The 72,089-nt window shown below is 40.3% G+C and overlaps 1 protein-coding gene, 1 non-coding gene and 1 pseudogene across 2 annotated transcripts; 1 reads left to right on the forward strand and 2 right to left on the reverse strand.

The window, feature by feature from the left end:
- The first annotated feature begins 14,829 nt into the window (after positions 1 to 14,829).
- On the forward strand, positions 14,830 to 15,856 carry LOC122119973 (annotated as a pseudogene).
- A 115-nt stretch (positions 15,857 to 15,971) lies between these two features.
- LOC122119974 (vomeronasal type-2 receptor 116-like) lies at positions 15,972 to 36,529 on the reverse strand. Its single transcript, XM_042694014.1, has 8 exons — positions 36,201 to 36,529; positions 27,189 to 27,477; positions 26,005 to 26,814; positions 24,843 to 25,070; positions 23,693 to 23,816; positions 20,361 to 21,245; positions 18,814 to 18,891; positions 15,972 to 16,057 (listed from the first exon to the last, which is right to left on the reverse strand). The coding sequence occupies exons 1-8, from the start codon at positions 36,527 to 36,529 to the stop codon at positions 15,972 to 15,974; spliced, it is 2,829 nt and encodes a 942-aa protein (XP_042549948.1).
- A 7,260-nt stretch (positions 36,530 to 43,789) lies between these two features.
- On the reverse strand, positions 43,790 to 43,875 carry LOC122120033. The gene has a single exon (XR_006149655.1). It is a non-coding gene; the product is annotated as a small nucleolar RNA SNORD35 (small nucleolar RNA).
- Between the last annotated feature and the right edge of the window lie 28,214 nt (positions 43,876 to 72,089).

Raw genomic sequence — 72,089 nt, forward strand, 5'->3', positions numbered from 1 at the left:
ACCTGATTATTGCCATATACAAGGTACCCAGGTAGCAAAGAGTGAGGGCTAATGTGAGTTACAAACACTTTGGCATTACATTGTTGCAGTAATGCTTGTAATTGTTTAAATAATTGATTTAGCTGGGGTTTAGATGCAGTGACTATATTAATCACAACTCCTACATCATAGGCAGAATCAGTAACAATATTAATATCTTCCACAAAATCTTGTAACACCTTAATAATAGCAAAAGTTCATTTTGTTGAACTGATGTTAAAGTAGTTGTCTGTACCCAATATTTATTTGTTGTCCAATAAGCACTTTTTGTTTTGGAGCCATCTGTGAAAAAACGGTAAGAACAGTGGGAATAGGGACCTTGGTAATTATGTCATTAATGACAAATTGTTGTTTATGCAAACAATCCCATAATCTACTTTTGGGAAAATGGTAGGAAAATTGCCCAGTAAAATTTACTAATGCTATTTGCAGCATTTCAAACATGTTTAACAAATATTCTACTTGGTCTTTTGGCAAAGGAAAAATAATTTCAAATAAATCATACTCCGATAGGGTAAATACCCGTTGCCTGGCCTGTTGAATAATAATTGACAACTGTTGTTCATAAGGCATACCATTTTTTGTAAATCTATGCCGTGTATAAATCCATTCTAATGGTAGCTCATTTTGTCCTATAATTCCTGGTGGGTATTTCCATGTATCCAAAATATATAAATTTATGGGTTGATTTAACATTACTCGATGTAAAAACATTTCTTTTATCCTCTGTTCTACAAATTGTAATTCTCTTTCAGCTTCCTTAGTTAAAGTTCTTTTGCTATGTAAATCAGGCTCCCCTTGTAACAATGAAAACGAATTATGTCATCGATAACTAGGAATTTCTAAGGCCAGTCGCATCCAATTAATATCTCCTAGTAACTTTTGAAAATCATTTAACATATGTAATTGATCACGTTGTAAAGATATTTTTTGAGGTGTCACTGTTTGTCTAGAAACAACATATCCTAAATATTTTTTAAATATTTTTAGGTGCTATTTTAATTGTGATAAAAATTTAACACAGGGTTTATTAGGTTTTTGAATTACTTTAGTCCAAGAGCCATAATGCTCTCTACCGCCCGAATCCTTTCCCATGCCTCTGTCTTGTAACTGCTTATGGATCTCTTGCGGAGAGTTCACTTGCATACGAGCATCTGCATATTGTTCTGTTTCACTTAACATGGGAAAGGTTATGACCTGCATGCATGGATTATTACTCTGTGCATTTTGTCTAGCCCTTTCTGTACATAACTCAGTAAACCACATTTGCCATTGTAGGTATTTAGGTTCCTTAAGCAAAGCTCTACAAAGCATCTTCCAATCCTTGGGAGCAAAATTATTGTAATGTCGAGCAAGCCCATTAAGCAATTCCTTAACATAATGAGACTGAGGACCATACAACGTCACTGCTTTTTTAAGTTTGCCAATATCATCAACAGCAATACCTTCATATCTGGCTGGTTGAGCTATACCATTCATAGGGGGTGGTCGAATTACAGGATAAGAAAAAATAGGCATTTCATCATCAAACTCACTGTCTGAGCCCTCTGTTTTGTGAGGGAGTGACGCTGTAAAAATTGTATCAGCCAGCATAGGAGCCGAAGGCTGCTTTATGCTCACTTTCTCAGGTTCTCCTTTCACTCTGCTAATTTCAAACTCCATATGTTGTAATTTTGATAAAATCAATTCCATTTGCACAGACATTTTATTTACACTTTCAGTTTGTTCCTTTTCAGCCTTCTTTACCTCTTGTTTTTTCTCTGCTAATTGCAATGCATCTTTATCTATTGCGTCCTTAACTTCAGAGTCCAATTGTAAATCTGCAATAGAACGGGTGGCCTCTTTCTTTAAGTCTGCTATTAATCTTTCCTCATTCAAAGCTTTAAAAAGGGTATGTAAAATAGCCCAAATGGACCAAAATCTAATCTTTTCCCCTTCTCGAACAGCTCTTTCTACATTATTCTTTACTCATTTCCAATTATCAACATCTAATGTTCCTTCATCAGGGAACCAAGGATTCCATTCCCTAACTACATTAATACACATTTCTATGTTAGAAGAAGAAATATTTACACCATAAGCAGCAAGTAAATGTTTAAGCATATGTAAGTACAGAGTAGACTTAATTTGTCCCATCACCCTGTAATTAAAAGCAATTACCTGAATATCCCTTCCTGAATTCAACAATGCAGGGTCCCTGTTGGGGCACCAATTGTCAACGTCTAGTGTGTTGGGGTCCCTGGGTAATGGTCACAAAATCACCAGGACACAGGAGATGCAGAGTGCAAACAGCAATTGGCATTGCATGCTGTGCTATATTGTTAATGGGTATTTAAAGACAAGCAAGCATTATCTTTGCCAAGATTTGGTCAGAAGATATTTACACAAAAAATTTCAACAGATAGATTTTTACTTGACCTATGGGACAATGTCTTGGTATATTATTATCTAAACTATTTTAGAGCAAGCTCAAACCACTTCTCCAATCTCAGGAAAATGCTTGACCAGCTGTTCATCTATGCTTAAGCAAGCATAAAAACTACTTCCTCAGCTCCCAGGTGTCTGTGACATGTGTTTTGAGATAGGGAGAGAGAACATTTTCCCTCTCTAGCCCGGCATGCCAAGGGCTTTCCTAATACTCAAACACAGTCCTCAGATAATCCTGAGGCCAGAGCCTGCATTATTCTGCCCCTTCAACATAGACCCTGAGTCTTCACACTGGTGTATGATTTTTTTTGGTGAGTTGTTGAAGTCATTTGGACAAAATTTTGTTGAGAAAATTTGCATCGATGTTTATCAAAGAAATGGGTCTATAGTTCTTTCTTTGATGAGTCCCTGCCTGGATTTAGGATGATTATGATGACTTCACAGAAAGAGTTTGGGAGTGAACTTTGAATTTTCACTTTCAATGTCACTGAAGAGTTGGAGGAGTACTGGTGTGAGTTCTGCTTTGAAGGCTTTGTAGAATTCAGCTGTAAATCCATCTGATCCTGGGCTTTTCTTACATGGGAGGTCTCTCATTGCTGTTTCTACTGCAATGTTTTATGTGGATCTGTTAAGTTGGTTTAAATAATTTGGTTTAGTTTCAGCATGTCCATATTTGCTAAAAAATCGCCATTTCTTCAGATTCTCAAACTTATTAGAATAAAATTTTGACAAATATTCCCCTATAATGTTCTGAATCTTGGTTGTTTCTGTGGTGATGTTTCCATTCTCATCTCTAAGTTTATTTCTTTGTGTGTTCACTTCTTTTCCTGATAATATTTGCTAAAGATCTGTCAATTTTCTTAATTTTTTTTGAAGAACCAACTCTTTCTTTTGTTGGTTCTTTCTATGTTTTTTTTGGATTCTAATTCATTTATTTCTAATTTAATTTTAATTATTTTTTTCCATATTCTGGATTGGAGTTTAGCTTGCTGCTCTTTTTCAAGGAGGTTCAGATGTCTCATTATATTGTTGCTTTCAGATCTCTCCAATTTGTTGATGTAGGAACTCAGAGCTATAAACTTGCTTCTGAGTACTGCCTTTGCTGTGTCCCATAGGAGCTGATAATTTGTGTGTTCCTTTTTGTTGAATATCATAAACATTTGAATTTCCTTTCTAATCTCTTCCATGACCCATTTGTGGGACAACTTTAATTGGATTTCTTAAGAACTGTTTCATCTACAGACTTCATGGTACTCAATGACTTGGTGTGTGAGCTGGACAAGCTCCTGTGACCCAGATATCACTGCTTTTCACATATCCACAAATGAAAGAGAAGAAAGCCAGCTTTCTCACCTCTGCAGTCTCAGAAGAATAACATTCTAATGTATGTTTATCAAACCCTGTTTCAGGAGCTCTCCTAAATCAAATTACCTTCCTAAGTCTTCAAATTCTAATTCCACTCTCTTTGCAGATAAGGTCTAAACAATTAATGTGTGTAGAGACAAACATCCAAGTCTTGAGATTTCCACTTAATTAAATTTGTAATACTCATTTACTTACCCAAATTTCTGTGACCTCTGTGCAGGCTGATCTGTTTGAGAATCCACTCACCTTACTCTCTGGGAAAAATAAAAACAGCCCTAATTACACCTGCAGGAGAGACAGCAAAGCTCTAGCAGTACTCACAGAAACCTCAAGCTCATCTACCCCAACTGGGACACTGCTATACCTCTAAAAACATCCACAGGTGAGACTAGGAGGGGTGGGGAGATGGGAAGGCATGTTCCCCTTGTCCCTGTCCTCGACAGGCTGAAGAAGGGGAAAGGAAGAATTGATATTATGAACATCTCATATTGAATGACCTCAAAAATTGGGTGAGATGTCCATATTATCTTTGTTTGAAGAGATAAAATGAGAGTTTTTAAGAGAGCAAAGGAATATACCAGGCTCTGAGCCTGATCCATACATTTCTACAAAGATCTTGGAAAGAGTAAGTTGTCTGCATATGGGATCAGCAAACCTTTCTGCCCACCACAGCCAGCTGTTGTTTAGTTCACATCATGACTGAAACTCTGAATTTGACCATTTTCTCTTCCTGTTACTTTTTGCCTATGTAGTTCACCTTTGTGTGTTTTGATACTCTCCTGAGTGATCATGGAAAGTTCAGTACTGTCTATCAGATGGCTGCCATGGACTCAGGTCTAGCCCTGGTCATAGTCTCCTTGATGCTTCATTTGAGCTGTACCTGGGTGGGAATGCTCATCACCGAACAAACACAATCACATACAGCTCCATACCAAATTTAGCAAATGATTCATTGACACATGGCCTGATTACAGAATCATCAACAAATGTGATTATCATTCATGGAGACAGTGAATTTCTACTAAGCTTTATTCTTAAATTAGGGGGCTTTTTAATTATAGTGAAAGTCTGAGTAATGAACTCTCCCTATGATGACATGAGCCTCAGTAAAAGATATTTCCTGCTAGACACCTTCCATGCACCCCTCATCTTCTCTCACCACCATGGGAACTTTTTTGGGTTCACCAGTTTGATTCTGTTAGCTGAGTATTGCAAGAATTTAGAAAGTATGTCCCAGCCTAACTTATGGATTCAGGCTGTTCAGTGTATACTGATTAAGTCTGACTGTACAAAATTGGGGCACTGTTTGTTTAATACCACACTGGAATGGTTGCAGGAGCACATTTTTGTCACGGCTATGTCAGAAGGGAGTTACAACATCTACAACGCAGTGTATGCGTGGCCCAAGCCCTTCACGAGATGCTTCTTCCTCACACAGAAAATCCAACAGCACACAATGGGCAAGTAAGGGCATTTTTGTCTTCACAGGTAATGACTTCTCCGTTAATTGCTCTAGGGACAGTGTCTTTCTAGAACATTTCATAGCAGATAGAATTAGGTAGTCTGGCTCCTTTTTGGAAAGTACAAGGTGCACTGGGCCCATCATGCTCCCCATGAAATGGCCATACAGCTGTTGACAACATTCTTTTTTTGGGGGGGAGGGGGGTCCAGTCGTGGGACCTGAACTCTGGGCCTAGGCGCTGTCCCTCAGCACTTCAGCTCAAGGCTAGTGCTCTACCACTTGAGCCACAATGCCACTTCCGGCTTTTTTACTTTTTGTTCATGTGTTGCTGAGGAATCGAACCCAGGGCTTCATGCATGCAAGGCAAACGCTCTACCACTGAGCCACCTTCCCAGCCCTGACAACATTCTTGAATAACACTGCATCTTTGATAAGGAAATGCTGTGTCTTCTGTTCCCATCCTCACTTTGTGTGGTAAAGCCCTCATCTTTTCAATAGTACAAATCTAAATTCTCCTAATAACTGATTAAAAGGACAGGTCAAGGTTGGGTAGTGCTTGAAAACCTTAAGATTTTCTGGGCTCTAATGTCTCACACTTGGGGATCACTCGAGGCTACTTAGGAGGCTGGGATCTGAAGATTTTAGTTCAAAGCCAACCCAGACACGGACCTTTGTGAGAAACTTATCTCCAATTAGCACCAAGAAGGCAAAAGTGGAGCTGTGGCTCTAGTAGAAGCTTGCTAGCCTTGAAAAAGTCGAAACAAAACAAAACAAAAAACCCTCAAGTTGAGTGCCAGGCACTGTGTTCAAGCCCCAGGATAGGCAAACATATATACAATAAACTAAGTCATGCTTAAGGTAATCTTTCATAGTTGTCATAAATATTCTATGATTCTACTTAGTTTTTGAATACCTGTTTTTCAGACTGACTCTCTGATCACATTTATGAAATAAGTGGTTGTGGTTTGTTGGAGAGAGGCAGTGGAGGTCTGTCTTATACTTCATTATTTAAGTGGATGTGGCTGGAATTTTATTCTTTTAAACTTGAGTCTATGCATCCTATCCTAGGTAACCAGGTTTTAGAATCTTGGCAACATTTCAGTCCTCTACAGGCCTGCATTTGCTCCATTTGATTGGATTCCTGTGCTGTGTGTGAATTGTGGGGGCAGGGGAATGAAAGCTCATCATTATTTTGGTTTAATGTGGTCACTCTAGAAAGCACTTCAACCTATGGTAATGTGTGTCTTTTAGCAGCATCCCTTTTTGAAGAAGATCCAATTTACCAATACTGTAAGAGAACAAGTGGTTTTGAATGAGGAAAGGAAATTGAAAGCAGAGTATGACATTGTGAACTGCTGGAATTTTCCAAAAGGTCTGGGACAAAGGGTGGAAGTCAGCAAGTGTAAGAGTCGGCAAGAGTAAGAGAAAAACAAAGAAGGGGGTAACAATGCTAGACAAGAAATGAATTCATTACCTTACTCATGTAACTGTAAGCCCGCTGTACAGCATCTTTACAATAAAATTTTTAAAAAGAACCCTGCAAAATGTCTTGAATCCCTTCTATGCTCAAATTTCTTCAGATCAACTTTAACCTAAATGGAAAACACCCTGTTCAGTTCTTCTCAGTAATCCCACAGTTGTTATAATCTGGTGTTACCTGTAGGATAATATTTATAGCATAAAAACTTTATCTCTTCACCCCCAATCTCAGGTTTCAGATTCATCTAGACACAATGACTCTCAGGACTTCTATACCTGTAAACCTCTAAAAGACCCGAGATTCCTTTTCAAGATTAAAAAAAGGAGAGTTAACCAAATTGCCTGAACTGTGGATTAAAGTTTCCAATTTTAAATTTCTGTTAACTCAATTATAAATAGCATTCTTTAGTCTCATAACAACCTTTAGTCTCCTTCATTAATCTTTGGATGTATAAGAAGTCACTTTTTCTAATAATTATTTCCTGGGCTAAGTTGGAAACTAACCCATTTTGACAGTGGCCCAATATTTTACAAGGGAAGTTATTTCTGGCTAACTTCCACTCTTGCACAATGGAGCCCAAGGACTTCTCTCTTCTGGAAATAGCACTATCATACTTATAGTCAATGGGATGAGAAAATCTCTCCTGCAGAAGAGGAAGACTTTAGCTATCATTCCTGCAGCCCTAGGAGGAACCTGCAGAACTGTAAAGGTTAAATGCTGTGTGTATATTCCAGACAACTCAAATATCTCCCCAGCCCTTCTGGATCTACACACTCAAATTGATACTAAGTCTGACTTTGCTCTTAATTATAACAAATGTCTTGCTTCATGGTTCTCTGGAACCACTTGATGGGGAAATTTGTTATTTATCTTTATGGCATCAATAGGTAGGGGTATATTGATCTGCTGCACCTTATATAGTGTCTATGGATTATTATGCTCCAGAATTTCTTGTTTGACTTCCTTTCTAGTTTGTGGTTAAAGAATGCTCCTAATGATGTCCCATCCTGGCAATCCAACAACAGAACTTCCCATGTCTATCCCTTGATAAGATAGGACAAGACTTCAGATGCCTGGCTAGATAGGATCAATGTCCCTTCTCAGCTTAATGTGGTGACAGAGATGGATCTTCACCAATCAATGTCCTTTAAGATTAAGGGACCAAAGTCATTTGAAGGGAAAGGGAGGCAGGATAACCTAGGGAAACTGAGACAGGGTAAATAACTGCCAGTAATTAAAAACTCAAGCTTAAAGCTATTAAAGGAGATATTTATCCATCTACTTCTCTAAAGATGAATGGGACAAAGTCATTTCAGGAGAAAATGAAGAAAGATAATCTAGGGAAAATGAGACATGGTAAATGACTGAGAAAAATTACAAAAAAAAAATCTGAAGCTTAAAGGTCGCCCATCTACTTCCCTTAAGATTAAGGGAAGAAAGGCATTTTAGGGGAAAATGAGGCAGGAGGAATTGAGGAAACAAGGTATATAGAAAAGCAGAAGTACTATCTTTGCTTCGAAGAGAGACAACAGGATGCATTCCTTCCTGTGTGATGCATGTCTCACCCCAAGAATTAACATTTGTCTGGAAGGAAATATGCCTTCCTGAGAAAATGCTTCCCCAAAATTTAAGCAATCTCCTAACCACATTGCAGACAACATGACTCCTTCCTTATGTCAGTGATGAACATCACTTTTATGACAGGATGCATTGTTATCTGGAAAGAATGCCCAAGACATTGAGAAATTCAGAAAGTATAACAGTAGGAGTGATTAAAGAAAAAATGCCTTTATCATCTAAATATACCTGGCAGCCAAAGAGCTGTGTGTCTTTCCTCTAAAACATTCACACTCTGTTATAATGCCTTTCTGTCTGCATGCTTGCTTGCTTGTTTACTTACTCAGTAAAGCTCTGTCAATTTTCTTACCATTGTGACTCGTCCAGAAATTCTCACTCTGTGATCAAAGTCAAGGACCCTAAGTGAAGAGTCCCTACTTTTAGAGAGAAGCTTCAGTAACAGTCACCTGCATTTGGTGACACTAGTGGTCAGTATTATAAGTCTGGCTTTATTTGTTTAAGTTTTCCCCAAGTCTTTCTATTTCTATTTCTGATGGATGAGTAGAATTTTACTCTGTGTGTGTGTGTGTGTGTGTGTGTTTGTGTGTGATTTCATGCACTGAGGGGCTTCTGGGTTGATTCCATATCTTGGCTATGGTAAACAATGTTGCAATAAACGTGATTGTGCTGGTGTGGCTTTGTTTTTGTTTTTTTTTCAACCCCTCTGGAATGCAGTATGGAGGTTCCTCAAAAGACTAAACATAGAGCTTCTGTAGTTATCTATTTAGTGTAGTGTTCAGATAATACAGTCTGGTTCTCACAGAGTGTTTATAAATACTCTCCATTGGGTCATTTTATGAATGTATTCTAATAACATCCGGTATATTTGAAGGCTTATTAACATCATTTAAGTGGAATGACTTTATTTTTTCCTTAAAAAGGGAAGGTTCTTTATTTTTATTTTTTAATATATATTTTTATTGGAAAGATACTGTACAGAAATGTTACAGTTACATGATTAAGGTAATGAGTACATTTCTTATTGAACATTGTTACCCCCTCCTTTGCTTTTCCCCTACCATACCTTCCTGCCCCACTTCCTCCACCCATCCCTCCCCAAAGTTGTAAAGTTTATTTTCAACATAGTAGTCTTGTACATCTCATTGCTACAGTGGGTCAAACTGTATTATTATCCTTCCACTCTCCACATTAGAAAAATGTATATACAAGATCTAGGTGTAGTTTATTTTATAAGAGTATGTGGTGTCAGGCACCAATGGCTCATGAATCTAATCCTACCTACTCAGGGTGCTGAGACCTGAGGGTATTAGTTTGAAGCCATCCTGAACAAGACAGCCCATGAGACTCTCATCTCCAATGAACCACCAAACAGCGGGAAGGAGAGCTGGGGTTCAAGTGATAGAACACAGCCTGAGCACCAAAAGTTCACAGGGGCAGAACTCAGGCCCTGAGTTCAAGCTGCAGGACCAGAACACACACACACACACACACACACACACACACACACACACACACACACACACACACACACACACACACACACACACACACACCACTGCATTCCCCTACTGTGCATAAAATGAAACCCATGCATGGTCCCATGGTTTCTTTGGGGGTATTGCCTCACATTTTGGGGGATTTTGATTTTACTTGATATTCTAATTTCTAATCAGATCCCTCTCTCAAATTCACTCACATTTTGTCTTCCTACTTCCAAGACACTAGCATCCTCCAAGGGCTGCATTAATATTTGTACTGCCAAAGTCACTAAAGACACTTCTGTTCTTCAATATGCTTGATGGCTCAGTAGCAGAGCCACAAAGAACTGTAGTTGCTCTTTTTGATATAGTTATGGATTATTTCTCATGCATTTCATTTTTTGTTACAAATGGGATCCTGAAAGTCAGGGCTGTTGGAAATCCTGTGGTATTAAAGCATGTCATGCAGGCTGAAGCATCTACTTTGAAATTGAATTGTTGTTGTGCCAGTCCTGAGGCTTAAACTCAGGGATTAGGCACTGTCCCTGAGCTTTTCTGCTCAAGGCTACTGCTCTTGCACTTGAATGACAGCTTCATTTTCAGCTTTTTAAATTTCTGGTGGCTAATTGGAGAATAAGGGACTCATGGATTTTCCTACAAGGGCTAGCTTTGAACTGTGATCATCAGATCTCAGTCTCCTGAGTAGCTAGGATTACAGGTGTGTGCCACTGGCACCCAGCCTGAAATTAAAATCCTTTAATGGGAGACTGTATTGCTTGATCAGCAGACATAGGAAAGATTTTTCTTAGAATGAGAAAGGAACTAAAAAATCTCCATGCCACTGATCATCTTAGCTAACATTGGTCACACATAGCAGGTAAAGAAAAATAATTAGAGAAAACAAATGTACGTGTCTTTAGAGAGAGGTAGCTGGCAAGACATTTTTCTGTCTCCTCTATATTTTAAGAAAAGAGTAGCTAATTGAATGAAGACCTCTGAAAATTAATTTCTCAATGTCTTGAAAAGTTGAAATAAGTTCCCATCATCCCAGAGGAAAAACATTGGACCTCTTAGAGGTTTAGGGATTTTCTATGTGCAATATTTCCCTGAATTTTTTTTTTTTTTGGAAACAGTCACTCTGGGGGAATGAGATATATCAGACAGGGTTCAATGATGCACTCTGAGAGTGATGTCTTATAACTGCAATAATTTATTTAGAACTAAATAAAAATTAATTTGAAGCAGTACGGACCCATTCAGGGAACCAGATTCCCTAAGTATTGTATCCAGATTAGCAGGACCAGCCTTATCTGGCAGCTTATTAAACAGGAGAGTCCTTGGATCTGTTCCCAGATCTATTGAGTCTGAAACTCCTCCATGTAGAAATGACTTTCCTGAAGAGCTCATTAACCACAAAAGACTCAGATTTTTGTGGTTAATGAGCTCTTCAGGAAAGTCATTTCTACATGGTTGAAGTTTGGAAACATCTGACTCTAAGAGATTTGTTATAATGAGTGATGAGGGACCCACAGAGGGCTGCCTCTGTCAGGTTTCAGGGCTCTCTGCCTCCTTCCAAATGCTCATGGGTCCATCTAAAGAAATAATGATGTGTTCATTTTGGAATTCATTAAAGAAAACAGTCTGAATTTATCTAAATGGCTTTTGGGAACAATACTTTGCATGTTTATCAGCTGCCATTTCTTAATGCTTCTATGTGCAATGAAATGTTATCCCCCACTTGAGAATCCAATTATTTATTATTTTAAAAAAGCATCTTGATGTTTCTCATTTGAGAGTGTGCATGCATCTTCCATCTCTGCAGTCAATTGCAGATGCCATAAAAATTATAGACATATACTTTGATTTCTATTTGACTGAGGTAGATATGTTTACATGAGAAATGAATGTATATTTATGTCCTAAAGTGATGCACATTCAAATTCCTGGGAAAAATACTATTGATTTTTTGTTGTTGTTGGTCATGGGGCGTGAACTCAGGGCTTGGATGCTATCCCTGAGTTTTTTTGCTCAAGGCTATCACTCTACCACTTTCAAGTACAATGCCACTTCTGGTTTTCTGGTGGTTAATTGGAGATAAGAGTCTCATGGAACTTCCTGCCCGCGCTGGTGATTTTTTTCTTATATTGTTCTTTAAAAATATAAGACAGCCTTACCATTCTGCTCAACTTGACTTTTATTTATTTTTATGTTTATTTTAATATTTTGAAACACTATATTGTATGTAATGTAGCTTTTTATATAATAGATAGAGCATATAATATATAATAATTGTATCACATAATTTATTATATTATGTTTATATTATGATATATAAGTTGTACAATAAATTATAAATATAACAGTCATTTTATATGATAAGAGTAATTTCTATTACTTGTTTTTGCTATTATAAAATACTTACATTATTTCTAATTCAAATACAATATTATATAGAACATCATATACCATATTCTATAGATATGTTTTACTATATAATACCTGTTATATGTCATACATTATACATTACAAACTACATATTATATTTCATATATTATATATATTTTACATTAAATTATTTAAATCATGCACTATGTATTATATATTATATTATATTGTAGATGTGAATACAAGTGTGAGCCATTGGTGCTTCTTTTAAAGAAGGAGTAAGGAGAGGATGGCAGATTAGAAGCACCAACACTTGTCCCCATGAATGTGAAGAATCAATATACATAGGAAAGAAAGTAGAGCTATGGCTCAAGTTTTAGAATGCTAGCCTTGAGCAGAAAAGCTCAAGGACAGAGCCCAAGCCCCCAGTTCAAGTCCCAGGGCCAGCTCAAAAAAATAAAGGAAAGAAAAAAAGGAAAGACTATATTGTAGAGAAAGAAAGAGAGGAAGAGCATTGGGAATCACAAAGGTGGTAGACAGACAGCAGAAAAGCATAGAGAAATAGGGACAATTTTTTTCAGTGTACAGATACTCTGCATTCAATAAAATAAATGCAATAAAGCATATTGCATATGTTAATAATAAACATGTAAAATCATCTGTTAATATGTAGTGTTTCATATCACGTATTGTATATGTATTATCTTTAAGTAGTTGTACAAGGGACTTCAATTCAAGAATTCAGTGTATCCAGGAGCCCGTGGCTTACATCTGTAATCCTAGCTACTCTGGAGGTTGAGATTTAAGGATCTCAGTTCAAAGACAGCCTGGGCAATAAGTCTGTGATACTCTTATCTCCAATGAAACTCCAGAAAACCAGAAGTGGCACTGTGGCTCAAGTGGTAGAGTCCTTGCCTTGAGCTGAAGAATTGAGGGACAGCGCCCAGGCCCAGAGTTCAAGACCTACGACCTACAAAAAAAAAAAAATCAGGCTGTATATGAGTACAAAGCATCGTCATCCTAGTCACTCCTTCCATTTTACTCCTCCATCTCTCCAAACCTTACCCCTCCCCTCAAGTTATCTGGTTCCTGGGGCTGGGAAGGTGGCTCAGTGGTAGAGCGCTTGCCTTGCATGAATGAAGCCCTGGGTTCGATTCCTGAGCACCACATAAGCAAAAAGAAAAAAAAGCCCAACTTGGCACTGTGGCTCAAGTGGTAGAGCGCTCGCCTTGAGCTGAAGAGCTGAGGGACAGCGCCCAGACCCAGAGATCAGGCCCCATGACCATACCCCCCCCCCCAAAAAAAGTTATTTGGTTCTATTTTCACACATGTACCTTGAATATTATGCTTGTGTTCTCCCACCCTATCTTTCTCTATTCATCTGCCTTGCCTCATCTTTACCTCTGTCACCCTGACAAAACATGTTTCAGCTTCCTGCTATTCCTTTTGTTAAACTCTTTGATCGTGTATATTACTAATGACAATTACTTATTAATGAATATGAAATGCCTCCTTACCCCTGACTCCAGTTTTATTGCAAAGGGCCATGCAAGTTTCATGATAAGGGTAAAGCTGGAGTTAAAGGGTAAATATACCTCCTGAGCAAATTGTTAAAACTAGAACTCCTATTTTACAATCTACCTAAGTCATGAACCTCTTAACTGTCCTTTTGTTTAAATTTAGTGATATACACTGCCATCTCCTTGCAGCTTGTAGTTGTCATCTCCTTATCTGGTCAGTATTAACTCAACCTGTGCAAAATTTGCCATTTCTATCTTTTAAAACAATATGGAAAGAGCCCAGATTCCCTACAATAGGAGTAGATCGAAAAGAATGTGGCATGTATACACAATGGAATTTACACAGCCTTTAGAAAGAATAAAATAATGTCATTTGCAGGGAAATGAATGAAGTAGAACAGATCATGTTAAGTGAGGTAATCCAAGCTCAGAGAGGCAAGTGGTGCATGTTCTCCCTGCTATGTGGAAATTAGATCTAAAATGCACAGGGATATGATAAATTATACAGGATTCTCCAGTAACACCAAAAGAGGAAACTTAGGAGAGAAACACAAAGCCACAAACCTATGTGCCTCTTCATATTTACATGAAATTACCTATATATCTATATCTACTATTTACCTGTATATTTCTACATAAACAGATTCCAAGATATGGAAACAAGACACCTCTCTTCTTTTTTGAAAATTTTTAACATTTCTTTTTTGAGGATTCTGTCTTTTTTCCTATGTATGGTATATTGAAGTGTATATCTTTAGGATAGTGGGGAGCTACAAAACTCAGGAAAAAGGGGTGAACAAGTGCAGCAGCAGAGCTCAATAGACACTGATGACAGTGAACTATATAATTTGTGGGTAGAGACAGGAGGGAGGGACTGGGAGAGTGTGAGGGAATTCAAACAACAAACAGGGTAGTGGGCAGTATGTCTTATTTTTTTCCAATGAATATTCTTTTTTTTTTTAAAAAAAAGGTTTCAAGTAACATAGAAGCACAAAACCTAAAGTATGTAACAGAATTCTTTTCCCTGATCTCTCAGAGGATCCCAAATTTCAATCTATCCTCTCTGGGATGTTCCTGTCCATATACCTGATCACCATGCTCAGAAATCTGCTCATTATCCTGGTCATCAGCTTTGAACACCAATTCCACACCTCGACGTACTTTTTCTTCTCCATCCTGTCCATCAGTGACATTGGTCTCAACACCATTGTCCCTAAGATGCTAGGGGACATACAGAGTCACAGCAGAGCCATCGCCTATGTGGGCTGCCTCACACAGACGTCTTTTGCTATCATTTTTGGAAATGTGAATGACATGCTTCTTCTAACTGTGATGGCATGTGACAAGTTTGTGTCCATTTGTCACCCTTTAAAATATACAGGCATCATGAGCCCTCATGTCTGTGCACTCTTGATTCTGGTGTCTTTCCTCATTAGCATTTTGGAGTCGCAGGTGCACACTCTGATTGACTCACAGTTTAGCAGCTTCAAGGATGTGGACATTGACATTTTTACTGTGACCCTTCTCAAGTGTTTTGCCTTGACTGCTGTGAAATGCTGTTTAAATAGGGATACAGGTGGACCCATTGCAACAATGAGATGTACAAATTATTATGTTGAAAAAGGAACTTTACAACTTTGGCATGGGGGGTAGGGAGGTAGGAGGAGGAGGGAGATGGGAACAGATGGGAAGGGGAAACAAAGGAGAAGGCAACAATGCCTGATAAGAAATGTACTCATTATCTTGCCCAGGTAATAGAAATCCCTATGTACAGTATTTTCGCAATAAAAAAAAAGAAAAAAAGAAAACAAAAAAAAAGAACCTAGCCCCATATTTTGCTGGTTCTTTATTCGTTTTATTTCCTATCTCTGGAATCATTTTCTCATACTATAATATCATTTCTTCTATTCTGAGAATCACATCAGCAGGTGGGAAGCATAAAGCTTTCTCCACCTGTGGCTCTCAACTCTGCATAGTATGTTTATTTTATGGGACCACCATTGGCGTGTACCTTGGGTCAACAGTGTCCTATTCTCCAAGGAAACAAGCAGTGGCCTCAGTGACGTACACTGTGATCACCCCATGCCGAACCCCTTTATCTACAGCCTGGGGAACACAGTGATTCAAAGTGCCCTGTGGAAATTGCAGAGCAGAACTATCTAAGCCATCTATGGTGGTCAGAAGTTCCTGTCAGCTAATATGTTTATGGCTGCATTGTCCTCATCTTGCCTTTGCTCTCATGTCACCATCCATCCAACCAATTGTCTATGTTCCACTATTTCTATTAAAGTTACTAGTTGGATTTCTATTTCTTGACAGAATTCTAAGTGATAAATCACACTATAAGGTGAAAAATACTCACCTTATGACCTGTCTGCAATTTAAAATGTCTCAAAACATGCCCAAGGAGGCAGGTGCTGTTGGCTCACACCTGTAATAGTACCTACTCAGGAGGATGAAATCTGACCATCTCAGCTTAAAGCCAGCCTGGGCAGAAAAATCCATAAGACTTTTATCTCTGATTAACTAGCAAAAAGCCAGAAGTGAAGCTATGATTCAAGTTGTAGAGTCTTCATCTTAATTAATAATGTCAAGTGAGAGCACAAAGCCCTAAGTTCAAGCTGCAGTACAGTCACAGAAAAAATGTGTTCATAGAATTCAAAACTAATCTGATATTAAAGAACCTGTGATCTTCAGTATGCTACTGTTGTACTTAGCTTGCTTCTCAGAAGTGTTGTGTTGATCAGAGCATTTAATTGAAATCCTGTATCACAACATGTAGTCAAATGTCCCAAATCAGAATTTAGTCCACAGTAATATAGTAGGGAAACTGTCATTATCAAAAAAATTATCACTGTGAGCCTGTGGCTCATGTCTGAAATTCTAGCTACTCAGGAGTGTGAGATCAGAGGATCTAGGTTTGAAGCCAGTCCAAGCAAGAAAGTCCATGAGACTCTTATCTCCAATGTATTACTAAAGTAACTGGAAGTGCAGTTGTGGTTCAAGTGGTAACTTCCTAGCACTGAATAACAGAAGCTCAGGAACAATGCTTATGCCCTGAATCAAGCCCCTGGACCGGCAAATTAATACTAATTATATTTATACATATATAATTCATGGATAACCCAACATATAGGCTTGTAGTTCAAAGCTGTTTTTCAACATTAGCTGAAAATTACTAACTGAGCAGACTGGGATGTGTTTTTGAGCTCTTAGGCCCCAAATCCCTCATTTTTAATGGTGCTTAGCTGGGGAGACAAACAACGGAATAGATAATATCCACATTGTATAGGAATTTAGTAACTACAATTATGGTCCTCCTCCTCTTCCTCAATATCATGATCTTGATTGTTGTTATCATCATCATCATCATCATCATCATCACCATCATCATCATCTATAGGATTATTGAAGCATTTCAGTTAGCTACTTGAACCCCAGTCGTGCTTCATCCTCCTGAGAAATCATCACGTTTTTTATCTTTACATATTTTTAAAATTATTTTTGTTTTGTGCCAGTCCTGAGATTTGAACTCAGAGCCTTGGGAGCCCAGAGTTTTATTGGTGTGAGCTACAGTGCCTAGCTATATTGACTTTCTTTGGGACACTGGGGTATTGATGTCCCTTTTGTCCTCCCGGAGAGGTTCTTCCACCCTCTCCAATTTAACAGTTACTGGGGAGGGGGGTGTTACAGGGACTCCTTTTAAGCCCCTCCACACTCCTGCTGTACCTTGCCAGTTTGGAAACATAACTGTCAGCAATTACTTTCTCATTATGCCTCAGGGTGTTCTGCTGATGTTAGGAAGGGACCTGTTTTCTAAATTAAGTGTTTCCTTATATATACCACCCTTAAAATCCACCCCTATTTTTCTCCTCCGGAGCAAGCCAGACTCAAACAAGCCCCCATACCAAACCCAATCCTCTGCTCCCCCAACTCCCCTCCTAGAAGTAAATTCCCTTAGTTTGGGACAGTTCAGGACACCCACCCCCCTTGCCTCCCACTGTGACCCAGTTCTTATTTCCCTTAAAGTTCTCACATTCTTTCTTTAAACCCAAATGAATATCCCCTGTTTCCTGCTACCCGCTGAGGGCCAGAGACTATTATCATTCACCTACTTTCTGCCTCTCTCCTGATTCCCATTCACTCTTCCTACAAGCCCCCATTTTAAAAATTAAAAAATAAACACCTAATGGTTCCTACTGCTTGCTTTAGGACCTCTGAAAAATTAATCAGAGAGTCATCTCATCTGTTCTTATTGTATCCAACCCTCCTCTCCCACATCTCCTCTAACTCCCCAGTCTTTTCTGTTTTTGATTTAAAGGACACCTTCTTTATTATCCCCTTACACCTCACCTTAAGAAACCTCTTTGTCTTCCTCTAGAAAAGATCCAGATATCCTTCAGGCTCAACAACTACCAGGACAGTATCGCCTAAAGGTTTTAGAAACAGCCCCCATTACTTTGGCCAAACCCTACAAAAGGTCTTGACTAATCTCAACCTATCCTCTTGTTTTTTTCTCCAATACGACCTCCTTCTCTTCGGGCATTTAGCTGAGCTAACTACCAAGCATCCTGCTCATTAGTTGTTCAAAGGATCTATTCTCTTGGAATCCTCCCTTAAGTGTACCATTTTTAGTCAATATTTTTCATATGTTTATAGACTTAACTTCCATATCTGGCAAAATCTGCCATACTGTTACATATGTAACTCATATACTTTGCAATCCAAATGTAAAGATACACAATCTCTACTTATTTCACTATTCTCCAATTTCTTCTCATTTCATTCTCCCCCCACCATTACAGTGTTAAATCAGTCTTTCTAAAGCATTGCTTTGATTTTTCTTATCACCTGATTTTAAAAAGGCAATGATTTTCTACCACCTGAACTTTTTCACTCTTCAGATCCACAGCTCTTCCTTCAGCTTTGTCTTTGCTATGGTTTGAATGTATCTTCTCTGATATGACAGTATTAAGAGGTGAGGCCTTTACAAGTTGATTAGGGAAATGGAGGGACAAAGAGTGAACCAATGCATGAGTTGTACTCACTAGACACTATGTGGTAAATGAACTATACAACTTGTGGTTGGAAACGGAGGGCAAAACTGGGAAAGAACAAGGAAAGAGATGACATTGTCCAAAAAGGAATGTATTCTTTACCTGACTTGGGTAAGTATAATCCCCATTTATATCACCTTTATAATAACAATGAAAATTTTAAATTTAAAACTACTAATAAATATCTTTTAGGAATTAGTAAAAAAAAAAAATATCAAGCATTCCATTCTCCTTCTTTACTCTCTTGGGGCTACAGAGACTTGAAAGACAAGGCCCAGTTATGCCAGCTGTTAGTTACACTTGGGGGGTCATTATTTCACATCAGTGACAAGCTATACCTCTCTGCAGAAGTTAGAAACTCCTCCATTACTGCTGCTTCTGTCCAATTAAGGCCATCTGGTCCTTCCTGGCCTCATTCACTTCTTTCACATCTGGATTCCCAATTTTTTTCTTATAGCCTTTCCCTTGAACTCTGCCACTAAAAGGGCCCTTTTCTTTCAGCATGCTTACCCGTAGTGTTTCTAGAGCATTTTGAGAACTGTCCTCCAGGTTTTTCATTGACTGCTCTGTTGCCATATCCAAGTGGGCAGAACAAGCCATAGAAACACAAGAAAAATGGCAAGTCAAGGAGCCTCAACTCACATTCCAAATAAACAGGCAACAGATTTTGATTTCTTCAGGGAGCCTTCTGAATGGTTGAATTATTCCTTCTCTCATACTATTTAAAGAACATAGACAAATATTGAGTCTGAGCATGTTCTAATGTATTTTACCCATCTTGTGGATCCTTTTCTCTTTCTCCATCTATTAACATTGAGGATTGTTAGAGAGTGAAGTGACAATGCTCAGCTCTGACAGTCATGCTAACTCTATCTTCAACTTCCAGTGAGAAATAATCATCAATAACCAAACTATTCCTCCAGTGGTTCGTTTGGACAGCTTAAGTCATGTTGATGCCCTGACACTTTTTCCAGGAAAAGGTACACATAGAGATTCCCATGTGATACTGGTGCTGATTAATATCCTGAACTAAAATACTAAAGGGCAGGAGAGAGCGAGGGAGGGGGTTGGGTGGGAGAGATTTCCTAGGAAAACACACTCAGTAATATTGCAAAACAGCAAATATGTTAACAGAAATACATGAATTTCTCAGAAAATATACTCAATTAATTGGAATCAAAGCACGGAAACTTTTACCAAGATGAATGTTCATATATCAGTGATCAATATAGTGATATGCAAGCAGTGATATAGCCTACATATAGGGAAAGGAAGAATCACAGTAGATAATGTACTCAAAAGGATAATTGATAGAATAAAGGTAGATTACATTGGAGGAAACAAAGCATATCTAAGATAAAATTCAAATGTACAACATCTAGATGGAAACTTGCTGTGACTCTAATATAATCAGCAAAATGAATAAGAGTAATTTATTTGTTGAAAGAATTCCTTAGGTTAAATTGATTTTTGGCTGCCAAAATTGCATACCTCTGTCTCAGAACTTCTAAGCATTCTCGACAAAATTATATTCATCTTAAGATTGATTTCTTCCAGGTGATCTTTCCCTAAACCTATTCAGGGAATTTCTCTCAGGTCTTATCAAGATGATGTAGCACTTGGGGACAAAGATGCAGCCCAGGAGACCTCCACTAGAGGACAAGATGGAGAAGACCTCCACAGCCACCATGACCTTCCCCTTAGTGCTGTGGTAGACAGGCAGGAAGGTGAGCCACACACTGCAGAACACCAGCATGCTGAAGGTCAGGAACTTGGCCTCATTGAAGGTGTCAGGCAGGTTCCTGGCCAGAAAAGCCACCGTGAAGCTGGCCAAGGCCAGGGTGCCCAGGTATCCCAGAACACAGTAGAAAGCAGTGAGGGAGCCCTTGTTGCACAGGATGATGACATGGCCATGTTCAGAGTGTGCATCTCTGTCCACAAAGGGAGGAGAGATATGCAGCCAGAGTCCACAGAGAGTCACCTGGATGAGAGTGCAGATGGGGATGATGAGGTTAGGAGCTCGGGACACCAGCCACTGCCTCATGCTTCTCCCTGGAGCAGTGAGTGTGAAGGCCAGAACCACCGTGATGGTCTTGGCCAAGACCGTGGAGACAGCCACAGTGAAGACCACTGCAAATGTGGTGTGCTGGAGGATGCAGGTGGCTGTATGCGGATGGCCAAGAAAGAGCAAGGAGCAGAGGAAACAGCAGATGAGGGAGATGAGCAGGATGTTGCTGAGGTTCCGGTTATTGGCCTTGATAACGGGGGTGTCTTGGTACTTGATAAATACCCCAAGAACAAAAGCTGTAAGTGCAGAGCAGCAGAGAGCTGTGCAGATCAGAGTCATGCCTAAGGGGTCTTCATAAGCTAGGAAGCTCTCAGTTTTCATCAGACAGCGTTTTCTCTCAGTGTTGGCAAACTGAAGATCTGGACACCTCATACACTGCTCCATGTCTGGTGAGGGGTGAGAATCACTATTAGTCGGGTTCAGTACTTCTCTTTCCTCTCATCCCCCTCCACCTAAGCAGCTCATTTTCCCTGATTCACATGCTGATCTGTATTGCTTTCAATAAAAATAGGGTAACTCTCTATATAAAAATCTTTCAGAAATTCTCAACCTCCCTAGCTATGAAAGAAATGCAAATCAAAACAACACTGAGATACTACCCAGCCCCCAGTGAGAATGGATATAATCAAGAGCTCTAATAACAACAGATGCTGGAGGGAATGTGGACAGAAGGGAAGCTTACTGCATTGTTGGTGGGAGTGTAAACTTGTTCAAACACTTTGGAAAGTAGTATGGAGGTTCCTCAAAAGACTCCACATAGAGCTCCCCTATGAAACAGAAATCCCACTTTTGGGCATTTACCCAAATGATCACGAACAAGACTATATTAAAGTTACCAGCACAACTATGTTTATTGCAGCACTATTTACCATAGCTAAGATATGGAAACAACCCAGATGCCCCTCAGTAGATGAATGGATCAAGAAAATGTGGTATATATACACAATGGAATTCTATGCCTCCATCAGAAAGAATGACATTTCCCCATTTGTTAGGAAATGGAAAGACTTGGAAAAAATTATATACATATATTTTTTTTGAAAAAATTATATTGTGAAGTAAGCCAGGCCTAATGAAATATAGGCCCTATGGTTTTCCTTATTTGCAGTAACTAGTATACGTCTGTGACAAGCAGAAACTGTCAGATAAGTTGATGTTAGATGAAATGGACCCAAAGATAAACACACAAATGCTTTTTCTTTCTTGCTATTGTTTCTAACATATTTATAAGATGATTTCTTTGTTTCTTTGTATGACCCTACCCCATACCCCTGTTTTAGCTGTATTTGATGTTGGTATAATATGTGGAGGGGAAGGGAAAAAACAAATTTTTTAAATAGGGATACAGGTGGACCCATTGCAACAATCAGATTTACAAGACATTATTTTGAAAAACAAACTTTAGAACTTTGGGGGGGGTGGGGAGTGGGGGTGGGGACAAGGGGGCAGGTGGGGAGATGGGATGTGATGGTAAGGAGAAACAAAGGAGGAGGCAATAATTCTTGATCAGAAATGTACTCATTAACTTGTTTATGTAATTGTAACCTTTCTGTAGCTTATTTTCACAGTAAAAAAATAAAAATAAAAATAGAACATTCAGGTGAATTTGTTTTCTTTCTCATATTTCTTCTCCTTTCCTTCCTCACATGCACTTTTCTAATTATCTCTTTCCTTCCCCCCTTCCTTCCTATCTTCTTTCCTTTCTTCCTTCTCCCCCTCCTTTCTCCCTCCTCCCTCCCTCCCTCCCTCTCTCTTTCTTCCTTCCTCCCTCCCTCCCTCCCTCCCTCTCTCTTTCTTCCTTCCTCCCTCCCTCCCTCCCTCCCTCTCTCCCTACCTCCCTTTCTTTCTTTCTTTCTTCCTTTCTTTCTTTCTTCCAATGCTTGAACTCTGGACCTGGGAATTTTTCCAGAGTATTCGTTCACCTTTTTTGGTGCTTAATTGTGGAAATGAATCTTGCTGAGTTTCCTGCCCATCACTGCATTCAAGCTCCATCCTAAAATCTCAACTGCCTGGGTGGCTTGGATTACAGGTGTAATATATAAATACTTAGCATTATGTGCTGCGTTCTTGGCAGGTCATACCACTCTGACTCATTGCTACTCATTCAAGAAATTATGGAGAATAGAGAATCAGCCCAATCGATCCATTTTTAACAAGAGGGTCTAATCCAAACCTCAGCCTACTCCTTACAACAAATACAAACTTCCTGAGCATTTGATCTGTGTCAAGAACAATGATCCTCCACTGATTTAAGAGGTTCTGGGAAAGATCAGCTGGGAGAGGGAGATGAGAAATGAAACGGAAATTGTAAACTACTTCTGAATCAATTATATTTGAGTAATTGCTAGTCTGCCTAGTGCCAGTGTCAGATATGGAGTGATTATAACAAAGCCCCTTGTATTATTAGTATATGATAAGTAGAAAATAAAATTTAATTAGAAAAGAGCAGCAAAGGACACTCAGAAATGAAAGGCTATGTTAGATCCAAAATTCCATGATGATTTGCACATCATTTCAAAGGTCAGCAATTGATCTTTGATATTTTCTTTTTTTTACACTTTCTTTAAATAAAAAAAAAACATGGGATGAGGAGGGGGGAACAGGTTTATTCTCAAGATAAATCCTGTAATAGATTAGAAAATACAATCAGAGATATAATGGAGGGGCAGTGTGTTGTTCCTTCTAAGGAGAAGCATGGTTAATGGTAGCCATGGAACTCTGAACGAATGTGCATATGTTTCCCTGCTTTTCTACTGTAGATCACTCCACTGGCTTACATGGACTGAAGATTATGAAGGAGGGATGGGAATTTCTCTATCACTGCCAGACTCACCTGTCACATTAGAAATCTCATTCTCTGGGCAAGGAGTGCAGTCAAAACAACAGGTAGCATTTCCCTCCAGAGAGGTCTTCCTGAATCCAGGACCACAGCTCTCAGTGCAGACAGACTGAGGAGTCTGAGAACATTCAGATGAAGGTTAGTGACTATTCATATTTTACCTGATATCCCAGACACTCCAGTGATTTGGGGGATAAGATCATCAAAACACATAATCTTTATATACATACACCCAGTGAATTGATTGAGCCTTCTTATAGTTTCATCTAACATGACCTGAAGAAAATGTGGGTCCTCGACACCCTGTCCTCCATGCTATTGGGAAGTCATGGAGCCTTTAAGAACTGAATGTTAATTCTAGGAAATTAGGAATTGGGAGTTAAATCTTGCATCCCATTTTTGAATTCAGGTGATGTGTTTTCTCTCTTATTCATCTGTAAACAGATGAATAAGAGCATGAGAGGAAATGACTCAGGGAAACTTCAAACCTACACTCTAAAGCATGGCTAATTGCTTTGGAGTTGCTGCTGTACCCAGGTCATTCACATCTCTCTTGGCTTCCCAGCTTTGGTGAGGTGGGTGAACTTCACTGGCAGATGCTCCTTTCATTACCTCCTGTCTCAGCACAGACTCAAAAGCAACATCTACCCAACCATGGTCTGAAATCTCCAGGCAGAAGCAAAGCAAGCCCTTCTGCCTTCCGATTTGGTTCTCTCAGATATTTTGTCACAGTGCTGGAATGATAGTTCACAGGTGTCATTCACCTTTTATGATATTCAATATGCAAACGTAGAACAACATAACAATGTAATGGTAATGAAATATTCCCCTATGCCTTCCATGAATCTATTAGTAAGAAACTTCCAGAAACAAGAAGTGGTGAAATGTATACCACTGAGTCATAATTTTAGTGAACAACATTTCAAACAGGAAAAGCTCATTGTTTATTTATGCATGGATCATGACATGACATTATGGTTAGAAACAACCAACTCTGGGGGAGAAATAAGGATGTGGTGACATTGTCTACAAGCATTGTACTCATGACCTGACTAAGAGAAATGTAAGCTCGTTCAACAACTACTTCGTAATACAAATATTTTTTTTTAAAAAAGGAAAGAGTAAAAAAGTAGAAATGACCCACCTTGGTAATTCCTATGGGCCACTCTATCAGATTTTCAAACAAAGTCAGTTGTTGACCATGTGGCCTAGATGGAGAAAACTCGCCAACTTTCACCCTTTGTCCCAGACCTTCAGGAAAATTCCAGACACTTAAAATGTCATACTCTGCCTCCAATTTCCTTTCCTCATTCAAAACCACTTGGTCTCCAACAGGATTGGTAAATTGGATCTTCCTCAAAAAGGGATGCAACTAAAATGGACACATTACAGTTTGGTGAAGTGCTTCCCAGATTCATCACAGAACCTCAGAACAGTGGAAGCACACAGATTAGTCTTCATTCCCACCACTTGATTCACACACACCAAAGGAATCCATCCAACTGTATCAATGCAGGCTCACAGCAGAATAAAGTGTTACCAAGTTCTAAAACCTGGTTATCCAGGATGGGATGCAGAAACTCAATTTGAAGGGAGTAAAACTCTAGCCACATCCAACCAAATAATGAATTCTCATGTGACAGACCTCAACCACCTCTCTAAAGTGCATTCCAATAATTTATATTATGTTTGTGGTAAGAGAGTCAGTCTGAAAAATATGTAAGTAGAATCATAGAATATTTATGATAACTATGAAAGATTACATGAAGCAAGACTTAGTTCAGTGTGTGTGTGTGTGTGTGTGTGTGTGTGTGTGCCTGTCCTGTGGCTCGACCTCAGGCCTATGTCCTCAACTTGAGGTTTTTTTCTTTTCAAAGTAAGCATTCTATCCATTGAGCCACAGCTCCACCTCTGGCTTTTTGGGGGTTAATTGTAGTCAGGAGTTAGCCACAGGTGTGAGCCACTTATGTCCAGACAATTGTAGGTTTTCAAGAACTAATCACAATCGTTCTGTCATTTTAAAAAGGTACAAGGAGAATTTGGATATATGCTATTGAAAAAGGTATGGCTTTTTCCACACATAGTGAAGATGGGGACAGAAGACACAGCACTTCCTTGTCAGGGATGCAGCTTTCTTCAAGAACATTGCCTTCATAGCTCTACAGTCATTTCATGGACAGGATGACAGGCCCATTGTCTCTTGTTCTATCCAAAATGGAGCCAGTTGACCTAGTTCTATCTGCTATGAAAGCTTCTATAGAAAGTCTGCATGCCTAGATTAGGTCACCCAAAAGCAAAGCCATTACCTGTGAAGAGAGAAATGCTCTTGGTTGCATATTGTCCACTGGTGGTTCTTCTGTGTGATGAAGAAACCTCTGGTGGAGGGCATGTGCCAAAGCATACACAGTGTTGTAGATGTTGTAACTCTCGTCTGACATAGTCATATCAAAAATGTGCCTCAGCAACCAATCTAGTGTGGCGTTGTATGAACAGTGCCCCAAGTCTCTGCAGTCAGACTTAATCAGTAGGCAATAAAAAGATTGAATCCATGCCCTGGAAAGGGAATCAACTCCTGAGTTCTTGGACAATGTATCTGTCAGAATAAAATTGGTGAACCCAGAAGTGTTTCTAAGATGGTGAGAGAAGATGAGAGGTGCATGGAAGGAGTTGATCAGAAAATATCTTTTACCAATGGTCATGTCCTCATAGGGTGAGTTCATGACCCAGACTTTCCCTGTAATTAAAAAGTGCCCAAATTTAATAATAAAGCTTAATAGAAATTTACTGTCCCCATAAATGATAATTACATTGGTTGATGATTCCATTAGCTGGAGATGCATTGATAGATCATTTGAGATATCTGAAATGGCTATGTAAGTTATCATGTTCTCAAAGGCCAAACAGATTCCATTCTTGCCCATCTCTTCTCTCAATTCTGAGAGGAACCACACACTGTAGTCGTCTTCTGAGATAAACAGTCCCACCCAGGTCCATCTAAAATAAAGCATCAAGGAGACCATGGCCAGAGCTAGACCTGAGTCCTTTGCAGCCATCTGATAGACAGTACTGAACTTTCCATGGTCACTCAGGAGAGGATCAAAAGACCCAAAGGTGAACTACAGGGGAAAAATGAACACAACAGCAGGAAGATGATTGTCATAGGCAAGTATTAGTCTAAACAACAACTGGCAGTGGTGGGAGAGAAAGTTTGCTTATCCCACTTGCAAATTATCTCCCATGTTCCAAGTTCATTGTAGATATGTATGGATAAGGCTGAGAGCTTGAGCTATCCTTTGCTCTCTTACAATCTCTCCTTTTATTTACTTACTTTTACAGCAAAGAGAATGTGTAGGTCCCACCCACTTTTAGAGTCCTTTCCTTGTAAGATCATGCATTTGGAAGGGTTTGTGCTAACACCTCTTTTTCAGCCTGTGGAGAACAGAGTCCATGTGGACATGGCTTCACATCTGCCCACCTCTCCCAGCCTCACCTGTGGAAGTTTGTAGAGGTCTAGCAGTGTCCCAATTGCGACAGATGTGCTTGAGGTTCCTGTGAGTGCTGCTAAAGCTTTGCTGTCTGTTCTGCAGGTATAATTAGGGTTGTTTTTATTCTTCCCAGACAGCCAGATGAGAGGATCCTCTAACATATCAGTATCTTTGTAATGTTCACTATAGATCTCAAACCCCAGAGTCATGTTGGGAAGCAGATGGCGATTCTTGTTGATCTCCTCCACAGCAAGCACCAGGGTGAGAAGCAATTGGTATTTCTTTAAGTTGGTCCTGCAAAAAGGCCAGAAATATTTGGTTAGGTATACGTGAATTACAAATGGTTAACTGCAAATCTCATGACTTTGTTGAATCAAATGCTTATCTCTATACATAGTAGTATGTGTAGATCCTATCTTCCAACAAGATGACATTATAATTTGGAGTCTTAGAAAAGTTCTTTGAATTGGGAGAGCTCCTGAACAGGCTTTGATCAGCATATTCGAGATGATTGTTCTGAGATTGCAGAGAGGTTGGGTAGGGGGGAATAAGCAAGCTGACTTTTCCACTCTGCCACGTATCGATTTGTGAAAAACAATACTGTGTGGGACATTGGAGCAAGCCCAGGTAACATATCAAGCCATTAACTACTTTGAATTAGTTGTGCATATGAAGAAACTCTTAAGAAATACAATTGAAATTGGGAGCTGATTGTCCACTTGAGTACAACCAATATGAGCAGAGAGGCAGGGTCTGCTGTGTTAGGAGTAAAAAGGAAAACAGGCTGCCTTGTCTCTGTGCTTGTTTGCCACACTCTTGCTGATGGGGCACCCTCCTGCAAAGAAGTAAATCTTGCCTTGTGAGGCATGTAAAGAAAACAAAGAAGGGCTGGGATGGTGTTTCAGAGGTGGAGTGCTTGCCTTGTATTCATGAGGCCCTGTGTTCAATTCCTCAGCACCACATAATCAGAAAAAGCCAGAAATGGTGCTGTGGTTCAAGTGGTAGATTGCTAGCCTTGAGCTGAAGAGCTAAGGGACAGCACCCAGGCCCAGAATTCAGGCCCCACCATGGGCAAAAAAAAAAAAGAAAGAAAGAAAGAAAAGAAAGAAAGAAAGAAAAAAGAAAGAAATACAATTCATTTCATGTGGTAGAAGCACACTAAACTGACTCAGAGAATGTGATCATTTAAGGGGATTCCCCAGAAGCAGAGCAAGATGGGAGCTGAGGAAGAGAGAATATAAAGATTGCACCAGCAACAAAGAACATATGAGAGTCAGGGAGTGTGGACTGGAGGGTACTTCTCTAGTCAAACAAACCACAGAAAAGGATGTGTAGGAAAGGTAGAAGAAACCCTCTCCATGTTCCTCCCCATCACCAGCCATTATGGGCAGAAACCCTCTGACATTGCAGGGAGGGAGTGAATTAAAGTTAAATCTCAGCACCATTCCTATATACAGAGACTGGGGCTGGGGAAGTGCTTATAGTCTCTCCTCTTGGGTCCAGACCTTTAGATTGTGCCTCTGGAACTGTTTTAGGACAGAGAAGAAAGACACTGCCAAAATCTTCCTCCTCAATCTTGTGAATGACACCATGTATGGGATACAACCTCCTAGTGAGCAGGGCAAGAATAGTGGGTCTGGGTTTTTCTTAGAACTCTTGTATCAGGCATGTCATGGTTGGACCAAAAATCCAGTATAAATTAGAGGCACTGTTGGTATGCAATCACTACAGCTTCCATTAGAAGATTTCAGGAGGTGTTAGAAGGTCCCTGAGGCAGAACCAAATGCCATTTGCATCAATTTCCACCATGGGTGGAGTAGGCTGACACCTGTCCTCATGTTTAGCCTTGTGCAGCCACTGTTGCTGTGTGACTCTGCTGTCATCTGGTCAGTCCCAGTCTTGTTGTTAGTGAATCAACTCAGGGACCATTGCCCTAGAAGGACAGTGCTCAAGGTGGTACCAGGCAGAAACTTAGGTTGCTCTAGGAAACTAGTGTGCATTGGTCTACAGCAGCACAAGCTGGAGTGTGGGTCTCACTGTATCCACATGACAGTTAGGGCTTTCTGGATTGGATATTAAGCCTCAGTGCATGGTGGTGTTCACCAAAATGGCCTTATGGCTTCCATTTTTTGTCGGTTTTGGGGCATGAACTCTAGGCCTGGGATCTGACCCTGAATTCTTCAGGCCAAGGCTAGTGCTCCACGACTTGACCACAGTGCCACCACCAGTTTTCTGATGTTTTATTGGAGATAAAGTTCTCATTGAATTTTCTGCCCAGGCTTGCTTTGATCCCCAATCCTCTGGTGTCAGCATTCTAAGTAGCTAGGATTACAGGTGTCAACTACTGGTGCAAAGCTTGTGGCTGCCTTGACAAAACTTACCACGCTGATATGACACAGCATAGTTCTCCATCCCACTTGTCATGAGTAGGACAGGGAAGCAAGATGGTGATATTGTCCCACAGCTTAGTGTGGGCCAGTTGATAGCACTAGAACTGTGCCATGACCCCATAGCCAGGCAAGCTTCTGGCAGAGCTCTGTAATCACCTCAATACCTAGCAAAGTCATCTACCACCAGACAATCAATTCTATTCTAGCTATCACTAATGGTGTATGGTTGTGGCCATTATGGCCCATGAGGACACTTCTGCTACACACAAACTGGGTGGATATTAGTGCTTACCCAGCACTGCTCTGGTCTTGATTGCAATGGACTGAGGATGTAGTACTGAGGCAGGGTAGACTAGGGAAAATGAGGCCTGGTTAATGTATGCCAGGAATTCAAAAGCTCAAGCTTAAAGCTTGTCATCTACTTCTCTTAATATTAAGGGAATTAAGTCATAAGGAGTAATGAGGTATGTTATTCTCACAGCAAATAGAGACACATTCATTCACCTATATCACTTAAGATTAAGGGACCAAAGTCACTGAGCAGAAAATGAAGTTGGATAAATTGAGGGGAAAAAAATGAGTCTTGGTGAAGGCAACTCTGAAACATATGATATAGAAACACAGAAGCACTAACTTTGCTTCAGAGAGACAACAGGATACATTTCTTCCTGAGATATATTTCTTATCATATAAATTAACAGTTGTATGGCCAAAAGGATGCCTTCCCCCAAAAATGCTCCCCCAAAACATAAGCAACGTCCTACCCAAAACAATAACAACAGCACACCTTACTCACTGCAAGAGTAATCATCTGTTTTAGGGTAGGATGACTTCGTATCTGAAAAGAATGTCCAAAACATACAGAAACTCAGAAAGTGTAATACCAGGAGTGATTAGAGCAAAGATGAGCCACCTATGTTTGCGTAAGTTTGAAGTCAGACCTCCTGCCTTCATATGAATACCCCTGCAGCCCAAGAGCCATGTGCCTCTTCTCAGTTGCAGTGTGTCTGTGCCTTTCTGTTTCCTGTTTCTCTTCTTGCTTGCTTGTTTGCATCTTTGCTCAGTAAAGCTCTGCCACATTTTCTTACCATTGTGACTTTTCTAGAATTTGTTCTTCTGTGATCAAAGTCAAGGATCCTAAGTGAAGGGTCCCTCCTTTTAGATGGAAACCTCATTAATCTTCACCTGTTTTGGTGTCCCTGCTGGTTGGTATTCCAGTTGTAATAGAGTTCTAGTGGCCATGGCTGTGACTAAGACCTGTTCCAGCACACAGATCTTGCAATTGCTAGACAGAATCCCATCATATGGTCATTCCTGTGCATGAAACCTATGGGTCCCCATGTTCCCAGGAGGAGGCATGCTGGGACCCACCACTCATTGGGGTCTCTTTGAGGTTTTTAGAACCACAGAGTATTTGTCACCCAACTTGCCTTTGGTTTTCTCTGCTACTGAAGAGGTCTATCACCTCAGCAACTCACTTCCCTCAAGGCCTTTGCTCCCTCTAGTGGTGACATTGTGGAAGTCACTACATACTCAGGAAAACAGAAGCCTGCCTGGAATTTCTTGAAAGACAGGCACAAAGCCAGACCAGGCAGACTGGTCTAATTCTGCTGAGACATTTCAAAGGCAAGATGGTATCACATGCTAATATGAATCAAGAATGTTCCACAACTATAAGTTCTCCTAGGATTCAATATAATCAGTTTGGGGAAATTCTCATAGAGAGAATCTCAATTCTCACGGTTGTTTTTGATATGCTCTTGTACAATGTAATTCTGTGGCTTGACAGCTAGAATGTCAGGAATACTAAATATTAATTGGGAACTGGTGGCTCAGGCATTTAATTACGGCTACTAAGGAGGCTGAGATCTGAGAATTATGTTTTGAAGTCTCTTTGTGTAGGAATGTCTTTGAGATTGTTATCTCACTCAGAAGCTAGTAGAAGAGCTGTGGGTCAAGTAGTAGAGTGCCAGAAATCAATACTAAGTGACAGCCATCAGAATTTGAGTTCAAGTCCAAATACCAGAGCATGTGTGAGCATGTGGGAAAAGGGGTGTGAGAGTGTGTGCACACACAGAGAGCTCAATTAGAGAGTGGACAATGCAGAAGAAATCTTTGACTTCTCCCACCTCCCATAGAGGTACATTTCTAATTCTGGATTTACACATGAGCCCCATCTGTCTCACTTCCACTCCATGTTCAGTTGGCTTCAATATCTCTCACAAATAGTTCATGGCATAAAGTATTCCCCTCTCAAACAAAGCACATACAGAATGTTTCCATACAACTGTCTGAGAAGATTTATCTGTGACTTCCCTAGTTTACAGGGATTTCTGGAGATCTGAAAGTAGTGAGCTCACCTGCATTCAAATGCATGAATCAAAGTGTGTATAAAACATATGAAAAACTTCAAATCCAGTTTTGAAAGTTATGACTAGGAATAAGTTTGAGAATCTGGAGGAAATGGATGATTTGCTAGAAAATATTGACATGTGGAATCTAAACCAATTTGAATTACACCAACTTAACAGATCTATATTAAGCATTGAAAGAGAAACAGCAATAAGAAACCCCTTATCTCAGAAAAGTCCATGACCAGATGGATTTACAGTGGAATTCTACAAGACCTTCAATGCAGATCTCATACTAATACTCTTCTAACTCTTCAATGAAATTGAAAGTAAAAATATACTACTAAACTCTTCTATGAAGCCATCATAACCCTCATCCCCAAACAGGCAGAGACTCATGAGAGAAAAAGAACTATAGACCCATTACTTGATGAATGTGGATGCAAAACTTCTCAACAAAATTTTGGCCAACTCACTTCAACAACTCATCAAAACAATCATACACCATGATCAAACAGGCTTCATTTCAGTGATGCAAATCTGGTTCCATATATGCAAATCAATTAATATAAATCATCACATCAACAAGAGTAAGGATAAGAACCACATGATATCTCAATAGATGCAAAAAAAGTAGTTGACAAGATTCAACACTTTTATGATGAAATCTCTAGAAAAACTAGGAATCCATGGAACATTCCTCAATATAATAAAGGCAGTGTTAGACAAACTTACAAGCCAGCATTATACTTAATGGCAAAAAGATAAAGCCATTTCCTCTAAACTCAGGAATGACACAGGATGTCCACTCTCTTCACTTCTCTTCAATTTCATATTAGAATGCCTAGCAACAGCAATAAGAAAAGATGCAAACATAAATGGGATCCAAATAGAGAAAGATGAAGTAAAACTCCGCTCTTTGCAGATGTCATGATCTTGTAAAGAATCCCATGGAAGCCAGGCGCTGGTGGCTCACGCCTGTAATTCTAGCTCCTCAGGAGGCTGAGGTCTGAGGATAGCAGTTCAAAGCAAGCCTGGGCAGGAAAAGTCCCTAAGACTCTTATCTCCAATAAACCACTAGAAAACTGAAAGTGGCATTGTGGTTCAAGAGCTAGAGGGCTTGCCTTGAGCTGAAGAGCGCAGGAACAGTGCCCAGGCCCAGAGATCAAGCCCCATGACCAACCAAATAAAAAAAAAAAAAAAAGAATCCCATGGACTCCACTCCCAAATTGCTTCAGCTGATTTGAAACTTTGGCATAGTATCAGGTATAAAATTAACTCTCGAAATTCATTGGCTTTTCTGTATGCTCTTCTATATGAAAAGAGCATTGCTGCAATCACTCCTTTTGTAATAGCCACACAAAAAATAAAATACCTAGGAGTTAACTAAACAAGTGAAAGACTTCTATGGTTAAAAATTTAAAAACTTTAAAATGGAAATTAAAGCAGAACTTAGGAATTGAAGAAACCTCCCAATCTCCTGGATTGGGAGAATAACATTGTGAAAATGGCAATCTACAAATTCAATGCAATACCTATCAATATTCCAACCTCATTTTTCAATGAATTAGAAGAAGCAATCCAAAAAAATCATACGGAACAATAAAAGACCCCAAATAGCCAAAACATTATACTTAATGGCAAAAAGATAAAGCCATTTCCTCTAAACTCAGGAATGACACAGAAAGGACAGTGCTGGAGGAATATCAATACCAAACTTGAAACTTAACTACAAAGCCATAGTAATGAAAGCAGCTTAGTATTGGCACAAGATCATACTTTAGGACCAATGGAATAGAACTGAAGACCAAGAAATGAACCCACAGACCTATAGCCATCTAATTTTTGACAAGGGAGCTAAAAAAAAATAGAATGGAAGGAAGAAAGCCTCAGCAGTAAATGGTCCTGGAAAAATTGCTTAAACACCTCTAGAAAACTAAGCTAGATCCTTACATATCACCCTGCACCAAAATCAACTCCAAATGGATCAAAGACCTCAGAATCAAAGCCTACACCCTTAACACAGTACAGGAAGGAATAGGAGAAACCCTAGATGATCTTGGCATAGGCCAAAATTTTCTTAATAGAGACCCAGAAACACAAAAAAATCAAAGAGAGTTTGGACAAAATGGGATTGCATGAAATTGCAGAGCTTCTGCATAGCAAAGGACATAGACAGCAAGATCAATTGAAAAAGTCCACACATTGGGAGAAGAGCTTTACTAGCCATACAACAGACAAAGGTCTCATATCTAAAATATACTTAGAACTCAAAAAATTAAATCCCCCAACAACAAGTCCTCAAAAAAAATTGCATGGGAAATAAGTAGGCTAAAGACATGGAGAAACTTCTCTAAAGAAGAAATAAGAATGGCCAGTAGACATATGAAGATATGCTCAATTTATCTAGCTACAAAAGAATTGCAAATCAGAACAATATTGAGATTCCACCTCACCCCAGTTAGAATGTCTATAATCAAGAAATCTAATATCAACAGATGCTGGAGGGGATGTGGCCAAAAGGGAACTCTACTGTATTGTTGGTGGGTGTGTAAACTTGTTCAACCACTTTGGAAAGTAGTATGGAGGTTCCTCAAAAGACTCCACATAGAACTCCCCGATGAACCAGCAATCCCACTTTTGGGCATCTACCTGAATGATCACAAACAAGACCTTACTAAAGCTACCAGAACAATGGTGTTTATCACAGCATTAATGCATTATTTATCATAGTTAAGATAAGGAACAACCCAGATGCCCCTCAGTAGATGAATGAATCAAGAAAATGTGATACACACACACACACACACACACACACACACACACACACACACACACAATTTAATTGTATGCCTCCATCAGAAAGAATGGCATCACCCCATTTGTTAGAAAATGGAAAGACTTGGAAAAAATTATATTAAGTGAAGCAAGATAGGCCCAAAGAAACATAGGTCCCATGGTTTCCCTTATTTGTAATAACTGGTATATGTCTAGGGCAAGCAGAAAGGTAAAAAACTATGTATATATATGACCATGTAAGATGATGCTAAGGGAAATTAACCCCAAGAAAGTGTACAAATAGTCTTTTCTTTATTGCTATTGTTTTTAACATTTATAATGTACTAAGTGATTTTTTTGTTTCTTTGTTATACCCCCTGTTTTCACTGTATTTAATGTCACTGTCCTGCATCTTGTATATATATATTTCTAATTTGGGGAGGGTAGGGAAGAAAACAAAATGCTTAAATAGGGATATATATATATATATATATATATATATATAAATATATATATATATATATATATATATATATATATATATAAATATATAACAATATATAAATATATATATTGTTACAGCCATTGTAACAATAAGATGCACAGGACACTATGTTGAAAATAAACTTTACAACTTAAGGGGCCTGGGTAGGGGAAAGGCAGGCAGTACTTACTTGGGGAGGTGGCTAAGGAAGAGATGATAGGGGAAAAACAAAGAAGAGGCAACAATGCTCAATAGATAACGTACTTATTACCTTACTCATGTAACTGTAACCCTTCTGTACAGTATTTTTACAATAAAACTATTAAGAATGAAAAAGAAAGCATGAGTAGGGGAAAAATAGATAAGCCTGGAAATATGGCAGAGAACATGGTATAGAAGCCAAGCTTCTGGGAATGATATAAGATACAGGCTGAGATAACAACAGCTGGACAGAGGCTTACTTACATTAGTTAAAGGGAAAAAAAATCAAACTTGTCATGGATCTCTTATTCCTGATCTGACCAGCACCTCCCCATTTTCAGAGCTTTACTGACATGAAATAACCCCAGAAGCAGAAACTGCATGTCTATCTAAGAAATGTTGCCCTGAAGGAGGTCCAAACATTGGACCTGTTTTGAAAAGTACAAAGAAGAGAATCCAAGATTCCTTGGCCTTTGCCCTATGGATAGGGACATTGCATTTTAGTCTCTTTGTGTGGACTCTTGGTCACCCAATTGACCCTGAGTAACAGTAATGACTGGAGGAGTCCCAGTGATGGTGGGGTTGTTGGGGCGGCCCTGGAAAAGGGGAGCAGAATTAAAGACAGATAGAAACCTCTCTGCTCTTTGGAAGGAAGAAAAATATTCATCGAGAAAACATGAAATAAAGTAGAGCTGCTGTGGTGAGGACAATGTAGATCCAGAGAACATTAGTGGATGCAACCAAACTTCCCCCAACTAGTCTGATAACCAAACAGAAAATGCAAATTTTAAGAAAACCAAAGAAATCACTTACTGAAAACCCTGTTGTTGCAAGGCAAGGTAGTTCACGTTGGGAACAAATTCCCAAGAATAAAGGGGGAAGAACCCGGCAATCACCACATCTCCCCTGCTATGGACCACATATTTCTCTCTACAAATGGTTCTAGCATCTTCAGAGTAACTGGCCCCGAGTGGAAGCTGGAGGAGAAGCAGTATCAGAGCCACGGGGAACATTGCTGCTGCTTTGGCATAGAGCTGCAATTCTATCTGCACACTGAGCCTGCAGCTTTGGCAGGTATCTAAATGGATCTTCAGTTTCTGTGGCTTCTTATTACCTGGATGGCCACTGAGATGCACCACCATCCTCCTCCACTATCCTAGAGGAATACAGGGCCTGCTCTGCCCTCTGGCTCTGCATCTGGCATCCGGCTTCAAGGTCAAAACACAAGTTGGAAAACATGTGTACCATCTTCCTCTCCACACCCTCAGGGCTGTGATTTCATCCAAGACTGTAGATAATGAAACTCTAGGGATGGATTTCTTTCTTGCTGAGTTGCTCACAAACTTGTGTGAAAGCAAAAAGTTGAAAAGAAAAAAGTACACAACATAAAGTCCAATAGGAAAGCCACCAGGGATGATGGGAATGGATGATACCAGAGGATCCCAGGTGAAGGTCAAAAGGTCATAGAGGGACATTGCCAGCAAAGGTTCAATCAGAGTTATTAGAGCACAATCAAAGATGAGGATGGGCAGATTCACAAACTCAGGGCCAAGGGAGCCACAGAAGTTTGGAGAAATGACCTATTCAGGTTTCCATACCAACTCCACATAAAGAAACATCCAGAAGTGGTCAATGCATTTCTTTACTGCTGCAGGAGTTACCAACAGTATCCCTGAATTCAACCATTTTAGATCAATACTTCAAGGTCAAGGCACACATCTTATTGGACATTTACACTCTGAACCTTGAACTTCTTTAGTGTTTGCATGTTGTTGACCAAAAGAATGCATGTATAAATACATTGTGGCCATCCACTGTTAGACAGAGATATTCTATGATCTATGACATTCTGAGAACATAGCAGGCCTGCCTACTGAGGATCCTGGAATCTGTGGGTATATGGATGGGTCTTGCTCTGCTGTGTATCCTGGTCATGTTCTGTGTGCTGGGGAAATTCTTGTTCCCACTTGGACAGCCACATGATGCTGGCTCTGTCCATTTCTCCCTACCTGTCTCCTCTATTATATTCTCTAAATAGAAATGAAAACAAGGTCACAGCATAGGGTCCTGCACCACTGTGGTGGCTGGTTATATGATGTGGCTCCATATATTTATCAGGAAAGGCTTGGTAAAAGTAAGTTGGAAAAGTAAGGATGCAAATGCTACATGGTGTTGGTAGCAAGACCTTGCAAGAGGGTCAGTGCTGGGTCCAAGCCTGACTTAAGTTCTGAGGTAGAAATCCTTGTTGCTTCCTATACCCAGGATTATAGATATGAGCCACCCATGCCTGGCTCAGAGAACAAACTTTTATACTGTTACCTTCCTCTATTACTCTACTTCTGCTAAGTCTTCCCAGGAGAACAGTCCTTTCCCACTTCCTCTTCACCTGCCTGAAACCAGTAGTCACCTGTCAATCACATGACTGTGAGTCAGGAAAGGACCCCACACTTTGAGGTCACTTCCTCACCTGCTGAGGTCACTTCCTGAACTGCCCTGGTCACAACTCCCTCAAACTATGAGAGGTTCCCCAGGCTCTGAGGTCACTTCCACATTTGCTGTTGTCCTGGCTCAACACAAGTCCCCTTCTCTCTCTCTCTCTTTTTCCTTTTCCTCTCTCTTCTCCATGGACCTCCATCTCTTGCAGGAGCGAAGTTTGCAATGTCTTCCTGAACCATGTGTCAGATGTCCCTTATGGCAAACCTTACAATTTCTACTTCATTGTCATTGATATCTACTGTATTACTCTAAGCCTTCTTCTGCCTACATTTCAAAAATGAGAGAAATATTGGGGATCTGTATTGGGTGATAATACATCTATCTAGCTATCTATGTGTCTGTGTGTGTGTCTGTATGTCTGTCTGTTTTGTAAAGGTGATGTACAGAGGAGTTACCATTATGTAAATCAGGTAATGAGTACGTTTCTGTTTTTACAGTGTCACCCAGTTTTTCCCTCCCTTCCCCACCAATAGGTTTTATACTTCATTTTCCACACGGTGTCCAGTATATACTATTGATGTGTTTGTCAGGGTGATTTACTGAACACAATGATCTCTACTTCCTCCCATATTCCTGACTCAAATATAATTGCATTCTCAAGCCTCCATTGTGTCTGTGAGACTCAATTTACTTTTTCCGTTCATGGGTTAATTGGAATGGTACCTGGTTCTACAATTCAGCTTCTAAGTAGTATCATGACAAACACTCATCATATGTAAACATAGACATAGCAAACACCTGTACATGTTTGTATGTGTAATGCTCATGTAATATTATAACTTTTGTTATCTTATTTTATCAACAGTGTTATTCTTTTTGGCCACAGCCCCACCAGCATTTGTGATTATTAATTTTCTTGATCATCAACCAAATTATTTAATACCATTTATTTTATAATAAGCTCTATTTTATGAATCTCAAGACCTACTCAGATTAGGTGCTACTTGAACATTTTGTGGTTAGAAACAGTGAAGACTATTTTTGCTTCTCAAGTCATTTTTTATCTAAATGAAAACAATTTGTTTCCTCAATTTCCTTTCTGAAGGCTTTTATTTACTAACTTCCCTTTTCCTTTACATTTTTTATTTCCTTACTGAGTTTTTTGTCAGTCGTGAGGCTGTAATATCTCAGTTGATGTTAATAAAGGGCAAAAAACTTCTTGGTAAAGAAAAACCCCCTATAAAGACTGACTACTTGTCAGCCTTTGCTTCTCCATCCTTGCTAAAATCCAAAAGAACATCGCTCTCTCAATCAAGGTTACCAAGCTGGCAGCTCTGCTGAAGGCTGTTGACAACCTTGAGGCTTATCACCAGCTGCTCTGAGATGCTGTATTAGTCAAGAGTTTAAAATAAAAATAATTTTAATAGTGTCAATTGCATTAATAGTATTAGTCATGCTTACTAAGTCAAGATTATATTTTGCCTATGTTCCTGTGACTCAAGGCTATGTTTTTGTAATATTTTGCTTCTGTAACCTTGGTTGCTTGCCTCAGTAACAGGGCCTTATGACCACCAATTAAAAACCACCACCCAGTAGTCCCATTATGGGCAGCCTATTGCAAATTTGTACCTATGATATTTACTGTAAAGAAGAAATGAATTTAAAGGTCATATAACTATAGCCAATGAAAATGTCCCAAACCTACTTTTCATAGCTCATCTATGTAACTCTATGTAACCTACCTCTTAAAAACTCCAGCTTGAGGACTGCTAGGGGTCACAGTCTCAGATCCTGGATCTGTGCTGTGTCCCTGGCTGGTCAGTTACTCACTTCTGCAACTTTTTACATGAGGCTGTCTCTGCACGGTGGACCTTAGTGGAATATAAAGTCCCCATAGGGAGGAATGTGGAATCCCCTCCCCCAGACCCTATAACAGGGCTTAAACTCTAGACTTGGGTGACGTCACTCAATTCTTCAGCTCAAGGAGAGTGATCTACCATTTGAGTCACAGCGCCACTTTCCATTTTCTTCTGGTTTATTAGAGAGAAGAATCTCACAGACTTTCCCCTGGGCCAGCTTTGAATCCTGATCCTCAGATCTCAGCATCCTGAGTAGCTAGGATGACAGGTGTGAGTCAACGACACCTGGTTTCCTTACTGAGTTTTTAAAAATTGCATTTTCAATTAACTCTTTGAAACATTTGATCTCAAAATGACATGTTTACAAATGTAAAGTAATTATCCTAAGACAAACTAGTTGTATTGATATTTCCCATTTGGTTTTAAAATAGGAAGAACAGGAGAATGACATGTAGACTGACATTGAACTAAGAGTCCAAACTTAACAAACGTAAGGAATCTCAGACCGTTACTTTTACTGTTTACAAAATGCATCTAATTGCATCACTTTAAGTATCACTCTTGTAACTTTCTTCAGGTAATATTAGGTAGAAACAGTCAGACATCGGCCTCTTAGCATAAAAATAATTGAGCAATAGCCAGTTGCCGGTGGCTCATGCCTATAATCCTATTTACTGAGGAGTCTGAGATCTTAGGATCAAGGTTCATAGCCAACCTGCGCAAGAAACTCCAGGAAACTCTTACCTCCAATAAACCACTCGAAAACCAAAGGTTGCCCTGTGTCTCAAGTGGTAGAGTGCTTCCCTTGAGCTGAATAGCTGAGGGACAGTGCCTAGGGCCAGAGCTAAAGCACTAAGACCAACAACAACAAAAAAAGAATTGAGCAATATAAATTAGGTTTTACATTGAACTAAATAGCTAATCAAAGCCAGGAAAAAATTTTTTTATTGTAAATGCTGTACAGGTGGGTTACAGTTACCTGAGTAGGGTACTGAGTACATTACCTATCAAGCATTGTTACCTCCTCCTTTGTTTTTCCCCTACCATCCCTTCTATCCCACCTGCCAACTTCTCTCACTGCCCCTCCCCGTGTCCCTCCCCCACATCCCTACCCCACACCCAATAACTTGAAGCTTGTTTTCAACATAGTGCCCTGTACATCTCATGGTCACAATGGGTCAAACTGCATCCCCATTTAAGCATTCGCTTTATCCCTTCCCCAAATTACAAAAATGTATATACAAGATGCAGAACACCTGAATCAAATACAGTGAACACAGGGGTTATACAGTGGGGGAAGAACATACAAAAGAAACAAAAGAGTCACATAGTGCATTATAAGTACATTAAAAACAATATCAAGAAAGAAAAAAAAACACTTGTGTCCCGGTCTTGGGGTCCATTTCACTTAATATCATCTCATATGGTCATATGTACATGGTCTTTGACCTTCTCTGCTTGTCCTAGTCATGTCTAGTCATTGCAAACAAAGGAAACCATGAGACCTATGTTTCGTTGGGCCTGGCTTATTTCACTTAATATAATTTTTCCATGTCTTTCCATCTCCTAAAAAATGGAGCAATGTCATTCTTTTGATGGAGGCATAGAATTCCAATGTGTATTTATACACCATAGTTTCTTGATCCATTCATTTACTGAGGGGCATTGGGGTTGGTTCTATATCTTAGCTATGGTAAATAATGCTGAGATAAACATGGTTGTGCTGGTACTTTGGTATGACCTTGTTTGTGATCCTTTGGGAAAATGCCCAAAGTCGGATTGCTGGGTCATAGGGAAGCTCTATGTGGAGTCTTTTGAGGAACTTCCATGCTGCTTTCCAAAGTGGTTGAACAAGTTCATACTACCAACAATGTAGTAAGGTTCCCTTTTGGCCACATCCCCTATAGCATCTGTTGTTACTAGATTTCTTGATTATAGACATTCTAACTGAGGTGAGGTGGAATCCCAATGTTTTTTTGATTTCCATTTCTTTTATGGCTAGAGAAATTGAGCATGTCTTTATGCGTTTATTGACCATTCTTACTTCTTCTTCAGAGACTCTATCTTTAAGTCTTTAGCCCACTTATTAATTGGATGGTTGTTTCTTTGAGGATTTGTTGTCGGGGATTTAATTTTTTGAGTTCTAACTATACTTTAGATATGAGACCCTTGCCCATTGAATGGCTAATGAAGATCTTCCCCCACTCTGTGGGCTATCTACTGATCTTGATAGCTATGTCCTTTACCATCAGAAGCTCTTCAGTTTCATGCATTCCATTTGTCCAACCTTTCTTTGATTTGTTGTGTTTCTGTGTCTTTATGAAGAAAATTTTGGTCTGTGCCAAGGAGCCCTAGAGTTTCTACTATTCCTTCCTGTAATGTGTTCATGGTGTCTGCTTTTATTTCAAGGTCTTTGATCCCTTTGGGTTGATTCTGGTGCAGATTGATATATACCAACCTAGCTTTTGTTTTCTACAGGTGTTTAACCAGTTTTGCCAGGACCATTTACTGGAAAGATTTTCTCTCGTTCTGTTTTTTTAGCTCCATTATCAAATATTAGGTGGCTATGTGTCTGTGGGTTCATTTCTGGTCTTCAGTTCTATTCCATTGGTCCTCATGCCTGTTCTTGTGCCAGTGGCAAGCTTTTTTGATTACTATGGCTTTGTAGTAGAGTTTGAAATTTGGTGTTGATATTCCTCCAGGGCTAACCTTTCTGCTAAGATTTTTTTTTTCCAATGTTAGGTGATACGACAAAATTAACAGGACTTAAGAAACAAAGAACTTCCACTCATCTGGTTTAACCACTACTAAATATCCCCATGCTGCTGATCACATGTATGGTGTGTATGTGTACACCGTCATATGTTATAGACCGTGATAGACAATTTGCTCCAGGAAAGTTAGAATGAACTTGTGACTTTAAATGAGCATCATTATTCCACAGTACTGTGAAATTTGGGAAATTATTTAATCACTTAATCACAATTAAAAAAATACAAAAGAACCTTTAGGAAGGTAGGGAGGGAGGGGATGGTAGGGGGAAAACAATGGAGGGGGTAACAATGCTCAATAGGAAGTGTACTCATTACCTTGCTCATGTAACTGTAACCCTCTGTATATTATCTTTACAATAAAAAATTTTTAAAAAAGAATTGTTTTTCCTATTTATGGTCTTTTATTGTTCCATATGTATTTTTGGGTTGCTTCTGCTATTTCATTGAAAAGTGAGGTTGGGATATTGATAGGTATTAATTGAATTTGGAGATAGCCTTTGGAAATATTGTCATTTTTATTATATTAATTCTCCCAATCCAGGAGCAGTGGAGGTTTTCCCACTTGCTTAGTTCTGCTTTAATTTCCTTTTTCAGGTTTTTAACATGATCCTCATAGAGGTCTTTTACCTCTTCATTTAACTCAAAAGTATTTTATTTTTACAAAAGGAGTTTCTTTCCAAATTGGAAAGCAGTAGGCTGCCAGATCCTACTCGAAAGGTACACAGAGATATCCCAGTCTGGTTGGTCTATGAGCCCACTCACCACCTCTTAGAGCAAGAGTGGGGCTTCCAGATCCATCCCTACCAGACCAACCAACCTAGGGCACAGGCCTCACTGTGTGCATCAGAACGTCCCCAGACATGACAAACAGTGTGTCCCAGATGCCCAACTCCTGGGCATGCTTTGGCCCCTCTGGGGAAAGATGAGGTTCAGGGTCCTGCTCTGGAAGGGGAAGGATACTCCCAGCAGCCCTTGAGGCATGGGACAATGAGCATCATCAGGAAGGAGAGCAGGGCCTTGAGCATGAGGGGCTGCACGTGGCTCTGGAATATAGCAAGGCCTTGCCCTTGTCTGAGCCCAGGTTCAGCAGCACTATATGGGACAGATACTGATCAGCAGGCCCAGGGATCACCGGTGGGATCCAGAGCCTATTCCTACTATTCCAGGCCTTCTCCGGGTTGGGGTGTCACACCTGCCATGTGTAGGTAAATCTTTTCTTCTGCTTACACATATTAGGAAGTTTTTCATTTAATGATTGTGTGACTTTAACATATTGGGTATTTCTCTTTCTCTCTCTCTCTCTCTCTCTCTTTCTCTCCTTTCCCCTTTTTATCTCCTGGTATCTGCTGAGCCTTTGGCATCATTGGCACTGCCCACAGTGGCATCCATAGACCATCGTGAGAAAAGACATCACTTGCTTTTTTAAAAATAAATTTTTTTTTTTGTTCGGCCGTGGGGCTTGAACTCTGGGCCTGGGCGCTGTCCCTCAGCTCTTCAGCTCAAGGCTAGCACTCTACCACTTGAGCTACAGCGCCACTTCCGGTTTTCTGGTGGTTTATTGGAGATAGGAATCTCACGGTCTCTCCTGCCCCGGCTGGCTTTGAACCGTGATCCTCAGATCTCAGCCTCCTGAGTAGCTAGGCGTGAGCCACCAGCACCCGGCTTAAAAATAAATTTAAAGACAGGATTGACATTTTCAGAGTTGGGTTGAGGGAAGAAAAGGGAATAAAAAAAATCAACTTATATTTTCAATATGGATAAAAAAGTGTGTGTGGGTGCATGTGTGTGTGCGTGTGTGTGCAGCAGTACTGGAAATCAGGGTCCCAAGCTCTCTTTCTTGGCTTTCTAATTCACAAGTAGCATTTTACCATTTGAGAAATACCTCTAGTCCCATATTTTTACTTGTACATTAGAGATGGCGTGTCATAGACTTTTCTGTCTAGGCTAGTTTTGAACTGCGATCCTCAGATCTCAGACTTCTAAGGGAGCCACTGTTGTCTGACGTGAAAAAGAGATTATGTATACAATATTGAAATTAATAGTGAATTTACTAATTGATTTCTACAAGAATGTGAAACTTTAATACATATTACTCAATGTTTTAGTCAGTATTTTAAAACAGTAACACTTTTCTTTATTGAAATTAAATAATTACATAAATTTCACAGTATTGTGGCATAGTGATACTTAGCTAAAATCACTAAGATATTTTAACCTTCACCATGCATCTTGTCATTTTCTGATCTACAAAGCTTATGGACTCTTCAGACTTTAACAATAAAGTTGTTTCTTCCAAATCGTGTGATATGAACGTTTCTCTCTTTTTGCTCAGTATCAGCTGTTTCCTCTTTCTCTCCCATTCCCTCCCTCCCATCACCACTCTTGAGTTGCTTAGTTCACTTTCCATGCTTGTATCCTCAGGGACAGAGGCCAGCTCCTGGTCTGTCAATACTGATTATGGAGGCTGAGGGCTCTTTGGACACTAAACTTGAAAATGTCCTTGGTTCTTGACCACTTGGTTATGTCTAAAGACAGAAGCAGCTCTACCCAGTAAGTACTGATGTATTTGATGGGTGAAGAGTTCTGGAAATATCACCTCTTAATCATAAATACCAACATCATTGTTTTGGGTAGCCAGATGTTATGACAGAGCAGTAAAAATTATTTCACCACTTGTGTGACCATCACAGTTCACCAAGATTTACACGTTCTTAGTTGTTCTTGGTTACAAGAATGGGTAATCATTTTTTTTCTTTCTACCTATAGAATACTGGCTCTGTTTCCTGTTGAGGTCTTCCTCAAACTAAAATACTTCCATTATTCTAAAATCTTTCTGAGTACTGCAAAGGGACTATCAAAATGATAGTAAAGGTCTCGACCTCAGTTATCAAAAAAGCATTGATGATACTATTTGGAAATTCCTATTTTGCCCAGCTATGACCTGTGTTGTCTTTTTATTCCATATGCTTCATCTTTCTTTACTTCACAGGGAATTTACATTTTTGCCACCTAAAGAAATGAATGTAAGATTGTGTTCTTATGGGGGGTTTTGGTGCTGGTTCTGATAGTTGTACTCAAGGTCTGGGTGTTGTTTCTGAGCATTGTTTTTGTGTAAAGCTAGTGCTCTACCACTTGAACCACAGATACATTCTGGCTTTGTTGGTTCCTTGGATATGAAAGACTCAAGAACTTTACTGCTCCAGGCTGGCTTGGAACCCTGGTCCTCACACCTCAGCTCTCTAAGGAGCTAAGTTTACAGGCCTGAGGCACTGGTACTCAACTACATGTGAGTGATTTTAATGTAACTTGTAAATGTTTAGACATAAACTCTTACAAGTGTGCTTGCATTGGGCTCCCTGCTTCTGGACAAAAGACATGAGATCAGAATAATTCTGGTAAATTGTCCTTTTTGACAAGGTAAACACGCATTTCATTTCACTGAGAGCCTAGGAATAGGTCCCTTGTACCTTAGCCTCTTTCCTTACAAATTACTCAATAATTACTTCCTTTACTATTAGAGTATGATGAATGTATAATGGCAACTATCTATTTATTATTAGCACAAAGTGGTAAGGTTGCACTTCATAAAGGGCAAAAGTGATTGGATCTGAAGTTTCCTTTTTCTTATTTTTGAAGTGGACAACAGATACGTCTTCATAATGCTTGATGTAGACATTTGACATAGGAGTCTAACACTCATTTCTTTTGTGTGGTTAGGCTGTTCTGGTTCTTGTTAAAGATTTATGATAGTAAAATTCATCAGTACCCCTGTGTTGTATACATAATAATCCAGCAATGGCATTAAATACAAAAGCAAATGTTTACAGAACAGTGAGAACCCTCTTCTATGAGTCACTGTAAATGGAATGATCTGTTTGGCTTCCAGACATTTTTGTCTCTGTGCAGATGATTTTATGGTTTCCAGCAATGGACCAGCAGACTTACAGACAGTGCTGTGTGTGTCTCTGTGATGCATGCATGGGTGACATCACTCCACTGACCCACAGTTACAGGATTGAATGATGTCAAGATCTCTGGACAGCGAAAGGAGCTTGCTTGTCTTTTGGATTCCTGACGGTATAATGCAGTGGTGGCATGATAATAGTCCCACTTCAAGCTTCTTAACACTTCTAATTTCTTAAGGGACTCTTCTGAATCATTCCTGCTCTTGTAGAATTTTAAAGAACATTGAGAGATGCGGGAGTCTGAGCCTATCTAATGTTTTTGTCCTCTCTTTGGGAAGCTTTTTCTCTTCTTATAAATGATTCCCTTTCTCCTCCCAAATTAATATTGAGGATTCTTAGAGACTAGACAAAGCTGTGCTTGGCACTCTGTATCTTTGGCCTTCAATAAGAAATAATGACCAATAAGCAAACTATTGTTCCAGCTGCTCATTGAGACGCTCTAGTTATATTGATTCACTCACATTACTTTTCTCAAAAATATATTTAAAGACTCCTTTGGGACACTGAACACATTAACATCCTGCTCTAAAATTCTTAATGAAGGAAGAGAGAGAATTAGAGATTTTCTGAAGAAATGCACGCAGTAATATAGCAAAATAGAAAATTGTGAAGAGAAAAACACAGCTAGGCCAGAGAATAGACTCGAGGTACCATAATTAAAGCATGGGAACATTCCACAGCATAACGTTCAGATACTAGCAGCTTTATAAATATAGTGATATGCAAGCAGCAATATAGCATAGGTAAGAAGAATAATTGAGCAGGTAAAAGAAAGAAAGAATCACAGTAGATAATGTACTCATCAGAAAGTATGATATCATAAAGGACACATTACACTGGAGGAAGAATAAAATATCCAAATTAGAATGAAAATTTAGGAAGTCTTGTTGGGAATTTGATATGACTCTTACATAAGCAGTAGAATGAAAAACAGTAACTACTTTGTCCAAAGAATTCCTCAAACTAAAAATAAAAAAAGAATTCCTCAAATTAAACTAAGATGTGACGGCCAAATTGGTATAGATTGCTCTCAGAGGCTCTAAACAACATTGTAGGCAACACTTATGTTCATCTTAATGTTTGTTTCTTCCGGACTGTGATCTCTTCCTGAACCTGGACAGAGAATTTCTCTCAGGTCTTATCAAGATGATGTAGCACTTGGGGGCAAAGATGCAGCCCAGGAGACCTCCACTGGAGGCCAAGATAGAGAAGACCTCCACGGCCACCATGACCTTCCCCTTGGTGCTGTGGTAGACAGGCAGGAAGGTGAGCCACACACTGCAGAACACCAGCATGCTGAAGGTCAGAAACTTGGCCTCATTGAAGGTGTCAGGCAGGTTCCTGGCCAGAAAAGCCACAGTGAAGCTGGCCAGGGCCAGGGAACCCAGGTATCCCAGGACACAGTAGAAGGCAGTGAAGGAGCCCATGTTGCACAGGATGATGACATGGCCATGCTCAGAGTTTGCATCTGTGTCCACAAATGGAGGAGAGGTTCCCAGCCAGACTCCACACAGAGTCACCTGGATGAGAGTGCAGATGGGGATGATGAGCTTAGGAGCCTGGGACACCAGCCACTGCCTCGTGCTTCCCCCTGGAGCAGTGAGCGTGAAGGCCAGAACCACAGTGATGGTCTTGGCCAGGACCGTGGAGACAGCCACAGTGAAGACCACCGAAAATGTGGTATGCTGGAGGATGCAGGAAGCTGTGTGGGGACGGCCAAGGAAAAGCAAGGAGCAGAGGAAGCAGCAGGTGAGGGAGATGAGCAGGATGTAGCTGAGGGTCCGGTTATTGGCCTTGACAATGGGGGTGTCTTGATGCTTGATAAACACCCCAAGAACTGCAGCTGTGAGTGCAGAGCAACAGAGAGCTGTGCAGGCAAGAGACATGCCCAAGGCGTCTTCATAAGCCAGGAAGCTCTCAGTTTTCAAGAGGCAGGTGTTTCTCTCGGTGTTGGCCAACTGATAATCTGGACACCTCACACACTGCTCCATGTCTGGTGAAGAGTGAAAATCACTGTTAGTCTGGGTTCCATATTTCTCTTTCCTCTCATCCCCCTTCATTCAAATAGCTCCCTTTCCCTGATTCACTAGGTGACCTGTATTGAGTTCAATACCAAGTAGAGTAACTTTCAATGTCAAAATACTTTCTGTTGAATATTTTCTCTCATTACTTCTTCTTTCCTTCCTCCATTTTTCTTTTTTCTGTTTATTTCCTTCTTTCCTTTCTCTGTTCCTTCCTTCGTCTTGCCTTATATGCTTTTTCTCTCCCTCTTGCCTTTCCTCCCTCCCTCCCTCCATCCCTCCCTTCTTCCTTTTTTCTTCCTTCCTTCCTTTCTGTCTTTCCTCCAGCGCTTGAACTCTGGCCCTGGGTATATTTTCAGAGTATTCATGCCAAAACTACCACTCTACCACTTGAGCCACAGCTTGAATTACAGTTTTTTGGGGGTGCTTAATTGTGGAAAAGCATCTTACTTAGTTTCCTGCCCATCGATGCATCTTAGCCCCATCCTAAAATCTCAACTGCCTGAGTAGCTTGGATTAAGGGGTAATATATAATTACCTAGCCTTATGTGCTGCATTCTTGACAAGTCATATCACTCTGGCTCTCTGATACTCATTCAAGAAATAATGGAGAATACAAAATCACCCTAATCATTTCAATTTTAACAATAGGGTCTAATCCAAATCTCAATCTACTCCTTATACCAAACACAAAATTCCTGAGCATTTATCGGTGTCAAGAACAAATTTTCTCCACTGATATGATAGGGTCTGGAAAAGATCAGCTGGATGGGGGAGAGGAGAAATGAAATGGACATGGTTAACTACTTCTGAATCTTTTATATTTGAAAAATTGCTATTCAATCTAGTGCCAGTGTCAGACATGGAGTAGCAAAGTCCCTTGTATTATTAGTGTTTGCTAAATAGAAAATCAAATTTAATTAGAAAAGAGCAGCACTGGGAACTCAGAAATGAAAGACTGTGTTAGATCCAAAATTCCATGATGATTTGCACATCATTTCAAAGATCAACAACTGGTCCTTGATATTTTCTATTTTTTCTTTTTTTGTTTTCTTTTTACAGTCTTTTACTTTTAGTTTCTCCATTTCTCCTTTTTTACAAAATATATTTTTTTATTGTGAAGATACTGTACAGAGAGTTACATTTACATGAGTAAGTTAATGAGTACATTTCTTATGGACCATTATTACCCGTTCCTTTGCTTTATTTATGTTTTTCATTGTAAAAATACTGTACAGAAGGCCGGGCGCTGGTGGCTCACGCCTGTAATCCTAGCTACTCAGGAGGCTGAGATCTGAGGATCGCTGTTCAAAGCCAGCCTGGGCAGGAAAGACTGTGAGACTCCTATCTCCAATAAACCACCAGAAAACCGGAAGTGGTGCTGTAGCTCAAGTGGTAGAGCATTCGCCTTGAGCTGAAGAGCTGAGGGACAGCGCCCAGGCCCAGAGTTCAAGCCTCACGACTGACAAAAAAAAAAAATACTGTACAGTGGAGTTACAGTTAGGTAATGAGTAAGGTAATGAGTACATATCCTATCAACATTGTTGCTTCCTCCTTTGTTTTTCTCCTACCATCCCCTTTTTCCCCACCTCCCCAAGTACTCCCTAACCTCCACCCATCACCCCCAGTCAAAGTTGTAAAGTTCATTGTCAACATAGTGTCTTGTACATCTTATTATTACAATGGGTCATCCTGTATTCCTATTTAAGCAGTTTGTTTTTTCTTTCCCCTCCCCAAAATAGAAAAATGTGTATACAAGATGCAGGACCAGAATCCAATACTGTGAAAACATGGGTTATACTGGGTTATACAGAAACCAAAAAATCATATAGTACATTATAATACATGTAAAAAAAGAAAGAAAAAAACCACTTGTGTCCCTATCTTGGGGTTCATTTCTCTTAACATCTTATATGGTGATATGTACATAGCTTTTGCCTTTTTCTGCTTTTCCTAGACATGTACTAGTTCTTCCAAATAAGGGAAACCATTAGTGTATATTTTCTTTAAATACAAAAAATGTGACTGACGAGAGGGGAATAGGAGTATTCTCAAGATGAATCCTGTAATAGACGAGATCATACAATTATATATATAATGGAGGGGCAGTGGGTTGTTTCTTCTAAGGAAAGTATGGTTAACAGTAGTCATGGAATTCACATGAATATGTGTTCTTGTGCTAATGTAGATCACTCCACTGGCTTGGACGGACTGAAGGTTAGGAAGAAGAGATGGGGAATTTTTCTATAACTCACAGACCCACCTGACACATTAGAAATCTCATTCTCTGAGCAAGGAGTACAGTCAAAGCAACAGGTAGCATTTCCCTCCAGAGAGGTCTTCCTGAATCCAGGACCACAGCTCTCAGTGCAGACAGACCGAGGAGTCTGAGAACAGTTAGATGAAGGTTAATGAGTATTCATCTTTTTACCTGACATCCCAGACAATCCAGTGCTTTAGGGGGGAAAGATCATAAAAACACGTATAGCCAATAAATTGATTGAGACTTTTACAGTTCCATCTAACATGACCTAAAGAACATGTGGGACCTTGACACCAGCCCCTCATGCCATTGGGAAGTCATGGAGCCTTTAAGAGGTGGATGTTAATTCTAGGAAATTAGGAAATGGGAGTTCAATCCTGCATTCCATTCTTAAATTCGGGTGATGATGTGTTTTCTCTCTTATTCAAGAGAGAATAAGAGCATAAGAGGAAAATCACTCAGGGAAACTTCAAACCCACACTCTAAAGCGTGGCTAAGTGCTTTGGAGGTGCTGCTGTACCCAGGGCCATTCACATCTCTCTCTCTTGTCTTCCTAGCTGCCATGATGTGGGTGAACTTCACCAGCAGATGCTCCTTTAATTACAATCTGTCTCACCACAAACTCAAAAACAATTGACCCAACTGTCATCTGAAATCTCCAGGCAGAAGCAAAGCAAGCCCTTCTGCCTTCTCCTTTGATTCCCTCAGGTATCTGGTCACAGTTCTGGAAACATCTTCACAGGTGTCATTCACATTTTATGATATTCAATATGCAAACATAGAACAACATAATGGTAATGAAATGTTCCCCTATTCCCTTCATGAATGTGTTAGCAAGAAACTTCCAGATACAGGAAATTGTAAAATGTACATCACTGAGCCATAGTTTTGATAAACAAGCTTAAAAACAGGATAAGCTTATGGCATATTTATACATAGATCATGGCATATATAGTTAGGAATGACCAACTCTGCTGGAGAAATCAGGATGTGGTGACATTATCTACAAGCATTGTACTCATAACCTGACTTTGGGAATTACAACTACTTCATAATAATCTTACATTTTTTTTAAAAAAGGAGAAAGCCAAAAACGTAGAAATGACCCACCTTGGTAATTCCTATGGGCCACTCTATCAGATTTTCAAACAAAGTCAGTTGTTGACCATGTGGCCTAAATGAAGAAAACTTGCCAACTTTTACACTTTGTCCCAGACCTTCAGGAAAATTCCAAAAGCTCATAATGTCATACTCTGCCTCCAATTTCCTTTCCTCATTCAAAACCACTTGGTCTCCAACAGGATTGGTAAATTGGATCTTCTTCAAAAAGGGATGCAGCTAAAAGGGACATATTACAGTATGGAGAAGTGCTTCCTAGAGTTAACACAACCCCAGAATAATGGATTCACAAAGATTTGCCTTCATTCCCACCATATGATTCACACACACCACAGGAATCCAACCAACTGTGTCAAACGCAGGCCCACAGAGGACTAAAGTGTTACCAAGTTCTAAAACTTGGTTATCCAGGATGGAATGCAGAAATTCAATTTCAAGGGAATGAAATTCCAGCCACATCCATCCAAATAATGAAATATATTGTGACAGACTTCAACGGCCTCTCTAAAGTGCATTCCAATCATTTATTTTATAATTGTGATCAGAGAGCCAGTCTGAAAAATAGGCAAATAATAAACTAAGTAGAATCATAGAGTATTTATGACAAGAAAGATTACCTTAAGAAAGACTTAGTTCATTGTGTGTGTGTGTGTATGTGTGTGTGTGTGTGTGTGTGTGTGTGTGTCCTGTCCTGTGGCTCCACCTCAGGGCCTAGGCAACCAACTTGAGGTAGTTTTTTTTTTCAAACTAAGCATTCTATCAATTGAGCCACAGCTCCCCCTCTGGCTTTATTGTGGTTAACTGTAACCAGAAGTGAGCCACAGGTGTGAGCCATGTGTGTCCAGACAATATTAGGTTTTCAAGAACTAGTCACCGTGATCTGTTATTTTTAAAAGGTAGAAGTACAATTTGGATATATGCTATTAAAAAGGGGACAGCTTTTTCCACACATAGTGAGAATGGGGATAGAAGATACAGCACTTGCTTGTCACGGATGCAGTGTTCTTCAAGAACACTGTGTTCACAGCTCTACAGTCATTTCATTGAAGCATGACATGCCTGTAGTCTCTTGTATTTTCCAAAATGGAGCTAGATGACCTAGTTCCATCTGCTATGAAAGCTTCTATAGAAATGTCTGCATGCCTAGAGTAGGTCACCCAAAAACAAAGCCATTACCTGTGAAGAGAGAAATGCCTTTGGTTGTGCAATGTGCACTGGTAGCTCTTCCATATGATGAAGAATCATTCGGTGGTGGGCGTGGGCCAAGGCATACATGGCATTGTAGATGTTGTAACTCTCTTCTGACATGGTCATGTCAAAAATATGCCTCAGCAACCAATCCTGTGTGGCATTGTATGAGCAGTGCCCCAAGTCTCTGCAGTCAGACTTAATCAGAAGGCAATAAACAGACTGAATCCATGAACTGGGAAGGGAATTATCTCCTGAGTTCTTGGACAAGGTCTCTGTTAGAATAAAATTGGTGAACCCAGAAGTGTTTCTATGATGGTGAGAAAAGATGAGAGGGGCATGGAAAGAATCAAGCAGAAAATATCTTTTACCAATGGTCACATCATCATAGGGTGAGTTCATGACCCAGACTTTCCCTGTAATTAAAAAGTGCCCTAATTTAAGAATAAAGCTTAGTAGAAATTTACTGTCCCCATAAATGATAATCACATTGGTTGATGATTCCATTAGCTGGCGAGGTATGGATAGATCATTTGATAAATCTGAAAAGGTATGATAAGTGATCATGTTCTCAAAGGCCAAACAGACTCCATTCTTGTCCATCTCCTCTCTCAATTCTGAGAGGAACCACACACCATAGTCGCCTTCGGTGATGAACAGTCCCACCCAGGTCCAACTGAAATGAAGCATCAAAGAGACCATAGCCAGGGCCAGAGCTGAGTCCTTGGCAGCCATCTGATAGATAGTACCAAACTTTCCATGGTCACTCAGGAGAGGATCAAAAGATCCAAAGGTGAACTAGAGAGAAAAAAATGAACACAACACCAGGAAGAGGATGGTCATAGGTAAAGCTCTATCCTGATGTAAACTAAAGAAAAAGTAGCAGTTGGGGAGAGGAGGGGAGTTCGCTTATCCCATTTGGAAAGTCATCTCCCAAGTTCCAAGCTCATTGCAGAAATGTATGGATAAGGCTCAGAGCTTTGGATCATCCTTTGGTCTCTTACAACCTCTTCTTTTATTTATTTATTTTTGCAGCAAAGAAAATGTGTATGTCCCACCCACTATTTTTGTCTTTTCCCGGTGAAATCACAGGTTTGGAAGGGCTTGTGATAGCACGTCTTCTTCAGCCTGTGGAGGAAAGAGTCAATGTGGACATGGTTCACATCTGTCCACCCCTCCCAGCCTCACCTGTGGAAGTTTGTAGAGGTCCAGTAGTGTCCCAATTGGGACAGATGTGCTTGAGGTTCCTGTGAGTACTGCTAAAGCTTTGTTGTCTCTTTTGCAGGTGTAATTAGGGCTGTTTTTATTCTTCCCAGACAGCCAGATGAGTACATCCTCTAATAGATCAGTATCTCTGTAATGTGCACTATAGATCTCAAACCCCAGAGTCATGTTGAGTAGCAGATGGGGATTCTTGTTGATCTCCTCCACTGCAAGCACCAGGGTGAGAAGCAATTGGTATTTCTTTAAGTTCATCCTGCACAGAAGTCACAAAAATTGGGTAGGTATATGTGTATCACAAATGATTAACTGCAAATCTCATGACTTTGTTGATTCAAATGCTTATCTCTACACACAGTAGTATGTGTAGATACTATCTTCCAACAGGATGGCATTGTAATTTGTAGTCTTACAAAAGTTCTTATGTTGTAAGGTAAATCATCCCAGAAGTCACATTTTAAAATATAGAATATTGGAGTTTTTATTTTACAGTTAACAGGCTTCAGGCCACCAGTTGTTACAAAGGCCTACAGCATGCGAATATACATAACACAGCTAGGAAGTATGCCATAGAGGGAGGAAATCAAAACAATACCAACAAGCAATTCAGCTCCAATGGAGAGCTGAATTGGGACTCCATGATGACTGGAGACAAGCCAGGGGACAGAACACAGGAATTGATCGCAGAGATACATGTGGCATGGAGTCTGGCAGCTAGGTTGGTCTGGGCCTTAATAGGTCAGTGCAGGGGGCAGATTCTCAGGAAATTCCCAGTCCCAGGCACTAGACTGACAGATTCAGTAACCTTTCAGCCAAGTGCCTGTCCCTGCCTCCAGGGGTCCAGGCATGCTCATTACCTGGGAGGCAGGTGATGGGGGGAGGGTGTTTCATTCACCCAGCATGAGGACAAGATGCTAGACCCTACTATCCAACATGTGGCCAATATGGTGCCAGCCAGACCTGGCCGCCTTACTTCATTTCCTCCTTTTATTTTTATGTACATGAGATCAAATCATTTATTTCTCTGTAAAAAGACTGAAATTTTTCCTAGGCCATTTACTCCTGTAATTTATGGAGTCTCCAGCAATTAAAACTTGGCTCCATATGATTGGTACCCATATAGTCAGGGGACTTTGAACTTCCATCCCATGTCAGGCAGGGTATGATTTACAGATCTGTGTCCCACAAAAGAATGTCCCTCAACCGAACTCCTAGGTTAAGAGGAGCCAAAGCAGTCATTCACCAGGTATCAGCTGCAGGTGATGGAGTCAGGCAAGAAGGAGTCCAGCCCACATTGACCACAGTGGATATGGTCAGGATCATGCTGTAGTCTCCGCTGGATTATGCCAGGCTGTTTTTGAACTTTACTCAAACAGATTAGAACAGATAAGCTGGAAAGCAGCATCAATGTCTTTCAAAAGCTATGGTGGATTGTCACACCTCATACTGAGGTATGTGCCATTTCTGCACAAACTAGTTAAAGAAGCTTAACTTAAGGTTTGACTTTAGTGAAATTTCCCACTACCTTCCTGGTTGTACACTGGCTCTTGCAGGCAGGAGCCCCATTGATTTTTAAGGCAATTTAGGCAGTAGCTCCTCCTGGGTAATTTACCAAGGTGACAACATTTTAATAACCAGAGATTTTATTAAATAAGGCTAGGTTTTTCTCAGTGGACACAGAGGGCTTGGGCTTGTTTCCATGCCTCTTTTTAATTTATCCTGCCTCATTCTTTTAACTTTTTTCATTGTGAAAATACCATATAGAGGGGTTACAATTACATGAGCAAGGTAATGAGTACATTTCTTATCAAGCATTGTTGCCTCCTCCTTTGTTTTTCCCTTATCATCCCTGCCCTCCCATCCCCCAGACTACACCCTCTCCTCCCTCCTCTCCCAGCCAAAGTTGTAAAGTTCTTTTTTTATTTTTTGTTATTTTTTGATATAGCATCTTTTTTTTTTTGGGGGGGTGGGTCATGGGGCTTGAACTCTGGACTTGGGGGCTATCTTTTTGCTCTTCAGCTCAAGGGGAGTGCTCTACCACTTGAGCTACAACACTACTTCTGGTTTTCGAATGGTTTATTGGAGATAAGAGTTACACGGACTTTCCGGCCTGGGCTGGCTTTGAACCGTGATCGTCAGATCTCAGCCTCTTGAGTAACTCAGCACCTGGCTTGACATAGTATCTTGTACATCTTATTGTTACAATGGGTCCACCTGAATCCCTATTTAAACAATTTGCTTTTTTTCCCTTTACCTCCCCAAATTATGCCAGCATCAAGAATGACATTGCCCCATTTGTTAGGAAATGGAAAGACTTGGAAAAACTTATATTAAATGAAGTAAGCCATGCCCAAAAAACATAGGTCCCATAGTTTCCCATATGCGCAATAACTAGTATATGTCTGAGTCAAGCAGAAAAGGTCAGATAAGTTGATGTTAGGCAAAATGAACCACCAGATAAGGGCTCAAGGGGTTTTTCTTTCTTGCTATTGTTTCTAACATATTTATAAGGTGATTTTTTGTTGCTTTGTATGTCCATCCCCCATGGTATAAGCCCTGATTTCCTGCCTCATTTTTAAAATGACTCTGGTCCCTTGATCTTAAGGGCATTGATGGGTGAAGATTCATCTTCTGTAACTTCTTCAAGCTGACTCAGGGGCATTGAGACTACCTAGTCAGGAACCTATAGCCTTAACCTATTTTACCAATGTGTTGCCAAGACGATATGTTATTAGGAGCAATATTTTACTCCAAACTGGAAATTATATACAACATTTAACCTTTGACAAATGCAGAGACCTTTTCTCCGGCTATCGTAGTGTAGCTTGTTTAGCATACTAGTTTGCAAAAGCATCCTTCTGGCTGACTTAGTAATGTGATCTCTAGTGACCCTACCCATGCCTAAGTTACCTGTGTAAACCTTTAGACAGATCCCAATATGGACACAATCTCAGGCCCACAACTTTCTTTCCTGAATAGATGAATTTAGGTGACTGCTGCCAGTCCAAAAGTTACTGCCAATTAGAGCTTTTAGCAAATATAGGGGAGTTTATATAGGGATTATAAACTATCCCCCACATTTTCCAACCTTAATTTTTACTACTATCACAGATGACTAGCAAGTTCTTGTCCCTTTACAAGGTAAATAGTCATGGACATTAGGCATGCCTACAAACTATCTTCCCATGATCTCCTGGCTCTGATCAATTTTTGAAGGGCCATGCACAAATGATTCCAGGATCCTATACCACCTCTGCCATCCAAGCAATGACCTCAGGATGCTCCATCATTTTCTAGGGTCCCAGGAGTGCCTTTCTCCATGCTGGAATAAATGCACCCTTGGTATTTTCCTTGGTCTGTTGCTGGACTTGAATTCAGGGTTTTAGTGCTATCCCTGAGTTCTTCAGCTCAAGGCAGCACTCTGCCACTTTGAGCTCTAAAGCAACTCTGATTTTCCATCACTTTGCTGGAAGAGTAGCAATGCCAATCTCTCAGGGACAATTCTCTGCCTGGGCTGGCTTCGAACCAGTTTTCAGATCAATGAGTCTTATACATATGGCCACTTTACTCCAATTAAAAGCAACAAAGATGGTCACTGTAAGTAGTTTTATAAGCATGGTCTAACCTGGAACCTTTTTCTTGGTCATGGGGCTTGAACTTTTGGCCTGAATGCTGTTCCTCAGCTCTTGAGCTCAAGGCTAGTGCTCTACCACTTGAGCCACAACACCATTTCTAGCTTTTTTCTGCTTATGTGGTGCTGAGGAATCGAACCCAGGGTCTCATGCACTCGAGGCAAGCACTCTACCACTGAGCCACCTTCCTAGCCCCTTATCTGGAACTTATTAAGTGCCAATATCTGACAAACTTGTGGGCCTGCTGGAAACTTACAAAAACCTATAAGGGAAACTGGAATAGCAATTAAGCAATCATTTTGGGACTCCTAATTTACCTTTTTGGATTTTTAAAGAAACTTTTAGGACAATTTTAATTTTAAACTTTGTTGGGGATGCCAGCCACTCTTTTATGACTTCCCAAATCTTTATAATAGGGATGCCATTTTTAATCCCTTTACCTAAAGTGACTTTAATTTGCATTTAAATGCCCTGTTGAAACACTAGGCACATCCATTACCTCTCAGTCAAAGGTTTATTTTTTTTTATTTTATTTTTTTATTGTGAACATACTGTACAGAGGGGTTACAATTACATGGGCAAGATAATGAGTACATTTCCTATCAAGCATTATAGCTGCCTCCTTTGTTTGCCCTTCATATCCCTTCCCAAGCTCCCCCCGCCCCACCAATCCTCCCCGCCACCAAAGTTGTAAAGTTCGTTTTCAACATGACAACTTGTACTTCTCATTGCTGCAACGGGTCCACCTGTATCCTTGTTTAAACGACTTGCTTTTCCCCCTCCCCTCCACAAATTATACTGATATCAAATACAGTGAAAGCAGGGGTTATACTGTGGGGGAGAGACATACAAAGCAACAAAGAAATAATCTTATAAATGCGTTAGAAACAAATGCATGAAAGAAAAATAAACATTTAAATACATATCTTAGGGTTCATTTTCCTAACATCACCTTATCTGACCTTTTCTGCGTGACTCATACATATACTAGATATTGCAAATAAGGGAAACCATGGGACCTGTGTTTCTTTGGGCTTGGCTTACTTCACTTAATATAATTTTTTCCAAGTCTTTCCATTTCCTAACAAATGGGGCAATGTCCTTCTTTCTGATAGAGGCATAGAATTCCATTGAGTATATATACCACATTTTCTTGGAAGAAAGACAGCCTCTTCAGTAAATGGTGCTGGCAAAATTGGTTAACTACTTGTAGACAACTAAAGCTAGATCGTTATATATCACCCTGCACCAGAATCAACTCCAAATGGACCGAAGACCTCAGAGTCAAAGCAGACACTCTGAAAACATTACAGGATGGAATAGGAGAAACACTAGGTCTCCTTGGCGCAGGAGGAAATTTTCTTAATAGAGACCCGGAAACACAACGAATCAAAGAAAGGTTGGACAAATGGGATTGCATGAAGTTGCAGAGCTTCTGCATGGCAAAGGACATAGCTAGCAAGATCAATAGAAAGCCCACGGATTGGGAGAAGATCTTCACTAGCCACACAACCGACAAGGGTCTCATATCTAAAATATACTTGGAACTCAAAAAATTAAATCCTCCAACAACAAATCCTCAAAGAAACACCTACCCAATAAATAAGTGGGCTAAAGACTTAAAGAGAAGCTTCTCTGAAGAAGAAAGAAGGATGGCCAATAGACACATGAAGAAATGCTCAACATCCCTAGCCATAAAAGAAATGCAAATCAAAACAACATTGAGATACCACCTCACCCCAGTTAGAATGGCAAAAATCAACAACTCTAATAACAACAGATGCTGGAGGGGATGTGGACAGATGGGAACCTTACTTCATTGTTGGTGGGAGTTTAAACTTGTTCAACCACTTTGGAAAGTAGTATGGAGGTTCCTCAAAAGACTCCCCATTAGAGCTCCCCTATGACCCAGCAATCCCACTTTTGGGCATTTACCCAAATGTTTACAAACAAGACCAGACTAAAGCTACCAGCACAACTATGTTTATTGCAGCATTATTTACCATAGCTAAGATATGGAACCAACCCTGATGCCCCTCAGTAGATGAATGGATCAGCCAAAGGTTTTTAAACTAGCCATGGGTTTTTTTTTTATTGTTTTTATTTTTGTTTTTTGAAGTCTAAATTACAAGTACTTTTTCTTAATGCAAGAATTACAAGCACTAACACTGTATCAAGAATCTAGACTTAGCTTCTTTTTATCCTTTCAAAAACACATCCAATTGCAAAAATAGCATAGAAATCAAGTTACATCACATAAATAAAATCTTGTAAACTCTTCTTTAAAACTTTTTCAATTTAAATACATCCTCAGGGGCAGTTTTAGAAATATTACACCACCAATTTTTACCATCAGGTTTCCAGTGTACATCTGCATGGAAAAAAGAAAGGACGAAGGTGGGCCTGTTGCCCCATCCTACAGAATGGGCATACACCCAATCTGACTTTGTAGGGTTAGAACTGCCTTTGTGCCTCTTCCACCATGCATGAACTCCCCCAGGGCCTGGCCCACCATGCATGGAGTGGCTGATCTGCCCCTTTTCCAGAGCACTCCTTACCTTTAAAGATAAGCACACAGGCTTATCCTAAATATCCTTGTCCTTTTTAATCTCTGACTGAGAAACCAAACAGTTTAGACACACAGAAGCAATGTTTTTAACAGTGGTAAACAAAACTTTGCATACAAATTCTAACACTCACCCCCAAATTTTAGCAGTGGTGGGAAATAATCTCAAGTTTCCAATGTGTTTTGCTAAGCCAGATAACTTGATTACAATGCAAACAGCCTCATGCATCAAAACATCAGATTTAGGTTTCCAAATTAAAGAATCCTTACAAAATCTTTTAATTAAAGTTCTTTAAAACAAATGCAATAACCCTTTCACACTTTTGGTAATGTCTAAACCTGCTGACTTTTCTTGCAGTTTAAACTTAACTTATACATTCTTTAACATCATGATAACAATTTTTACCTTAACAAGTTCATACATACACTTTTGTGCACAAAAATCTTAAAGTGTGCAAAATGAATATCAGCCATACATTTTCCTGAATTTTAGTGGCAAGAGATTTTTTTTGCCAATCTTACTCTCCACGACCAAGATTTAAGACAAAATATTTAACAAATTACTTTGCTGGTCTACTTTTTTTCAGGGCTAGCTTGTTATACCAAAGCATATTAGCATATCAACTATTTTTATTGAAGAATGCTGGGTGGGGATTCTCTAGTGCCAAATTGACCCACCCAGTTACTTGACTCTAGTTTTGTCCCAATTGTCTAGAGCAGTTTACACATCAACTGACATTTTGAATACCATCAATTGGAAGAAGGGAGACATTGCCTGAGGCTAATCTCTCAGCCCACCAGGCTGTCTGACTTTTTTTGTTTTGCCAATTTTATCCAGGAACACTAAATTTAAACTGCTAATCTTAACTAGTTGTTTGAACTGGCCGACAACTGCCTGCAAACTCCCTCCTCTCTACTTGCAGAAAGGGGTACAGCACATAGCAGGCTTCAATTTCCCCCATAAAGACAGAACACCAAACACAACAAAAGACACAAGACCAAGACAAATGGAGAAAAAGCCAGCTGAGCTGGGCCTTCTCCCACCGTGAGTGGGACCCCCAATCAACACAACTGTATCCAGCCAGAACTCCCTACTGTATGAGAGTCACACAAGCTACAAAACTCTCCACAGTACCTGAGTCTGCCGAGTGAGCCTCTCCCACTCAGCGCCACCAGAACCTCTCAGATCCCTCAATCGAGAGGAAGAAGGGCAGGGTACTGGACACTAGCATGTCTGCTCCTCTAGACTCTTCAATTTCCAAATGGACCGGCCCCCAGGTGAAGAACGTAAAAAAAAAAAATCATGTAAAGACAGCACCTAACAGCCATTTTTGCTTCTGTATGAATTGCTTTGTGCTAGATGATTGTATGGTTTTTGTATGATTTTAACTGTGACTGGTTTTAGTTACTTAGTAGTGGAATGTCAGCCTGGGAGCCTAGAGTTGCTTAGTAAAAGATTTCAAAGGGTTTACAGCCTTGACCAAGGCACAAAGTTCTCAGAATCATCCCCAAAGCTGCAACGCCCTTCCCGGAGGCTGGGGCAGTAAGGCCCTAGGGAAGAAATATAATGTTTTAAGAAACCTAAGCAACTGCATTTTTAACACTCCATCTCAGTTCTGTGACTTGACTCGTGATCCATTTTAGCCCCAATGCTAGGAATTTATGACAAAAAGCCATGCACAATTCTTGGAGCCATAGAAGGCATTTGCTTAAGGCAGGTGTTAGCCCCCAAGTGGTGTTGCTCCCCACCCACCTAGGACTAATAAGAGTTTCTAACCAACCCATTCTTCAGAGCCCGGGGCGAGACATGCCATGCATTCTGTTGGTCTGGGTGTGACTCATAACCTTTTTCGGTCAAGCTATGGAACAAGGACATTTTTTCTGTAAAGATCGACCAATCATTATTTGCCCAGTTTAGCTTGCTTTAAATGTAAATGTTAACCAATCATGTAATTTCTTATGTAAAAGTTCCTTAAAGTTGTTTGTTCAATACTATAAAAACGGCCCTGATTCTATGCTCATGGCCTCCTAGCGTCACCAGTTACCATGTGCGCGGAGGACCAAGCTCGACCTTGCAATTAACCGGCTCTTTGTTGTTTACATTGATCGTGGTCTCTGGTGGTCTTCTGGGGGTCCCCGAATTTCGGTATAACACAGGTTTCAGAAAAACATATAAACACAATATAGGAGAGCGTCCAGGACAGAGAAACAGAGACTAACATCCGAAGGATTTCTAAGTGACTCCCAAAAAGATGTTTGGATGGCAAGTCTGGCATGGAAGAGCTGGCTGTCAGAGTAACTGAACTTCCCATGGGGCTTGCCTCCTTTGTAGCAGTTTCCATCCCACAGTAGCCAGCCCACAGAGACTATCTGCCAGTTGCTTCAAGGAACGCCAGATGCCCTACTTGGCACTGGGGCCCCACATTGGGTACCATATATTGTAAGGTAAATCATCCCAGAAGCCACATTTTAAAATATAGAATATTGGAGTCTTTATTATACAGTTAACAGGCTGCAGGCCACCAGTTGTTACAAAGGCCTGCAACATGCAAATATATCTAACACAGCTAGGAATCATGCTAAAGAAGAAAGGAATAACAAAAACAATACCAACAAGCCAATTCAGCTACAGCTAAGAATCATGCGAAAGAGGAAAGAAACAACAAAAACAATACCAACAAGCCAATTCAGCTCCAATGGAGAGCTGAATAGGTTCTCCATGATGACTGGAGACAGGACACAGGACAGGATCATGGAGACACACATTGCATGGAGTCCTGGTGGCTAGGCTGGTCTGGGCCTAAATAGGTCAGCACAAGGCAGGTTCTCAGGAAATTCCCAGTCCCAGGCACTGGACTGACAGATTGAGTAACCTATTAGCCCCTGTCTCCAGGGGTCCAGGCACTCCCATTACCTGGGAGGCAGGTGATGGGGGAGGGGTTTTCCATCCCCTCTCCTTCCCCCCCCCCCCCCCCATGAAGACAAGATGCCAACCCTACCATTCACCATGTAGCCAATATGTTGCCAGCCAGACCTGGCCTCCTCACTTCACTTAGAATTCGGACAGCTCCTGAACAGGAATTGATCAGCATACATGAGAGGACTAGTCTTCTGACATTACGAAGATAGGGGTGGGATGAGCAAGCAGGTTTTTCCTCTCTGAAATGTATAGATATGTGAAAAACACTGCTGTCTGGGACATGGGAGCATGCTCATCTCCATCCCAGGTCATTGAATACCTTCAATTAGCTGTGCGCATGAAGAAAATCTTAAGAAATACAACTCAAATTGGGAGCAGACTGTCCACCTGTGTTCACCCAATATGAGCAGATAGGCAGGGCTGGCTGTGTTAAGAGTAAATAGGGAAACAGGCTGGCTTCTATCTGTGCTCCCTTGCCAAACTTTTGCTGGTGGGACACCCTTCTGCAAAGAAGTACATCTTGCCTTGTGAGGAAGCTAAAGAAAACAGAGAAATGCAATTCATGTCATGTGGGTTGAGGCACACTAAGCTGACTCAGAGAACGTCATCATTAAAGGGGATTCCACAGAAGCATAGCAAGATGGCAGCCAAGGAAGATAGAACTTGAAGATTGCCTAACCCAACAAAGAACAGATTAGAGTCATGGGTGTGGACCAGAGGATACTTCTCTAGTAGAACAAAACAACAGAGAAGGGTGTGTGAGAAAAGTTGGAAGAAGCTGTCTCCCCTTCCTATCATCAGCATTAATACCTCAGTATGGACAGAAACCCTCTGACATTTCAGGGAGGAAAAGAATTAATGTTAAATCTCAGCATCATCCCCATATACAGAGAGCAGTGCTGGGGAGGTGCTTATAGTCTCAACTCTTGGGTCCAGACCTTTAGATTGTGGCTCTGGAACTGGTTGAGGACAGAGAAGGAAGAAACTGCTGCAACCCCCGCCCCCTCCAATCTTGTGAAAAACAGCAGGTATGGGATAAAAACTCCTAGTGAGCAGGGCATAAGAGTGGGTCAGGGTTTTTTCTTAGAACCCTGTGTTAAGCATGTCATGGTTGAATCAATAATCCAGAATAAACTAGAGGCACTGTTTGAACCCCGATCCTCAGATCTCAGCCTCCTAGGCAGCTAGGATTTTAGGCATTAGCCACCGGTGCCCAGCTTGTGGCTTTCTTTACAAATCTTACCAAGCTGCTCTGGCTCAGCATAATTCTCCATCCCCCTTGTCATAGGTTGGATGGGGAAGTAAGATGGTGATATTGTCCCACAGCTTAGTGTGGGCCAGGTGATAGCACTAAAACCTTGTCATGACCCCATAGCCAGGCCAACTTCTGGCAGAGCTCTATAATCACCTCAGTACCTGGGAAAGTCAACGGCCACCAGACAATCTGAATTCTATTCTAGCTATCTCTAATTGTGTATGATCCTAGCCTTCTTGGCATGTGAGTGCACCTCTACCACATACAAACTGGGTGGATCTTAGTGCTCACCCAGCACTGTCCTGGTCTTGATTGCAAAGGACTGAGGATGTCATAATGAGGCAGAGTAGACTAGGGAAAATGAGACCTGGTTAATGCTTGCCAGGAATTCAAAACTCAAGCTTGAAGCTTATCCAACTACTTCTCTTAATATTAAGGGAACAAAGTAATTTACTGGAAAATGTAGTAGCAAAAATTAGGAGAAAATGAGGTATAGTAAGCTCACAGCACATAGAGAGCTATTCATTCATCCTTGGTACCTTAAGACTAAGGGACCAAAGTCATTGAGCAGAAAATGAAGCTGGATAAATTGAGGAAAATGAGTCCTGGTGAAGGCAACTCAGAAACATGATTTAGAAAAACAGAGGCACTATTTTTGCTTCAAAGAGAGACAACAGGATGCATTTCTTCCTGAGAATGCATTTCTCATCATAGGAATTTACAGTTGTCTGGCAGCATGTATGCCTTCTCCAAAAAATGATCTCCCAAAACATCAGCAACCTTCTAGCCAAAATATAGACAACAGCATGCCTTCTTCAGATCAAGGGTAACCATCTCTTTTAGGGCAGGATGCCTTCTTTGCTGGAAAGAATTTCCAAAAATTACAGAAACTCAGAAAGTATAACACCAGGAGTGATTAGAACAAAGATGAGACACCTATGTTTGCATAACTTTGAAGTGAGACCTCCAACCTTTACCATATAAATACTTCTGGCAGCCTAAGAGCTGTGTATCTCTACTCTGTTAGAGTGTATCTTTGAATTTCTGTTTCCTGTTTGTTTACTTGCTTGCTTGCTTGTAAAACTCTGCCACATTTTCTTACCATTGTGACTTGCATAGAATTTCTTATTCTGAGATCAAAGTCAAGAACCCTAAGTGAAGAGTGCCTACTTTGAGAGGGAAACTTCATTAACCTTCTCCTATTTTAGTGACACTGCTGGTTGGTATTCCAGGTGTAATGGAGTTCTGGTTGCCACAGCTGTGACTAAGGCCAGTTCCAGAACAAAGACTTTGCCACTGCAATACAGAATCTCCTCAGATGGCTATTCTCTAAGGCATATGGGCACCCGCATGCTCCAAGAGGAGGATGCTGGGACCCTCGATTCAGTGGGGTTCTCTTGAGGTTTTTAGAACCAGAGAGTATTTGTCACCCAACTTGCCTTTGGTTTTCTCTGCTACTGAAGTGGTTTATCACCTCACAGATGAATTTCCTCAAGGCCTTTGCTCCCTATAGTGGTGACATTGTGGAAGTCACTACAGACTCAGGAACCCTGAAGCCTGCCTGGAATTTCTGGAAATATAGGCACAAAGCCAGACCAGGCAGACTGGTCTAATTCTGAGACATTTCAAAGGCCAGATGGTATCACATGTCCAATATGAATCAAAAATGTTCCAGAACAATGAGTTCTCCTAGCATTCAATATAATCAGTTTGGAGAAATTCTCATAGACAGAATCTCAGTTCTCATGGTTGTTTTTGATGTCCTCTTGTACAATGTAACTCAGAGGTTTGACAGCTAGAATGTCAGTAATACTAAACATTAATTGGGAACTGTTGGCTCAGGCCTTTAATTATGGCTTCTAAGGAGGCTGAGATCAGAGAATTATGTTTTGTAGTCACTTTGGGCAGGAATGTCTGTGAGACCCTTATGTACAATTAAACACACAGAAACTGGTAGCAGAGCTGTGGATCAAGGGGTAGAGTGCCAGTCATGAGAGAAAATAATGCTAAGGGACAGCCATCTGGACTTGAGTTCACGACTGTGTACATGAGCTTGTGTGAACATTCACACACACACACACACACACACACACACACACACACACACACACACACACACACACACACACACACACAGAGCTCAATTAGAGAATGGACAGAGCAGAAGACAACTCTGACATCTCCTGTCTCCCATGGCAGTACATTTCTAATGCTGGGTTTACACATGAGCCCTATCTGGCTCACTGACTTCCACACCATATTCAGCTGGCTTCAATATCCCTCACAAATCTCTCATGGAATAAAGTATTCCTGTCCTGAATAAAGCCCATACAGGGTATCTCCACACAAGTTGTTGAGAAGATTTATCTGTGACTTCCTAGTTTACAGAGAATGCTGTACATCTGAAAGTAGTGAGCTCACCTGGGTCAAACGCATGAATCAAAGAGTGCATAAAACACATGAAAAAGCCAGGTGCCAGTGGCTCATGCTTGTAATCCTAGTTACTAAGGAGGCTGTGATCTGAGGATGGAAGTTCAAAGGCAGCCTGGGCAGAAATGCAGGGAGACTCTTAACTCAAATAAACCACTAGAAAACTGGAAGTGGCGCTGTTCCTGAAGTGGTAGAGATCTAGCTTTGAGCTAAAGAGCTCAGAGACAGCACCAGGACCTACAGTTCAAGCCCCCATAACAACAAAAAAACAAAGTGTATGAAAAAAACATTCAAATATACTTTAGGAATTTTTGAGCAGGGGGAAAATAGATAAGCTGGGTAGGTTTCAAAGAACAAGGAACACAACCAGAGCTTCTGGAAATGACATAGTAGACACACTCATACATGAACATCAGGCCAGGGGTTCATTTACATAGATAAGGGGAAAAAATCAAACCTGTCACGGATCTCTTATTCCTGATCTGACCAGCAGCTCCCCATTCCCAGAACTTTGTTGACATGAAATAACCCCAGAAGCAAAAACTGCATGTCTAGCCTAAGAACTGTTGCCCTGAAGGAGGTCCAAAAAGTATAAGGCCAGAATTGATTGAAGATTCCCTGGCCTTTGGCCTATGGATGAGGATATTGTGCTTTGAAATGTTAGTATGGACTCTGGGTCACCCAAATGACCCTGAACCAGGGCAGTTCAGGCTGGAGGAGTCACAATGATGGTGGGGTTGTTGGGACAGCCCTGTGAAATGGGAGTGGAATGGAAGACAGACTGAGACCTCTGTACCCCTTGGGAGGCTGAAAAATATTCATCAGGAAAATCTGAAATAAAGTAGAGCTGTTGGGGTGAGGACAATGTAGAAGATCCAGAGAACATTAGTGGATGCATCCAAAATCCCCCCAACTGCTTTTTTTCTTTGTGAAAATACCGTACAGAGGACTTACAATTACATGGGCAAGATAGTGAGTACATTTCTTATCAAGCATTGTTGCCCCCTCCTTTGTTTCTCCATACTATCCCTTCCACTCTCCACCTGCCACCTCCACTCCCCCCTACAACCCCCGGTCCCCCACCACTCACCTCGCCAAAGTTGTAAATAACCAAACAAAAATGCAAATTTTAAGAAAACCCAAGAAATCACTTACTGAATGCTCTGTTGCTGCAAGGCAGGGTCATTAATATTCTGAACCAATTCCCAAGAATAAAAGGGGAAAAAACCTGCAATCACCACATCTCCCCTGCTGTGTGCCACAGATTTCTCTGTGCAAATGTGTTGGTCATCTTCAGAGGAACATATCAGGGGCAGAAGCTCAGGGAGAAGCAGCGTCAGAACCACAGGGAGCATTGCTGCTCTTTTGGCCAGGAACTGTGATTCTGGATGCAGACTGAGCCTGCAGTGTCAGATGGGTGTCTAAATGAATCTTCAGTTTTCTGGCTTATTGTTATCTGGATGGCCACTGGGATGCACCATAGGCCTCCTCCACTGTCATAGAGGAATATAGAGCCCTTTCTGCCCTCTAGCTCAGCATCTGGTGTCTGGCTTCAAGATCAAAACACAATTTGAAAATATGTTTACCATCTTCTTTTCCATACCCTCAGGAATGTGATTTAATCCAAGGCTGGAGATAATGAAACTCCAGGGATGGATTCTTTTCTTGTTGAGTTGTTCACAAAATTGTGTGAAAGCAAAAAGTTGAAAAGAAAGTAATCCCACAACTTAAAGTCCCATAGGAAAGCCATTAGAGATGATGGGAATAGATAACACCAAAGGATGCCAGGTGAAGGTCAAAGGGCATAGATTACCATGGCCAGCAAAGGAACAATCAGAGTTATTGGAACATGATCAATGATGAGGATGGGCAGACTCACAAACCCAGGGCCAAGAGAGCCACAGAAGCTTAGTAAATGACCCATTCAAGTTTCCATACCAACTCCATATGCAGAAGCTTCCAGAAGAGGTCAATGAAATTATTTACTCCTGCAGGTGTTACCAACAGTCTCAGTGAATTCAACCAATAGAGTTCAATACTTCAAGGTCAGGGCACACATCTAATTAGACTTCTTCGTGTTCTGAAACTTGAACTTCTTCAGTGCTTAAATGCCTTTGACCAGTAGAATGTATCTGTAAATAAATTGTGGGTATCCACTGCTAGACAGGGATGTTCTATGGTCTATGACTTTGTGGGAACCTAGCAGGCCTATCCAGTAAGGATCCTGGAAGCTGTGGGTATATGGATGGGTCTTGTTCTGCTGTGTGTCTCCTTCATGTTCCAGGTGCTGGGGGAATTATTGTATCCCACTTGGACAGGAATGTGGTCCCTGCTCTGTCTATGTCTCCCTACCTGTCTCCTCTATTTGTTCCTCATAATAGAAGTGAAACCAAGGTCACAGCAAAGGTTCCTGCTCCCCACTGACTTCACCATGGTGGCTGGTTCTGTGATTTGACTCCATATGTTTATAAGGAAGGACTTGGCAAAAGTAAGTTGGAAAAGTAAGGATGCACATGCTATTTGGTGTTGGTAGGCAGTAAGACCTTGCAAGAGGGCCAGAGCTGGGGCCAAGCCTGACTTGGCTTCTGAGGTAGAAATCTTCGTTGCTGCCTGTACCCAGGATTACAGGTATGAGCCTCCCGAGCCTGGCTCAGAAGACAAACTTTTACCCTGTTCTCCTCATCTATTACTCTATTTCTGTTAAATCTGCCCAGGAGAACAGCTCCTCTCGACTTCCTCTTCACCTACCTGAAACCAGTAGTCACCTGTCAATCATGTGACTGAGTCAGCAAAGGACCCCACACTCTCAGGTCACTTCTTCATCTGCTGAGGTCACTTCCTGAACTATCTTGGTCCCAACTCCCTCTGCAATTGAGAGGTTCTCCAGGCTCTGAGGTTCACTTCCGCATCTGCTGTGGTCCTGGCTCAACAGAAGTCCCCTTTTCTCTCTTTCTCTTTTCCTCTTTTTTGTTTTCCTCTGTCTTCCCCATGGGCTTTCATTTCCTGTGGGGGGCAGTTTGCTTTATCTGCCTGAACCATGTGTCATATTTCCTTTCTGGCAATCCTTAAAATATCTACTTCATTGTCAATGATAACTACTCTATTACTCTAAACCTTCTTCTCCCTACATTTCAAAAATTAGAGAAATCTAGGGTATCTGTGTTGGGTGATAATACATGTATCTGTCTGTCTGTCCGTCTGTCTGTCTGTCTGTTTGTCTGTTTGTATTGTAAAGGTGATGGGCAGATGAGTTATCTTCATGTAAGTCAGGGAATGAGTACATTTCTGTTTTTACAATGTTACCCAGTTTTTCCCTCCCTTCCCTACCCACTGGTTGTATGCTTAATTTTTCACACAGTGTCCAGTATCTATCACTGCTGCATTTATCAGGGTGATTTACTGAACAATGATATCCACTTCCTCCCATATTTCTGACTCAAATATATAATTGCATGCCCAAGACTCCATTGTGTCTATGTAACTTAATTTCCTTTTTCTATTCATTGGTTGATTGGAACAGACCCTGGATCAGGAATTCAACTTCTAAGTAGTGTCATGATAAAAACTTGTCATATGTAAACATAGACATAACAAGCACCCATACTAGTGTGTGTGGGTAGTGTGCCTATATTATATCTTTTCTCATATTACATTACCAATGGTGTTACAACTTCTTTTGGTCATATCCTCACCTGCATATGTTATTATTAATTTTATTGGTAATCTACCAAATTGTTTAATACCAATTATTTTATAAGGAGCTCTATTTTATGAAACTCAAGACTTAATCAGACCTTATGCAACTTGAACATTTTATGGTTAGAAAGAGTGAAGACAATTTTTGCTTCTTAAATCATTTTTTATCCAAATGAAATCAACTTGTTTCCTCAATTCCCATTCTCAAGGCTTTTATTTACTAATTTCCCTCTTCCTTTACATTTCATTATTTCCTTACAGAGATTGTTTCTTTGTTTTGTCAGACATGGGGCTTGAAATCAGGGCTTGGGTACTATCCCTCAGTTCTTCATCTCAAGGAGTGTGCTCTACCACTTCTGCTGCAGCACCACTTTTCCTTTTCTTGTGGTTTATTAGAGAGAAAAGTCTCATGGACTTTCCTGCCTGGGCTGCCTTTGAACCCTGATCCTCAAGTCTCAGCATCCTGAGTAGCTAGGATAACAGGCGGGAATCAACAGCACCTGGTTTTCTTACTGAATTTTTAAAAATTGATTTTTAAATTAACTCTTTGAAATCTTTGATATCAAAATGACATTTTAAAAATATAAAGTAATTACCCTTAGACAAACTGGTTGTAAATTGATATTTCACATTTGATTTTAAAGTAGGGAGAACAGGAGAATCACATGTAGACTGACATTGCACTGAGTCCAAACTTAACAAACTTGAGGGATCTCAGACCATTTCTTTTGCTGTTTTCAAATTGCATCACTTTACATATCACTCTTCTAACTTTCATCAGGTAATATTTGAAGGAAAACAACTTTTAGGTAGAAACAGTCATACATCGGCCTTTTAGCATGTAAAGAATTGAGCAATAGCTTGAAACCGGTGGCTCCAGCAGTGGCTCAAGCCTGTAATCCCAGCTGCTCAAGAGGCTGAGATCTGAGGATGTAGGTTCAAAGCCAGGCTGGGCAAGAAACTCAGGAGAATCTTATCTCCAATAAACCACTCAGAAAACCCAAAGTGGCCCTGTGGCTTAAGTTGTCAAATGCTTGCCTTGAGTTGAAGAGCTTAGGGACAGCACCTAGGCCCAGAGTTGAAGCCCCAGGACAGAAAAAAAAAAGACCTGAGCAAAATACATTAGATTTTACATTGAAGAAAATATCTAATCAAAGGCAGAATTTTTTTAAATTTTTTTTTTCTGGTCATGGTGCCTGAACTCAGGGCCTGGGTGCTGTCCCTCAGCAATTCAGGTCAAGGATAGTACTCTACCACTTGAGCCACAGCACCACTTCCAGCTTTTTCTGCTTATGTGGTGCTAAGGAATTGAACCCAGGGCCTCATGCATGTAAGGCAAGCACTCTACCACTGAACT

This window comes from Dipodomys spectabilis, unplaced genomic scaffold (genome assembly GCF_019054845.1).
Source record: "Dipodomys spectabilis isolate Male_0828 unplaced genomic scaffold, ASM1905484v1 ptg000173l, whole genome shotgun sequence".
NCBI classification, from domain to species: domain Eukaryota; kingdom Metazoa; phylum Chordata; class Mammalia; order Rodentia; family Heteromyidae; genus Dipodomys; species Dipodomys spectabilis.

Bases quoted from the DNA above. Each gene is read 5' to 3' on its own strand.
- LOC122119974 (XM_042694014.1), bottom strand. From the start codon at position 36,529: ATGGTGGTGCATCTCAGTGGCCATCCAGGTAATAAGAAGCCACAGAAA. The intron at 21,246-23,692 runs GTGAGTCTGGCA...ACCCCTCACCAG, and splicing joins TGAGATTTCTAATGTGACAG to ACATGGAGCAGTGTATGAGG. The intron at 18,892-20,360 runs GGGAAAGATCAC...CCCAAGTCAGGT, and splicing joins AAATTCCCTGAATAGGTTTA to AAAGAATACATTCCTTTTTG.